The sequence below is a fragment of the Acinonyx jubatus genome, chromosome B4 (assembly GCF_027475565.1).
Source record: "Acinonyx jubatus isolate Ajub_Pintada_27869175 chromosome B4, VMU_Ajub_asm_v1.0, whole genome shotgun sequence".
Classification (NCBI taxonomy): Eukaryota; Metazoa; Chordata; class Mammalia; order Carnivora; family Felidae; genus Acinonyx; species Acinonyx jubatus.
In genome coordinates, this window is record NC_069387.1 from 28,528,177 (window position 1) to 28,600,265 (window position 72,089).

The 72,089-nt window shown below is 36.9% G+C and overlaps 1 protein-coding gene across 2 annotated transcripts; it reads right to left on the bottom strand.

The window, feature by feature from the left end:
- Nucleotides 1–995: 995 nt before the first annotated feature.
- Nucleotides 996–50,458, bottom strand: KIF5B (kinesin family member 5B). 2 transcript variants are annotated; one of them, XM_053225487.1, is made up of 26 exons: nucleotides 49,869–50,458; nucleotides 42,430–42,517; nucleotides 33,309–33,382; nucleotides 32,306–32,410; nucleotides 31,686–31,734; nucleotides 31,076–31,131; nucleotides 30,695–30,782; nucleotides 30,408–30,532; nucleotides 29,198–29,302; nucleotides 28,750–28,895; nucleotides 27,902–28,050; nucleotides 27,263–27,456; nucleotides 23,558–23,626; nucleotides 21,221–21,427; nucleotides 18,613–18,756; nucleotides 13,823–14,008; nucleotides 13,172–13,289; nucleotides 12,576–12,637; nucleotides 12,370–12,479; nucleotides 11,500–11,601; nucleotides 10,084–10,144; nucleotides 9,901–9,972; nucleotides 9,626–9,730; nucleotides 8,127–8,343; nucleotides 7,242–7,392; nucleotides 996–3,810 (listed from the first exon to the last, which is right to left on the bottom strand). In XM_053225487.1, exons 1-25 carry the CDS (start codon nucleotides 49,992–49,994, stop codon nucleotides 7,262–7,264), a joined length of 2,889 nt encoding a protein of 962 aa, XP_053081462.1. In that variant the 5' UTR covers nucleotides 49,995–50,458; the 3' UTR covers nucleotides 996–3,810; nucleotides 7,242–7,261. The 2 variants fall into 2 exon arrangements, with proteins under 2 accessions (XP_053081462.1, XP_014930150.1); XM_015074664.3 differs by having other exon boundaries at nucleotides 13,823–14,011.
- Between the last annotated feature and the right edge of the window lie 21,631 nt (nucleotides 50,459–72,089).

Below are 72,089 nucleotides of genomic sequence, written 5' to 3' on the forward strand. Positions count from 1 at the left end.
GACGTGACTGACTTTGAGACTTGCAAGGAATCATTTATCCTGTTTTTCCTCTGCAGTTCTCTGCTGCAACTAACAAATGAAAGCATCATCACATATTACTGCTATTCTGCAACCCCTAATAATTGGTGGATAAAGGCACTGATCATTAATGGCAAATAATAATCCAGGAAGAGAACAGACATTATGTGCCACCTGACGGAAGAATATCAGTATCTATGAAGCAATGCTGCACCTCTCTCAACAGAAAAGCTAAACCTGATGAAATCTGTGGATCCAGGATAAATTTATAGGAAATATAAAGGACCAAGGAGTTAGTATCAAAGGAATGTGAACAGCAAAATTTGGTAAACTACCGAACAAAGAACCTGCTTTCCTTATAAACTAATTACAGGGGGAAAAATGAGAAAGAGAAATGAAGTGGATGCTACTGCAATATATGGATTTTAATTGGATCTTGAGTCAAACAAATTGTTCATAAAATTGAATTTGTTTAGGGAATTATTCGTTTTTTTGGTGATAATGGTATCTGGTATTGTATGTTTTAAGGAGTATATACTTGAGAGAGTGTGGAAAATGGGAGGCAGAGAGAGAGAATCCCAAGCAGGCTCCACGTTCAGTCCAGAGCCCCATGCAGGGCTCGTTCTCATGACTGCAGAATCACGACCTGAGCCAGTATCAAGTCAGATGCTTAACAGACTGAACCAACCAGGCACCGCTTAACGAGCATGTATTTTAATATGCATAATATACTGAAATTTTATGAAGAAATGCATATATCCAGGATTGCTTTAATGTATATATGGGGGAGGAGGCACATGAGTGGGGGTTATGGATTAAACAGAATTAGCCCTGAGTTGAAAATCGTTGAGGTACTTGGACGTTCATTATTTACTGTATGCTTTTATATGTAATTAAACATTTCTATTAAAGAATTTAATATTATACACCCCAACACCCCCCCCCCCCCAAACAAAAAGCCAAATCACCACTAGAACTTAAGAACAGTCTTTCTTTAGTTTTCTCCAGCTAGGCTTGAATGATCAGTGAGGACCACCGAGTAAGCATTGAAAAACAAACACTTCTTACACAGGTTAATAAAACAATCAGGCTCAGATGAACAGAACCATGTAGGTAGGCTAAAGTAAAATAACATGGGTGAGACTGATTTCATTTCTGGCTCTGAAGTTTTCAGCCTACATATTTAATACCCACTGTCCAAAGAGTAAGTAATACATTAGGAAACAGAATATACATGAATATAATGACCATTAGTCACTATTCTGTCAAGACAAAAGGCCTCTTAGTCATATAAAATCAACCTAATACTTCATCAACTAAGTTTTAAGAAAGTTATTACTTTTCAAAAAAATTTTCCTCTTTATTTAAACATAAAACACATTTACAGCATGCAGGTTAACTTAAAATTAATTATATGGCGTCTTCCCAAACCAATGATCTTCGAGCACTGAAAATAAACCCACATACTCCACAGGTATACTCAAGACTCTTTTCTGTCACCTCATATCAAATTGAAAGTTACAAATAGTAGTTTAAGTTAGGCAAATAATTTAATTGCTCCCCATGAATAAATATTATTCTTTTATTTCACTGAGTTTCTCTTCTGAACCATTTATCAATACCATTCAGAGGAACGTTGATATTGTCAAAAAAAAAAAAAAAAAAGACACCGCAAATTGAAATAAGCGTCAATGTTCCATATGATCAGAAATTTTCATTTATAAGAGTAAATGCTGTTTAATGACCTACCGTCGCAAATAGAGCAGTTCACTGAAAACTAATTTATGAAATTCTTTGTACACTTTGTGAAAATTTGAAATTATAAATAGAAAAGAACCATTTCAATATTAAAAAACCCTAACATTGTGTATTCTGAACCACATGCTAGTTACAATTGTTTGTTACACAGCACCAATACCCGTGATACATCTAACAAGAGTGAAACTACCATGTTCAGATAAAAGAGAAAAAAAAAATCTGCTTCATTTAAGAGTACTGCCAAAGAAGCAAGCTTTCTTTTGAAAACAAAATATAAATGTCTATGTGAATGCAGCCAAATATTTCTCCATTTAGAAAACTATCATCATAAATAGGCTATAGCACTTTTTTTTTTTTTTTTAAGTTAACTGTATTACTTCAATCTTGCTGCACACCAAGGTTTCATCTCAATTTCTGGAGTGTTTCTTTGATCAAAAGCAACACAATCATTTTAAAGGTTGCATACTACAACAGCAAGGATTTTTGACTGTTAAAAAAATAAATAAATAAATTTATCTTTTAAATCAAAACTATTATAAAAGTGGAAATTACAATAGTTAAATAGAAAAATAAGCCAATTATGATCTGAGTCTTCTGACTATGGCTCCAAATTTAATACAAATATCTGTGTATAAAACTTTTTCAAAAAGTTAATTCTGCCAGCCAGATCCTAACACAGAACTCTCCAACTTTCTTTACTGACTGAATAACCTTAAATCCTCATCCTCTGCAAATTTCTGCTAATATAGCTGTAGTCACCCCACGCACAGATGAAGCAAATATTGAAACCTCTTTCCTTATTACTTTTATAGCTTCTGAAAATAAACTTGACGTCGCCTAATCAGCTGAGAAGAATGGCAAAAACAGGTACACTTAGTACTAATTACGAAATTAGGGGCTATAGCCAACACAATAATTTGAGGATTAGTGACTTGCAATTTATTATTTCCAGACTAAACAAGAAATAAATTATAGTGTATGACTTGGTGTTAACAGATTAAAAACACCTCAACGATTTCAGACCAAAATTAATCAACGTGTTTGTAAGTCCACCATATACTTGTCCTGTTCTTCCATACTTTTTCTCAATTTTCACAGACTATAAATTTAGAATAATCAATACAGCACTAACAATATAAAATGCTGTTTGATCGTGTAGTATCTTAATTCATTTCACTATATTAAGATGATAAATTAATCTGTCCAATTCTTATATTAATTAGCAGGCTCACCAGAATGAAGCAGGGTATTTTCATTCCATCAGGCCATATTGATTACAGAACTGGGAAGAGTCTCCAAACTCTCTTTCATAAAGTGAGACTGCTTTTGATATAAAATATTTCTATTCAAGATAATTTAGCAACAGGCATTTCATGAGAGAATTAAGTAGCATTGCTCAGTCTCAAATGCCTACTTATGCAGTTTTAAGGTTTCAGTGCTCAAACAGTAGTTTTCAGAAGCAAACTTCAGAGACGATACAAATAATTTTAACTCTGAAATCATTTCAAGGGATTTTAAAGTACAGTACTGACTGGATATATTTTGTGGGCATGTAGTGTTTTAAGTGGTAAAATTTAAGACATTTAATCTAAATGTTCCATTTTCCCTAAATAAGGAAGACATCGTAATAAGAAAAGCAAAATAAAAAGCAGTAGCAGCTAGGTAACTTAAACTGAGATTAAAAAATAAACACACACACAAAAAAAAGTACAAAAAGCACAATCCTATATGGTACAGTTAGCTTGGCACAGTGAAGACTAAATTTAAGACACAAAAGACAAACTGTGTAATAAATAGGACCACAGTTGTAAACTGTCATTTTTTTCCCTCCTAAGACGCCAAAATTGCACTCTAGTGTGTTGGGAAGCAGCAGAGTTTACAAGAAGAGTGGGTAGGAAACAGCTGTACAAGCCAGGTATAATTTATACATTAAAAAAAAGTTATAATTCTACAATTCCCAGGGGGTGGAGGTTATAGTCACTGAACGACTCTGCTTGGTATTATGTCCTCTTCATATTCAATTACTTTCAATGCCTGAAAATAGATGAAAAACAGAAAATATTTTTATTTATACAAAACTTGTTTCCAAACAATCATGAAAAAGATGGAAGTAAGTTCATAAAATACACCAATAGTTTAAAAACATTTTAGCCAACAGCTTAGACCACTTTCCCCCAAATTAAAAAGACTGGCAATATTAAATGATTTTATTCCTTTTCCTTTTACTTAAGTTTTAAACAGGGTAGTTTATAAGCAGTATAGTGCTTAAAAGGTCAGCCCTTTATTCTCCCCAAGAGAGTTATGAATGAGCAAATGAAGGAATTACATTTTTTTGTAAAAAGAAACAAATGGTTAATAAAACGGGAGCAGTAGACGATATCCATGACATTTTTAAGCCAAGGATCATGAACTAGCGAAGTTTTATACATGGTAGCTGGAAAAGAAAAACAAAAAGTGGGGGTTGGGGACAGGAATAGGGATATACAAGAGATACATGGAGTGGGAAAAGTAACCTTAAAATAAACAATTCCAACTGCTGTTACCTGGAGGCATCTTGTATTAAACTACCTCTTTACCTATGTGTTTAGGAAAACTCAACTTGTCGAAAGTATTATGCAAACTACAAGACCAGCCACGTAAAACTGGGTTCTAAAAGAATCAGTATTAATACACTGTTGTCTTTCCCAGAAATAAATCCAGTGTCTCAAAATGTTTCTTAATAATTAAAAATTTCTCTACATATTATCTAATTTTTCAACACTTTATCACTTATGAGGCTTGTATACTCCTCAATCATGGTTTAAGACTGCAAGGCTTTAAAAAATAACAATCACTATCCTTTGGCTCAGCAATGAAACAAACCTGCAAACGACTACTTCAAGTCTTGCAAACCTCATCTGGACAGGTTAGCTATCTCCCTCATGTGCTAAACTGCTGTCATTACACTGGGATCACCATTCTACTTTCAAGCTAAAACGTAGTTATATTTAAGTAAGGCCATGGTCTATCTTGTCTATAAATGATAGTGCAAAGTTTACACATGAATTCTGATGTGAGGACAATACCCAAAAAGAATAAACTTCTATCTGTATGTATATATATGCTTTGAAAATCCCTTTGCCTACCTACACTTCCAGAAAAGGCAACTTGCATCTACTGTACAACTGTTCTGTACTAGGTAACACTTTAACTTGTAGAATTCTCAAGCATGACTTTCATTCTTGTGGCAAAGGGGCTTCAACAAGTTAATTACTCCAAATGGAGAAAAACAGAGGCCACCTCTAATTGGCAGGAAAACCACTGTTTTACTGATGCAATACAATATTAATATTAAATTAATGCAATACAATATTAATATTAAACACATTATTACTTTATGTGGTAGTCTCATTAAGAATGGTTACTTATGCCCAATCTAATAAATGCTTTCATTACAACGAATAGAGGAACAAAGCTACTTACTATACATAGAAACAAACACACCCAGAGGTGGCATATGCTCAAGAGAACTAGCCTAGTCTCTTCAGTAAATCAATGTCATTAAAAAGGGGAGAATTTTTCTAGATTAAAAGAGACTAAGGAGGTCTAACTGAATGTAAACAGCAGTCATGGATTATACCCTGGTTTAGATAAACCAGCTATAAAGGACTTAGGAAAAAAATAACGATTAGAGAAATATGAATATGGACTGGTATTAGACAATGTTTAAAAATATTGTCAGGTGTGATACTATTGTGATTATAGAAAAAATGTTATGTTTACAGATACATTAGTTTTAGATCATAAACACATAATTTATTTTCATACTTAAGAAATTTAAAAGGAGTCAAAACAAGAAAGAAATTATATACAAAAAAAGTAACTTGTTGAAGTTCCTAAAAGTAGAAAACTCAGGATTCAAACTTATGGAACTCTGATGTCTGTACTCTTCACTATGTTACTCTCTTTTAAATCTTATACTTTGTGGACAAAAAAAATTTTATGAGTTATTGGGATATTTGAATCCTTCAGACTATTGCTTAATTCTCTACTCAAACTGAGAGCCATTCTTATCCAATGTGTCAAAGTAAAAATAAGCAAGATGCAAATAAGTGGACTTTAGTATTTGTCAGAAAGTGTTAATAGGTAACGTAATAATCTTAGTATTTTTAGTACCCAAAGCGTGTATACATCTGGGACTTTCTACACAACAAAAATCTGTGTTTCTGCTAGATGATGACATACTAGGCAGCTTATTAACTAGTCAATCATGTTGTAGAAGAAAATGTTCAGAACACATTGCCAAGTTAAAGAAGGCTACAAAGAAACATGTACTAGAATAGGAGCAGTATGTTATTAGAGTATTTATCAATAGTTAGAAATTTTTAATCTAAAAACGAAAATACGTGGGCACCCGGTGGCTCAGTCAGTTTGACTTTAGCTCAGGCATGATCTCATGATTAGTGAGTTCAAGCCCCCCATTGGGCTGTCTGGTCTCAGCACAGAGCCCACTTTAAATCCTCTGTCTCCCTGTCTCTGCCCATCCCCTGTTCATGCTTTTTCTCTCTCTCAAAAATAAATATTAAAAAAAAATTATAATATGTAAAGAAAACACCAGAAAGATACACACAATAAATTGTGTGGTATCTCTGGATGAAATGTATCTTCTACTTTGTGAGAATTCTTTACTCTCCTATAAGGAACAGACATTACCTGTACAACTAGAAACAAATAAAAATCACTTGCAATAGGTAAATGGAAAAGGATACATACAGGAATAACTCAAAAAAAAAAAGGGAAATATAAATGAGCCGGTAAATATATGAAAAAAATCCAACTTCTTAATAAATCACGGAGGTGCTTATATTAAAACAGAAGTTTAAAAACTATTAATATTCAATACTGGCAAAGATGCAACAAAATAGACAGTATCCCTGGCTATGACGCAATTTGGCCTAGTCCTTCTAGACAGCAATGTACTAGTATGTATCAAGAACTTTAAAAATATTCATGCTTTCTTATAATTCCACTTCTGGGAATCTTCTGAAAATAATCTAAAAGGTAAGAGAACACAAAAAGATATTTCACACTTGAAATTTTCCAAACTGAAATTTCCGTATATGAAATTCGAAATGTGAGACATCTTTTTATAGTAAATATAGAAAAAGAATTAGCATGCTTAATTTAATTAAATGTCCCATAAAGGGAATAGTTATAAGCCATGGTATATCCTTTAGACAAAATACAAGAGCTTTTAAAAATATTCCAGTATGTAAGGTTAAAGATGTTAGGAACGCAAACTTGAATATAAATCTAAACTATGATAAAAGACTAGAAGGAATTATGCCAAGTTACTTTTATAATCACATACATTAAAAAAAAAAAAAAAAACCCAATATGGATATCCAAAAAAGCAGTATTTAACAACCAATGGCTGAATATTTCCATGTAGAGCTGTGACTCAAAGCCAGATATAAACTACAAACCTGTGGGTAATGTGTAGAGGTTACACTTGTTTGCCTCCTCCACCTCGAACTGCTACTGGCTGGCTGTTCTGAACAAATGCACCTCCTCCACGAATTGCACTTGGATGAGTTGGAGAAGCTGCTGGATGTTGCCCAGGACGAATAGGTTTAGCTAGTGTGAAAAACAAAAGCTGACTTTAGCATAAATCTTAACACATGACTCTTGTCTTTATTCACAACAATTCCCAAATGTCGTTTTTCTTTGCCTTTTTGTTCCTCAGAGAATTCTTCTCTTTTTTTCAGTTATAGCCTTTTCTCCAGGACCTATACAATCCCTAGTCTCTTAAGAACCTAATTCCTGTATCAATAATTATTCTAAAACATGTAATATTGTTGCTAAAAGATTGCATATTCCTGTAAGTCTCTCTGCTTTAAAAATGCTCTCTATAGAGGGGCGCTCAGTTGGTTAAGCTGAGGTCTCAGGTCATGATCTTGTGGTTTCTAAGTTCAAGCTCCGGGTCAGGCTCTGTGCTGACAGCTTAGAGCATGAAGCCTGCTTGGGATTCTGTGTCTCCCCCTCTCTCTGCTCCTCCCCTGCTTACACTCTGTGCCCCTCTCTCTCTCTCAAAAATAAATAAACATTAAAAAAAAAAATGCTCTTTTTATAGCTTCACCTCCTCCTGACCATTTTTGCATGCTAGTCTAGTTCTTATTTATCTTTTTTTCCTGTGATGTGGCTATTCCTCAGTTTGCTCTTCATTCTCAACAATGCCACTCTTAGGTAAGTTAGAAATAAAGACAAGTACAACCATGACAACACAGAATCTGTCAATCAGATTACGTTTTCAAGTAAATAAAAACACTCAAAGTAAGCAAGGTTAAAAGGTTTTAATGTGTTCTACTAACCAATTTGTGCAGAATGTCCTCTTCTAGCCATATTCTTTGACCTGACTGCTTCCTTTATACGATCTACTTCTTGCTGATAGCGTTTGCGATCACGAGATGCATTTTCTTTGGCTTCTTTCAGTGCTGACTCCAAAGCTTTTACCCTCTCAGCTGTAGCTCTAAGTCGCTTTTCCAACTTAGGAAGTTCACAGCGAAGATCTGCATTATCACGTACCAACTAAAAGTACATAAAGAAAATAAGGATTTTAGCTTTAACCAGATGAATTGAAGAAATATGAATGTTTCATAACTTCTCGTTAGAAAAGAAAACTACATTTTATATTAATGTTTTCCATTTATCTAACAATTTAGGCAGCAATAAGCAAAGAATACATACATCCATACAGATCCATATGTGTGTCTCACAAAATATAACTTCATTTAATTTTGGGAGGGGTTGAGGGAAAGGGTTCTTTCTCCCCACTAGCCAATGATGGGAAATTGTAACATCTGGTAAATACCATGTTAAGTGTTAAAATCAAGTTTTGAAAGCAAAAAAAGGCTAAAATTCCCTTAACTTTACTCTGGTGCAAACATCAGGTCTACAATAACGAAATGTACAATTGAGTGCACTAAGAAACTTTAAAAATAATTAAGTCACATATCAAGGCACAGAAAGCAAAACAATAAAAACCCACATAGTTTAGGTAATGTGAAAGCATTATTTAAAAAAAAAAAAATGAACTGCCTCATTATTTTATTTATTTCACACTCTGGGGCATTAAATGTAAAAAGACAAAAGACAAAAAAATGTATTTGTAACTACAAAGACCTATCTATTGAAGATTTTTAAATTACCATGGGGGTGCCTAGGTGGCTCAGTTTACTTAAGCGGCTCCTGATTTTGGCTCAGGTCATGATCTCACAGTTTGTGAGTTTGAGCCCTGCATCAGGCTCTGTACTGACAGTGAAAAGCCTGCTTGGAATTCCTTCTTTTTGCCCCTCCCCTGCTCGTGCACTAAGAAAATAATAAAACACCAAAAAAAAATTTAAGGGGCACCTGGGTGGCTCGGTTAAGCATCTGACTTCGGCTCAGGTCATGATCTTGCAGTTCATGGATTTGAGCCTCTTATCAGGCTCTGTGCTGATAGCTCAGAGCCTGGAGCCTGCCTAGGATTCTGTGTCTCCCTCTCTCTTTGCCCCTCTCCCATTCATGCTCTCTCTCTCTCAAAAATAAACATTAAAAAAAATTTATAAAAAAATGTTTCTTAATTACCATGAATAACTGAGAAAAACTGACAAGACTTAAAATCCTAGAAAAGAAATACATGGCCTCTTGATAAAAGGGTTGTTAAAAATGTTAAGTTCCCTAAAAACTGCTAGTGATTTATTTATACAATTGCTTGATTAAAATAATGGAACAGCTCAGGGTATGAAAATTCCTTAGTACTCTGAAATATATAAACACTCCTCAATTTTTTTCTTAATTTGCAGCTACCATAAAATACACTCTCTATTACCTGTTTGTGCACTTTAGTGAGTTGTTCAAGATTATTTTCAAGAAAGGAGATCTTCTGCTTTTGAGCAGCACTGCCTCCAGTGTCATCAGAATCAATCTCGGCACTCTAAGAAAAGAAGGTCAATGAATACTACAAAAACATTAAAGATTAAAAAAAAATCTAACCTTAACTACACAGAAATTGTTTTGATAATATAAAATTATTTCACTTATGAACATAAATAATCATAGTAAACACCACTTATATAAATACCCACCTCAGCATTATTTTATTACCTTTTTAACTCTGGTGGCCAAGTCCTGAACAAAGAGCTTACGCAGGTTGTGTAAAGTCTGAAGTTCTTTTGCCTTGAATTAAGAACAGCAATGTTTTTGGAATTTGGTCTTTAACTTTAGTCATAAGCCAGGGGAAACCCATTAAACATCCCACTATCTTATTTATTTTCAAGTTTTTCTTACCACTGTCTCTTCCAAACCTTTCAAGTCTTGTCTTGCTTGTTCTCGTCTATCTTGCATGACTCTAACAGAAGAATATACATAATTTTCAAGTTGAATTTCATAAAGTCATAGTTTTATTTTCAATAAATTTTTATGCCTTATAATTTCCTTCTAAATCTATAGTTTATTAGGAAAAAAACCCCTTATAGCAGAAGAGATGAAAAAATGCAGAATTCAAAGAATAAGGAGTGGTTCTGATATCTTAGTGCCACATAGAACACACTGCTATTTATCCAAAATAATTCCTATTAAGTGGGAATTAGAGATTATAAATTATTGAAGACTAAAACATTTTATGTATTTTATATTAGAATTATTCTAAACAAAATTATGGTTGAGATTCGCTAGTTTTTATAAAACCAACTCTGAGTTGATCCTGATCTGTGACCATCCTAATAACAGCAGTTCCACTTACAAATCGTCTTTCATAAATTCAAGATAGGAAAAGTTATAATCATGTGTTTTGTACCTGCTCAGATTCTAGAAAAATAAGTACAGACTATATTTTTAGTATGTTAGGAAAAAAGTAAATGGTGAAAACCTCTGTTCAAGAGGCAAGGCTGAAACAGTAATCGTCTTTTATGCAAAATCAAATCTGACAAAATTCAATTTTTTTGGCAGACCCTGAAATCTTTGAAATGACTTAATGTCATGTAAGGTATATTTTTACAATGGATCTTCAACTAATATGGTAGCACAGAAATCTGAATCTTGACTATCAGTGAAAAATACAGTATCTTGCCTTTGCTAAACTACAATAACATATAGTATATTATTGCCAAGTTTTAAGGTATAAATCAAACCAAATCAGAGGTTTAAGAAAAATACCCTTTAACCTATACAAACTGAAAAATGTATTCATTGGATATAGCAAGAATAATATCGGCAATCCTCTAATTTAGTTTTTATTTTTAAAAAATTTTTCAGTTTTAAAATTTATTTTGAGAGACAGCGTGCATACAGGGGAGGGGCAGAGAGAGGATCCCAAACAGGCTCCATGCTGTCAGCACAGAGCCTAACTTGGGAGTTCGATTTTACAAACCATGAGATCATGACCTGAGCTGAAATAGAGTCAGACACTTAACCAACTGAGCCACCCAGATATCCCCCTAGTTTTCATCTTATTTTATTTTTTTTAATGTTTATTTATTTTTGAGAGAGAGAGCACGCAAGCAGGGGAGGGGCAGAGAGAGAGGGAGACACAGAATCCAAAGCAGGCTCCAGGCTCTGAGCTGTCGGCACAGAACCCGATGCGGGGCTCGAACTCATGAGCTGTGAGATCATGACCTGAGCCAAAGTCAGCCGCTTAACCGACTTGAGCCACCCAGGCGCCCCTCTAGTTTTTATTTTTAAACTTGAATTAAAACATTTACTCACGTAAGTTCATGTAGTTTTCTGCTCTTTTCCTGATCTGTAGCTTTCAATTTCTCATGCTCTACTCTCAGACGTTCCTGTTCTAACATCATTTTCTGGTTTTGGCTGACAAAAGAAAAAAACATAACACAGTATCAACAGCATTGTTTTCTGAATGGCACCATTAAAATGTTTTCATCAAATTCTTTAGTTCTATAATCTCATCACTGAAATACTCAAGACTACTTGTTATCCTGTCCTCACAGCAGGGAGAAAAGAAAGGAAGAGCACGTGGCTACTACTTTCAGTCATATAATATTTTTCATATTTTGGTTTGAAATCATGACTCTCATTCTATATTCATCATTTCCCTGAACCCTTGTCCCTAAATCAATTAGGTATTAACATTAAGATCCACATGTCAAAATTTATCATTTTTTGTTAGTCACCTCTGGTTCTTACTCAAATCATGATTTGATTGCAGACCTCCAATTTCTATAAATTCTAGGCTACATATGCATATGGCTATGGAAACAGGGAAAGCCTCTTCTAGAAAAACTAAGATGACAACAACTATTAAAAAAAACTTCTTGAATTAAAATAAAATAAAAACTTAAAAACTCCTAAACCTCACAATTTCCAATAAAGTTTTTTTCTCTGTTAAGAAATTTTCAAAGAGGAAGTTAATTTTTAAAAATTTCATCTGGAACTTAGAAGTTATGCTCATAAGCTAAAAAAAATCTTTATCTTCAAGTCAAAATGACAGTATCAATGAAAAATGCAGGTTTCTAAAATGGACATACTGTCCATCAATAATTTACTATTGCCTCTTGCTAAATAGTCCATCTTTCTGTGTTACTTCTAATATCTTAGAAGGAAGAAAAGTTTACTTACTCTTGAAGATCAGTAATAAGTTTTTCTTTTGCCTCAACTTCATCTCTCAAACTACTAATTTGTTTTTGATGTGTTTCTCTGTGGCTCTGGATCTGCTGTTCAACAGCTTGCTAAAATTATTGGGGGAAAAGGATGTTAAGGTAAGATTAATCAACATAAGAGTAACGAGTTCAAGTCATTAGAATCTAATGCTACATCAAACTTGCCTTAACTTCATTTGCAGTCTGAACTTTATTTAAGTGCTCCTTTTCCATTTCATGCACTTTCTCTGTTTGGGTAGAGAGAGAAAACAGGAGAAGAAATAAGCCTTAAAGTTCTTCCTATAAACCAAGGAGCAAATAGGTTTAATGAGGGATCTGTTGCTTAACAGTACTAGACTTTATCCAAATGCCATACAGTAAATCTTGCTCTTGAAGTTCAGAACATTTTGACTCTTAGTTATATCCATTGTGTTATTAGTATTATGGTTACGGTTTCTTTTATTTTCTTTGCCTAATCCTGGAACAGATTGGTTAGGGAATGGTAGGGAAGGAGATAGCTTTCCACCACATCCCCTATATTACGATTTATACATATATATACAACCTCATGACTCTGTGGGAAATTCCTAGATTGACCACTTCCACATTCAAACACAATTTTGCAAAAATATGTGTCAAAGCCACATTAAAAGGTATTATTTGTTTCCTATTGCAAATTGCCCATATTCCTACTATATTCTATCAGTTTGAATATAAGTTTACTACAGTTATACTAAGGGAAGAATATAGACAAGAAGTCATAAAACACTGAAAGCTAATACCTTGTGCACGAAGTTGGACTAGTTCTTCACTGAGGGAATCGACAGATTCCTCTAGCTGTCTTTTCTTTTGCTCCACATTTTGAAGGTATTCAGTCAATGATTTGATTTTGGCTTCATGCTTTTGGGAAAAAATATACTGATATGAATAAAGTGCAAAAAAATCTTACACGCACATTTTACAGATAAAGTTAACAGAAAGCAAGGTTTTATCTATGTATCTAAATATATATTGCAACAATAAAGAATTTAATCATTGAAATGGTCACCTGTTTAACTTATAACATTTGCACATTAAGGTACTGAAAGCTGACATATGAGATAATATTCTTACTATTATCTCCATCTAATACTACTCTCTTTCCCTCCTTATGTAATTCCTATCTTGGTGAAGGACCTCATCCATTCAGTTGCCAAAGCCAGAAAATGGGTCTTGCAGTTTTGTCTACCCTAGAATTCTTCAATAGTCAAATCAGTTACAGCTTTCTAATAAATTTCTATACATGTCAATAAACATAACCCAGTTAAATTCATTCATGTTGCTATACTGCAGCGAACCTAGGAAAAAACTACTTGCATTACCCTTTTAATTGTTACCCAAAATAACCTATAGAAGGTCATTTTCCTTAAACTTTGTTCTATACTAATACATACTTGAGAGATACGAAGCTGGCATGCTGCTAACTCCTTTTCATTTTCTTCCATTTTTTTGTTGCTCTCAGTTTGCGTGCTTTCTAACTGTTTGCAGCGTTTTACCATTGTTTTTACTTCTGATTTCATTTTGCTAATGTAGAGCCTTGCAACAGTGAACTCTTCATCTATCATGCCAGTTCCCTCAGGCTGCTGTCAGAAAAAAAAAGAAAAATTAAATACAATAATGTTTTTTAATGCTTGCTTGCTTGTTTTATTTATTTATTTATTACATTTATTTATTTATTTTTTTTAATTTTTTTTCCAATGTTTTTATTTATTTTTGGGACAGACAGAGACAGAGCATGAACGGGGGAGGGGCAGAGAGAGAGGGAGACACAGAATCGGAAACAGGCTCCAGGCTCCGAGCCATCAGCCCAGAGCCTGACGTGGGGCTCGAACTCACAGACCGCGAGATCATGACCTGGCTGAAGTCGGATGCTTAACCGACTGTGCCACCCAGGCGCCCCTACATTTATTTATTTTTGAGAGATAAGAGTGAGAGCAGGAGCAAGGGAGGGGCAAAGGAAGAAGGAGACACAGAATCCAAAGCAGCCTCCAGACTCTGAAGCAAGCAAGCAGTCAGCACAGAGCCTGATGCGGGGCTTGAACCCACGAACTGTGAGATCATGACCTGAACCAAAGTCGGATGCTCAACTGACTGAGCCACCCAGTCGCCCCTAACGTTTATTTATTTTTGAGAGAGAAAGAGAAAGAGAGAGAGAGACAGAGAGAGAGAGAGAGGGAGGGAGGGAGAGAGGAAGGGAAGGAGGGAGAGAGAATCAGACTCGGAGGGAGGGGCAGAAAGAGAAAGAGACACAAAATCTGAAACAGGCTCCAGGCTCCGAGCTGTCAGCACAGAACTCCACACGGGGCTCAAACCCACGAACTGGGAGATCATGACCTATGCCAAAGACAGACGCTTAACTGACTGAGCCACCCAGACGCCTCGCCTTCCTTATTTTGTTTTTTTAAAAAATGTTTTTAATGTTTATTCATTTTTGAGAGAGAGAGAGAGAAAGAGACAGAGACAGAGGGTGAGCAGGGGAGGGGCAGAGAGGGAGAGGGAGACACAGAATCCAAAGCAGCCCCAGGCTCTGAGCTGTCAGCATGGAGCCTGACGTGGGGCTCAAACCCACAGACTGTGAGATCATGACCTGAGCCAAAGTCAGAGACTTAACCAACTGAGCCTCCCAAGGAGTCCCCTGCCTTCCTTATTTTCTAAAACTTAATGTTAATACATGCTTGCAAGAGAAAAAAAAAATGCAACCTAAAAACAAACAAAACTGATGACACTTGCTTCTTTCTATTTTTGATTTCCTCTTCATTCCTAATCATATGTGAGTCCAAATTAAAACTTTACAAATACTGATGTGTAGGTGGCAGAGGAAGGATGACTCTTAAGCTCACCAAAAGAACTGTGGTAACTGTACATTCCTTAAGTTTCATTACAAAATTCCAGTACAATATTCAGTGTCAAAATTAAGTGGAGCTTGAAAAGGAAGAAATTAAGACTGTCTTTGTTTGCAGATAGGATTGTTTAAAAAAAAAAACAACTCCTAAAATAAACTATCATAGTAACATTGCAGAATACACGATTAATATACCAAAGTCACTTTCCTATATACCAGCAATGAACAAGGGAACCTGAAATTAAAAATACAGTGGCACTGACATTGTAATAAAAAGAAAAAAAGAATTATTTAGGCATAAATGTAATAGAATAGGTATAAAATCAATAGGACAAAAGAAATCAATGTAGAACTGAATAAATGTTAGATATTCTATATTCATGGAAAGAAAGACTCAAGATGTCCATTCTTCCTAACTTGATCTATAGATTTAACATAATCTTCATCAAAACTCCTGCAAGTTATTTTATGGCGATCAACAAATTTGACTCTAAAGTTTAAAGGGAAAGGCAAAAGACCTTGAATTTCCAACACAACACTAAAGAACAACAAAATCAAAGAACTGACACTACCTAACCTAAAGACTTACTAAAGCTACAGTAATCAAGATGGTGGGGTACTGACAAAAGGACAGGTAACTAAAACAGAAGAGAGCCCAGGAACAGACACACACAAATACAGTCAATTGATCTCTGACAAAGGGGCAAAGGCAATTCAATGGAGATTTTTTTTTGAGAGCGACAGTGAGAACACAAGAGAACAAATGCACACACACGCGTGAGAGAGAGATAATCTTAAGCAGGCTCCACACTCAGTGCAGAGCCCACATCTCTAGACCTATAAGATCATGACCTGAGCCAAAATCAAGAGTCAGACACTTAACCGAATGAGCCACCCAGGTAACCTGGAGATAGATCTTCAAGATTCAGTCCTAGAAAAATTATCCAGCCACATGTAATACAATGAAGCTGGACAGACCCTTTTTATCTCACAGAAAAATTAATTCTAAATGGATCATAGACCTAAATGTAACTATAAAACCAAAAAACCTCTAGAACATAGGAGAAAATCTAGATGACCCTGGGTTTGGAGATGAGTTTTTAGATACAATACCAGAAACACAATCCTGAAAGAAAAAATTTTCAAGTTGAACATCATTAAAATTAAAGGGAATGAAAAGATAAAGCCAGACTTGGAGAAATATTTGCAAAACACATATCTGGTAAAGGACTGTTACCCAAAATATACAAAGAACTCAAGGTAACAAAACATCCTAAATGCAAATTAAAACAAGATAACACTACACATCTCAAACCAAAAAACCAATACTTGTGACACCAATACTTGTGAGGGTGTGAAGTAACAAGAACTCTCACTCACTGCTGGTTGGAATACAAAATGCTGTAGCCACCTTGGGAGTCTCTTACAAAGCTAACACTATCTTAACATATGATCTAGCAATCATGCTCCTAGGTATTACCCAACTGAATTGAAAAATTGTCCACAGGAAAACGTGTACACAAGTTTATAGCAGCTTTATGTATAAGTGCCAAAGACTGGAAGTAACCAAGATGGCCCTCAATAGATGAATGGATAAACAAACTAGTACATCTATACAATGGAATATTTGGTGATACAAGAAATGAGCTATCACGCCACAAAACGACACGGAAGAACCTTAAATGCACATTGCTAAGAAAAATAAGCCAGTTTGAAAAGGACATTTACTGTCTAATTCCAACTATGTGATATTTTGGAAACAGCAAAATTGTACACATAGTGAAAAGATCACTGGCTGCTAGAGGTTCAGGGCTGAGGCATGAATAGGGTAAAAAGGGATTTGTTAGGTAATCTACATTATTATATTGTAATGGTGGATCTGAATTATGTATTGTCAAAATCCACAAAATTGTACAACACGAGTGAACCATAACGTAAAAAACACAAGCAGTACTTACTGGTGATGTTAAGAGGAAAAGAATTACATACAAATGACAAAAATATTGAGAATCCATACATTAAAAAAAAAAGAAGCTATTTGCAAGGCTGACTTGTTTTCAAAATGCTATAATGGTATAGTGAAAAAAGCAGTCTGGGAGTAAGGGAACCTATATTCTATCACTGGCTCTACCACTGAACATAAGCCGAAATTTCTACTCTTATTTTCCCTATCTTTACCACCTTTTCATGTAAGATTAGTTGAACACAAAATGGGAAGATTTTTCTAAAAAGAAGCTGCAAATCTACAAAGCAAATTTTGAACACCATTCTAGTGTTTAGTGATATTAAGTAAATTTACTTTTCCATCCCAAAAGATTCCCACAGCTCTGTCATCTCACATTAGACCACCCTAATGAATGACAGAAGCGAGTGATGAAGTGAGTGAAAAGACAAGCGAGTGAAGAGAGAGAACAAGTCAAGTCATCCAGTATTTAACAATAACATTTTTCCTCTGTTTCAATGGCATGACAATGTTAAACAATAATATATGAGGAGAATGAATCCCTGCCTCCATCAACAAACAGCAAATTTGAATAACAATTGACAAAAGGAATGTGTGTTCCACATTGCAAACTTACTCATTTCAAGCTCTTGTTAAACTGGGCTTCTTATTCTTAGTAGGCTGTCACTATCAACCCTAGTTTGTTCTCTGTTACAAAATTAAGCTTTAATCAAGAAGATAAAATCCAAACAAATACCTAGCGCAACATACAAATCTTTCAAATTATGTGCATGTGCTTGCAGCTAAGAGTCCTAGTGTGCTTTTCTGGTCTAAGTTTTAAAACCAGGTCACTAAACGTTTTTTTTTACCACATGCCTAGTGCTAACATAACCAATTTTAGTACCCTAAAAAAGACTATCAGAAAAAAGGCATAAATAAAATAGGTGTGGCAAATTTTTGATAATAACTCTGAGGTTCACAGTATTATTCTCTCTACTGTTTAAAATTTTTTATAATAAAACTTAAAAAAATTAATAAGCATATCCATCTTTTATCTTTTCAAACATTTAAAACAAACCACAGGCCAATTCATTTACAAGTTTACTCCCTGAGCTAATCTTCACTGTTGTCCCAGTGACATACTTTCAAGTACTGTAACTAACATAATTCCTAAATGCGAACATACATAGTAAAGAACCAAACATGGGGTCCAAATAAATACTTACTGAATATACTTTCTGAGTGCCCCTTATTCTTTTCTCACCTATTACCATCTACTATGCATTGCTGTTGTGCATGAGATAATGGGTATGAAAAGAAATTTGTAAAAAGTTAGTAGTAAACAGAAGTATGAGTGGTGTACAAATAATTATGCTTAATATTTGATTATTATTACTTACCTTTACATCATTATTTCCTACAGCAATTCCTATTTCTGCAAGGTCTTTTAGTAAAGATGCCATCATCTCAGCTGCTCGTTTTTTCTGGTGGTTGGTCATTTCCTTAAGTTTCTGAAGTTCAGCATCTATACTTGCTAAAGTTGCCTAACATAATCCAAACAAAAGACACAGTTAAATCTATTAAATGAAATATTACTTCAAATATTGACACATCCCAAGTTTTCACCCGGTACTTACAAAAGCATTATTTTCTAGTTCAGACTTTTTTTAAGACTTTAATTTTAAGTATTCTCTACGCCCAACGTGAGGCTCAAACTCACAACAATGAGATCAAGAGTCACACACTCAACCAGCTGAGCCAGCCAGGTGCCCCTCTACTTTCAGTTTTTTGAACTAACTATTCTACTGAGTTCTGGGACAGCTCTCAGTTCAAACTTACAAAATATTTCAGAGCTAATAGACTACATAAAATAGCCATATTATGCTCCATTACGAGCAGGTAGTTTGTATCATTTCACTAATTTTTGAGACTGGGTAATATTTTCTGCCTAGAAATGGGAAATTTCCATATTAATTAGATTGAATTTTCTTTTACTTCCACAGTATAACTTAAATTTGGAAACAGCGTCTGAGCAAATTAATGTTAGAACTGAATTTTCTAAATGGTTTGTAGGTTTTCTTTATATACTTTCTACATACACAGTCACTGGAAAGAATCCACCTGATAATTACTACTACTACATGATATAAAGTTATTTAGGAGATAGTGATGAAATAGTATTACTGAATTTAATTACTTTAAGTTTAAAATAATAGCTGGTTTATCAACAAGAAAGTCACCACAGCTTTGAAAAGTCCAACCATTTTGGCCACTTTAAAACTAATCATTATAGCACAAGTCAGATACTGACTAAAAGTGAGTTGCACTAAAAATAAATGAGTAAAGATGCCATCATTTCAGTTTTTTGTTTCTTATGGTCATTTCCTTAAGTTTCTGAATATCAGTAGTGTACTCACCCAATTTAATATAAAATACCAGGTATCTTTCAAGTCTCATAAGGTAGTATGCTTTATTTTTTAATTTTTTAATGTTTATTTATTTCTCAGACAGAGAGAGAGCATGCGTGGGGGGAGGGGCAGAGAGAGAGAGACACACACAGAATCAGAAGCAGGCTCCAGGCTCTGAGCTGTCAGCACAGAGCCTAACGTGGGGCTTGAACTCACAAACCGTGAGACCATGACCTGAGCCGAAGTCGGTTGCTCAACTGACTGAGCCACCCAGGAGCCCCAGGTAGTAAGCTTTAATGTTTAAATCACCAGGTATTTTCTCTAACAACTGAGCAGGAATATTGTACGCATATACAAAGATGCAAAACGCTATAAGGTTTCTAACTCCTATTACCAATACAGTGCTGACAGATTCAGCTTTGTAACTGGGACACAGACACAAATGTCTTAAAGACTGAAATAGGTGACCAAAGACCAACTTACAGCTTATAGAGATGTAAGAAATTCCTACTGCTCTTCCAAACGGTAATTAGGTTTGCTAATAATGCAACTCAGTAAGAGCTATAAAGGCACCTTGGTTTCCATGCTGTGAAATTGTAACTTCCAGCTTAACTGTAACTTTGGAGATTAGAAAGGGAAAATGAATTTATCAGGGGTACGAAAACTTTAGAAATAGTGTTGATTGCTTTCCTTTAGATAGATGAACATGGACAGGGAAGTAAGCAGTGAACACTGATCCTGAGTCCAACTCTAGATGTGGTTTCTAGACAAGAAGTTAGCATTAGCAATAATAAATCCTTAATGAGAAAGCTCATCCACGGTGATGCTGGAGGTATAGCAGTCATTATCACAGCTATCTATTATCTTCAGCATCACTCCAGGAGGGTGGCAAATCCTGTTCTATAGCAATGATGACAAAGATTCTTATCTACTGTGGAATCACAAGGAAGATGTGCCAGGTGGGCTCTGCTCCAGGGGCTGGGAGTGTAACAGTGAACAAAACCCAAATTATATGAAGTTATATATTTTTCTTTTTCTCAATTTACAGTTTGAACAATCATCTAATAACTTTACTAGAAGTTATTCTAGCAACTAGAAGCTAACTTATTTCCCCTTTAACATCAGAATATTAAGAACAGTCAGCAAGTCTTAAAATGGCATTTTAATTACCCATTAATAGACTTTCAGGAACTAAAAAAACAGCCTTCTTCTTTACCTCTAAGGCTTCATATAAAGGAGGAAGTGAAGTTGAGACCTGGAATTCCTTAAGAATTGATACCATCAGTCTTGGGCTTACATAGAAAGAAGTTACTGAGATAATTTCAATTAAGAATACTTGTATTAGGGGCGCCTGGGAGACTCAGCTGGTTAAGCATCCGACTCTTTATTTCGGCTCAGGTCATGATCTCATGGTTCTTGAGACTGGCCCCCATGCCGGGCTCCGCGCTACAGTGTGGAGCCTACTTGGGATTTATTCATATTCTCTCTCTCTCTCTCTCTCTCTCCCCACCCTTCCCACGCATGCATGTTTTCTCACTCTCAAAATAACAAGCATTAAAAAAAAATAATAAAGTATTAAGAAAACAAAATCATAGTTTACCGATTTCTGGTTTAGTTCATCACTAAGCAATTCATATTCCTTAGTTTTATCTTCAACTTCCTGAGACTTCTGATCATAATTGACAGCAAGCTCCTCTAAGGCTTGTAAAACTTCTTTTACTTCTTCTTTAGAGGCATCATTTTCTGCTTGAAGGCGATTCAGTTCAGCTTGCATATTATCTTGATCTCTTCTGGTCGATGCCAGAAGCTACATGAAAGAGTAAAAGTATACAGGTTTAAAAAAATCTATTTGCTTCATCATATGCTATATACAGTGAATAAAATATGGATGCAATTAGCTGTTAGTATTTATTCATTCAACAGATTTACTAACTACTATGTGCAGGCAATGTGCTAGACACTGTGGGAGACAGCAAGGAAATCAAATAATGACTCTGTCTTTGAGGAATCTAGTAGAAGAAACACAGGTACATAAATAAATGCATGAGATAGAATGTTAAGAGCCATAAAAGAGGCAACAGGACAAAACACATAAAAAGTACTTGGTAGTATTTAAAACAGGAGGGTAGGTATTTCTGTAGGTTATTCACAAAGAAGGAGGCTAGAACAGGCATTTAAAAACTTTTTTTTTAATGTTTATTTTTTGAAAGCGTGCCATGTGCATGCAAGTGAGGGAGGGGCAGAGAGAGAAGGAGACACAAACTGAAGCAGGCTCCAGGCTCTGAGCTGTCAGCACAGAACCAGACATGGAGCTTGAACTCACGAACTGTGAGATCATGACCTGAGCCGAAATTGTAGGTTTAACCCACTGAGCCACCCAGATGCCCCTAGAATAGGTATCTTAGTCATGTGTAAATGAACGTAATAGAAAGGAACAGGCATATTAGGTGCATGAATGGTGAGCATAGAAAAACAAGGAAATTAGTAGATGTTTAGAAGATTTCAGATTTTCTTTGGGCAACCAGGGGTGACACCTAAATTATGTCCCAGGAAAATTTAGTATCAACAAATAAAATTTGAACTGGAGAGAAATCAAGACACTAGTCTGGAGAACACTGTAATCATCCAGGGTCAGTGGCTTTAAAGAAGGGGTATTTGGAAATGTGTAGGAGTATTTCTAATGGGGCAGAATGCTAATGGCACTTAGAAGTAGGGACCAGGGGTACTAAATGTCCTATAACATACAAAACAGAATAATATAATGAAAAATTATGCAAATTACTAGTGCCCCTTTTGAGAAAACATGCTATAATTTAAATAAGTGCAAAGATGACGTGACCAGGATTAAGTTGGTAGACAGTGGCTATCTTTTCCTTATTGAAGCTATACAGTTTTTGCCCACATTTCCAAAACAAACCTTAAATGATGTACCATTTTTCAATTATCCCCCTGCTCTCCCAGGTAAGATAAATTGACGGTCCAAACTAGGTGACAAACTAGAGAAGAGAAACTTGAAAGAAGGCAGAAATGAATGGGTTCAATGAGGGTAGACATGGTGAGAGAGGAGTCCCAAAGGATTTCATTCACTGATATTCTCATTCCCACAATAAGTCATACCTCAAATTATGCAATTATTAAAGGCAGGTCAAAGTAATTCAGAAATCAGTATTTTCCTTGTTTAATCATCCCTTTAAACTCTGTGTGTTTAAGTGAATGATAATAAAACATGCTGTTTTTTTATATTCTTTCCTTCATTTCCTTGGGGAAATACTTTCCATGAAGGGAAGGAGAGTCTGAAGTTATCCCAGTCCAGTGTAGTAAGTCTTTCTCAAGAATCAGTAAGAAATGTTTTGGGGAGAATAAGGAGATAAAACAGCACCATATTTTAAGCAAGGAAAGAAGAAGACAGAGTTAAAAAGTCCATTAGAAATATGTTAAAGAATAATACTGAAAATTGTTATCTTCTCCCCTCCAGTTAGAACTCTAACTTAAAAAAAACAAAAAACAAAAAACAAATTCCTAGGGGTGTCTGGGTGGCTCAGTTGGTTAAGTGTCCAATTTCAGCTCAGGTCATGATCTCAAGGTTCACAAATTCGAGCCCTGCGTTGGGCTCTGTGCTGACAGCTTGGAGCCTGGAACCTGCTTCAGATTCTGTGTCTCCCTCTCTCTCTGCCCCTCCCCCCTCATATCTCTCTCTTTTTCAAAAATAAACATTAAAAAATAATAATAAAAACAAATACTTTAAGAGGAAATCAATCTTTGCTTCAACCCATATGATAGCACGGAGAGCACAACCCACAGAGAAGCAGTCACATTCAAAACATTTTTAAATGGACTCTAGTATATTTTGAGATCTGTAGGTTCATCTTTTATGTTCAAATAATAACGACAAATTATAAAGCTCTCCTGAAAGCAGTATGTAAAGTATTCAACTTACCTCTTCTTGATCCAACATTTGTGTCTTTAGTTTCTCTACCAACTGGCTCTGTTGATTAATTTCTTCATCCTAGAATTTTAAAGTACCAAGTTAACAAAATTGCTCACAGTCTGATTCTAATTATTTTCTAATACGAATTATAAGGTTACTATTCCCCCAATCAAGGTATTTCAAAACTGTTTCTCCAAGTCCAACATTGCTTATTTCAATCTCCTAAAAAATTGTTGAAAGAGATGGAATGTCTTTCAATTAATAATTATAACACTTACCATGCAATTAAAAAAGCTTAAACTTATAAAAGTTATTCATTAAATACTTTAAATGCTAAAAAATAATAAACATGTTTAAATTTATCATTGAAAGTAATGGCCATTCACTAAAAAGGAGAATTACGGGCCAGCATCACTGATGAATATGGATGCAAAAATTCTCAACAAGATATTAGCAAATTGAACTCAACTGTACATCAAAAGATTATTCACCGTGATCAAGTGGGATTTATTTCTGGGCTGCAGGGCTGGTTCAGTATTCTCAAATCAATCAATGTGATAAAAAAAAGGATAAGAACCATATGATCCTTTCCATAGATGCAGAAAAAGCATTTGACAAAATACAACATCTTGATAAAAACTCTCAAAAGAATAGGGAAAGAAGGAACATACTTCAACATCATAAGAGCCACATATGAAAGGCCCATAGCTAATATCATCCTCGATGGGGAAGAACTAAGAGCTTTCCCCCTAAGATCAAGAACACAACAGGGGTGCCCACTCTCAGCAGTGTTGTTCAACACAGTACTGGAAGTCCTAGCCTCAGCAATCAAGACACCAAAAAGAACAAAAGGTATCCAAACTGGCAAGGAAGAAGTCGAACTCTTACTCTTCACAGAGGACATGATAGTCTACATGGAAAACCTGAAAGACTCCACCAAAAAAATGCTAGAGTTGATACACAAATTCAGCAAAGTCACAGGATATAAAACCAATATATAGAAAATCTGGTGCATTTCTATACACCAATAATGAAGCAGCAGCAAAGAGCTATTAAGAAATCAATCCCATTTACAACTGCACCAAAAACCGTAAAATACTTAGGAATAAACCTAACCATAGAGGTAAAAGATCTGTACACTGAAAACTATTTTCCACGCTCACAGAAAGAAGAACAAATACTGTTAAAATGTCAATACTGCCCAAAGCAAGACACATTCAATGCAATCCCCATCAAAATAACACCAGCATTCTTCACAGAGCTAGAATGAACAATCCTAAAATTTGTATAGAACCAGAAAAGACCCTGAATAGCTGAAGTACCCTTGAAAAAGAAAACCAAAGCTGGAGGCATCAAAATCCCAGACTTTAAGCTGTATTACAAAGCTGTCATCAAGACAGTATGGTATTGGCACAAAAACAAACACACAGACCAATGGAACAGAGAACCCAGAAATGGGCCCACAAATATATGGCCAACTAATCTTCAACAAAACAAGAAGGACCATCCAATGGAAAAAAGACAATCTCTTCAAATGGTGCTGGAAAAACTGGAGAGCAAAATGCAAAAGAATGAAACTGGACCACTTTCTTACACAATACACAAAAATAAACTCAAAATAGATGAAAGACCTAAATGTAAGACAGGAAACCATCAAAATCCTACAGGAGAAAACAGGCAACAACCTCTTTGACCTCGGCCGCAGCAACTTCTTACCTGACATGTCTCTGGAGGCAAGGGAAATAAAAGCAAACATGAACTATTGGGATGTCATGAAGATAAAAAGGCTTCTGCACAGTGAAGGAAATAATCAACAAAACTAAAAGGCAAGGTATTTGCAAATGACACACTGGATAAAGGGTTAATATCTAAAATCTATAAACAACTTATCAAACTCAACACTCAAAATACAAATAATCCAGGGAAGAAATGGGCAGAAGATATGAATAGACATTTTCCCAAAGCAGACATGGAGATGGCTAAGAAACACACAAAAAGATGCTCAACATCACTGATCATCAGGGAAATACAAATCCAAACCACACTGAGATACCACCTCAACAGTCAGAGTGGCTAAAATTAACAACTCAGGAAACAACAGATGTTGGCAAGGATGTGGAGAAAGGGGAACCCTTTTGCACTGTTGGTCGGAATGCAAACTGGTGCAGCCACTCTGGAAAATAGTATGGAGGTTCTTCAAAAAAGTAAAAATACAACTACTCTACAACCAAACAATTGCACTACTCAGTATTTATCCAAAGGATACAAAAATGCTGATTCGAAGGAGCACATACACCTCCACACCCCCATGTTTACAGCAGTACTATCAACAATAGTCAAATTATGGAAAGAGCCCAAATGTTCACCAACTGATGAATGCATAAAGATGTGGTGTACACACACACACACACACACACACACACACACACACACACACACACTGGAATACTACTTGGTGATGAAAAAGAATGAAATTTTGCCATTTGCAACAAACTGGATAGGACTGGAGGGTATTATGCTAAGCAAAATCCATCAGTCAGAGATAGACAGATTTATGATTTCACTCGTATGTGGAATTTGACAAACTCAACAGAGGAACACAGGGGAAGGGAAAGAAATATATATAAAAACAGAGAGGGAGGAAAGCCATGGAGGAAAGCCATAAGAGACTCTTAAACACAGAACAAACAGAAGGCTGTTGGAGGGGAGGTGGGTGGGTGGATGGGTTAAATGGGTGATGGGCATTAAGCAGGGCACTTGTTGGGATAAGCATCAGGTGTTATATTAAGTGATGAATCATTGGGTTTTACTCCTAAACCAAGACTACACTATATGTTAACTAACTTGAATTTAAATAAGAAAGAAGGAAAGATAGATAGAAAGGCCATTCAGCTACTTCAAACTTGCCATATCTGCCTACAACACATATAAAATTCCAACTAAAAACAAAACCAGAACTATTTTCTTCTAGTCTCTTCACTGTTCTCGTTTTCCCTTTCCTATTTGCTTTGTTATTTGTTATTTTTCACACTTCTAATGGATATAATCAAAGCAGGAAAACACTATTACCACTTTATTCTGTTCCCTCTCTAATCTCTTGCATCATCTTTATTATTGAGTCCTTAGACCCCTGATTCTAAGAGATCATTTCATTAAGGCTCTCCAATAACCCAATGTTCAATTTCCTTCAGAAAATTAAAGAAGAGGGGGAAAAAATTAGGTCTCATACATAGTTTCTGCACAGAAACAGAAATTGTGATTTTATATTTTTTATTAAAACAGATGACCCTCGAACAATACAAGGGTTAGGGGTGCTGACCCCTCCATGGAGTTGAAGATCCACAAGTAACCTCTGACTTCCCCAAAACTTAAAATATTGGTAGTCTGCTGTTGAATAGAAGGTTTACCAATAATATAGACAATTAACATATTTTTTATGTTATATTATATGTAGTATTTAAAGAAAATGTTATTAAAATCATAAAGAAAATACATTTATATTACTGTACTGTATCAAAAAAACCCACATCTAAGTGGACCCATGCAGTTCAAACCAGTGTTGTCTGAGGGTCAACTTTACGATTTTCAAAAGGTTAACAAATCAAGGAAAGATGTATACACAGGTCACCTGGACCCACAATATTAAAATTAGATAATAAAAATACCTGTATGTCATAACATTCTAAAACAAAATAGAATGTGAACAATACGTACCTTGTCATCAAGTTGTTTGTACAATTTAGCAATTTCTTCCTCACACTTTCTTCTCTCAGCATCAGTAAAGTTTCCAGTAACTCCAATCGTAGCTGCGGGTTTATCATTGGTGATGGTAATATCCTTATCCACTGCAAAAGCTTCCAAGTTGGCTTTCTCTTTGTCAAACTGTTCATCAATAGGCACTGTCTCTCCTAAAATAAGACAACAGATAGTTAATAAACATCCACCTGTCTAAAACTAATGACAATTTTATTCAATTTCAGCAGCTCTCACCAACTTTATCTGCTCAGTCTGAGATTTAAAAAACTACAATTACTTTTCACTCACCCCCATCTTCTAAATCCAGTCACCAAATCTTGTAATTTTTATTGCTTCCACCCTAATCTAGGAAACTTGCCATCTGTGCCTTGATTGCTATAGCTCCCAAGATGGCCTTTATGCCTCTATTTATTATTTCAGGTAAAATCAGAATTTAAAAGACTGTAGTCATTTTTATTTGATGATCTCTAATACTTAAAAAATAAAAATGGATACGCTTTGCTATTCTTATTTATATTCGTGTCAGTCTCAAATTTATAAAATAGTTTTACATTCATATTCAACAAACTCAAAATGACAGATTTTATAAATTATTACCATTACGCCACCGGTTGAGTTCATTTTCAAGCCATTGAATGGTGTTCCGCAGGGTCTTATTTTTTTCCTTTTCTCTTTCATACTTCTTTTTCCACTGTTCTGCAGTTAATTCTACATTTACACAAACTGTGTTCTTAATTGTTTTGGCCCTAAAAGAAGTAATTGCAGGAAAAAAGTGTGACTAAAATTAACTATTTTCAATTACTATCTATAGATCTCTGTTTTTTATATATATGTATGGCATATATGGCTGAGTAATTTGACTGTTTAATTATCTTTAGACTAAATACAAAGACCCATAATTACTACAGTGCTTCTTCAACAAGCTAAATAAATTTGGGTCAGTCCCCAAATCTGTGAATAACTTAAAGACAAAAATTAACCACCAGAGGAGGATAAAAAAAAAGGGCCCATATTTTCCTAATTCTTTTGCAAGGCTGAATAAAAAAAAATTATTGTTGAAGGTCAAAAATAAAATCATCACTACTGACTTTCCTAGGTTAACCAATTCCTATTATCTCATTATTTGAACCTGTCAACAGACTAACATAGAATTAGATTTGTCAAGCTTTTCTTTGTTATCTGACTCAAATACTTATTTTCTTTAATGTTTAATTAAAGCTTCTCCTATAAATTTGACTGAATTTAACATTTGATTTCCATATGTACTAAAACTTAATTCAAATCTAAGCAGTTTTAAAAATGGACCTTGCTTGTATTATCTCTCAATTAAAAAGTTGTGTCATATTAACAATATGCACTGATTTGAATATCTACCTTTATTTTCCTAGATTTAATAAACAAAAGACCTATCTACATTTAGACTTTGTATTTTCTTAACAACAAACCTTTGACCAAACAGGAGTGTAGATTTTGTTTCAGATTCGTTGTACGATGATGGAGAGCAGCAAATTACAATAGTGGTTCTACAGTTTCCACCTAATGAATCTTGAAGAATTCTTGTCATTTTACTATCGCGATATGGAACATACGTCTACAATACAAAAACAAAAGAAACAAAGACCAATGGGTTTCTACAGAATAAAATCTGTTTATAAATACTGTAAGTAAATTACAAAGGGATTTTGGCTATTTTAACTGATAATATTATGATGGGAACTAGAACATACATACTACTATAAATTCCTAAAGACAACTAATTTACACATACTGACTTAAAAACACCAGATGCCCGCTCCACCCTGGCCCCACAAACATCCATGCATATACATACATTGATATTTAAGTAATTCCCCATAAGATAACCATAGGGAAAGAGAAGACGTGTGTACTCACACTTCCCTCTGCCAAAGCAGAAATGACATTTCCAAGAGCAGAAAGTGACTTGTTGATGTTCTTAGCTTCATCCAGCACAGCACCTTCAGCTCCAGTTTTACTAACCTATGCATAAGATTTCAAAAGAATGAAAACAAAACTGTAAGTTTAAGAATTATTTTCTTTGAATTTTCTAAAAAGTTCAGAGGTCATCAATAACCAGCAAAGAACAAAATGAAAAGCTTCATGATTTTGTCAATTATTTACTCTAAGCTATCACTACTTGAGTATTGGTCTTCTGACAACTGTAGGTAGGTCCATGACAAGAATGTGATTAAGGAGATCCCGAATTTTATTTTTAGTTTGTGCTCTTGAAAATAACAAATTTTCAGGTACATTTGCAATTTACTATTTGTTAATCCCCTTTGCTCCATTAAAGAGGAACCTTTTAAAATTTGCTAAATCATAAGGTTGATATTCAGTTATGTACTGAATTTAAATATATAAGCAAACCTGCTTTTAAAAAAGATATAAAATACACATGTTAAAGATAGGATAAAATAGTAGACTAGCAATGTCGGCTGAAGAAACAGCCTCTCAGGATTCACAAAATTAAAGACAGGCTTTGAAGGATATGTTTAAGGCTTGAGTAAAAGGGAGTAGGTATGTCATTTTAATCAGAAGAAACAAATTAGTGAAACAGCAAAAATGGTTGCAGAGATCAATATTAAAATATTTGAACTTATTTTGATTTTCACATAAATTATAATCAGATGATAAGTCCACAGTAGAGTCTGTAATAATTAAATAATCATCCAAAGGAAAGAAAATAGGTACAACCAAACCAGAAAAGACTAATGGATAGTTATCAGTTTTCACAGGGAGCCCCCTGCCAATATGGATAAAATAGATACCAAAAATTAGGAAAAGAATAACTAATAAAATTGATAACAATATATGCTGAACTAATTCTCAATAAAAACATATACCCTAAGTAAAAGGTAACACCTATTGGTTGAACTGGACTATGGCACAAATGATAGTAACTTGCAACTGATTTTTCAGTTTAAGTAGTCATTGGCAATGCATCAATGCTTTTAAACTCTCAAAAATACTACCAAATCCAATTTGATAAGTTTTCAAGATGTTAACAATGAATAATGCCTAAGTCCAAATTCAAGCTAAAGTTTATAAAAATGCTTAAATATCTACCAGAATATAAAGATTTTACCTTTTCACTACCAGCTAAATCAACCAGATAAAGTTTTCCACTCAGCTTTTGTTCCGTTTGCGTGTTCTCTTGTTTTACATTAATAAGAAATATACTGTGACTCCTAGAGCTATGTTCATTCATATCTGCAATGAAATTACACAAACAACTATAAACAAACATGGCTTTCCCTTACTAATAATTTCTAAAGCATCACTTTACATAAAAATCTTACAATTAACCAGCTTGATAAAGATATTTTAAGGCAGCTCTGTACCTTAACTCGTGTTAATAAACATTCTACTTACTTGTAACTGCTACATGTCTGTTGGATTTTCCTTCATCAATGGTATCCATAACTTCATCTGGACTACATACAAAACGCTCTGTGCATCCCTATAAAATAATTTTTTTTTAATATGTCAATAACCTTAAAAAATTTTCTTACAGGGTTTTTCTTTAAAAAAATTTTTCTTTAATGTTTATTTATTTTTGAGGCAGAGAGAGGAAGACAGAATCTGAAGCAGGCACCAGGCTCTGAGCTGTCAGCAGAGCCCAACACAGGACTTAAACTCATGAACTTTGAAATCATGACCTGAGCCGAATCAGACGCTTAACCAACTGAGCCACCTAGGCGCCCCTATTACAGGATTTTTCTAAACAAGCATTCTGTATTATCTTATAAGTACCTTTACATAGGGAACTCGGTTTTTATCTTCATGAACGGAAAGGTTGGTCTTTGAAACTGAAAAAGACAAATAAATAATATCAGCAACATTCTCCTAAACTCTAACACTAGTCATGAAATAGCTAATTCAATAGATTGTTTCCTTTCCCAAGCAGCCTAATAATAGGTAAATTTTAAAAATATGAACACATCACTATTAAAAAAGACTCTGTAGAAACAGTTAGAGGAGATCTGAATAGAAACTTAATGCAGCAATATAGAATTTTAGGTCCAATGCAACCTCTACCACCCACATTTTGGAAATAACAAGCCAGAGTGGTTGAACAGTTTGCCCAAGGGCAATGTATCTGACAGCAGACTAGGACTCAGGACCTCTAACTACAATCCATTTCTCTAATTACTACTTAAGAAACACAAGCACCCATAAATATGTGCTTTAAATAAGTTATTCAATGTGTAAAAGAAATTCAACTAACTTTAAAAGAACTTTAAAATCGGTTTCTTGTAATTTAAGTCAATTTCATAGAGGTTACTTAGAAATGGTCTCACACCTATTAAAAAAAGTAACATGTGCTATTTTAAAATGATAAAAGAGCAAGAATTTAACTTACCATCTAACAGGTCCCTTATCTTATCCAAATAAATTTCAAAATATGAAACCTGAAGGGCAAAGAAATAAAGTAAAAAAAGATCAACTAATTAAAATTATAAAATAATTTATTAGTAGTATAATAGTATACTACTATACTACTACTACTATACTACTAATATACTACTATAGTAGCATAAAATAATTTATAATTAGTTCATTAAATTTATTGGGGTTTGAGTGCCAAGTACCATCTATACCAGAGGACAGAGTTAACAACTCAGCCACAGCTCATGTTCTAACAGGAATATCTAAATTCTCTAAACTGCTCATGTAACTAAAAAGCAATTTCTATTACATATCTCCATCTTCAATGAATTAGACTCATGAGAGCAGTAAGAACCTTTGAGTTCAGTAATAAACTCCATCACTTTACAGAGGAGGCTAAGACAAAAGAGACTTTATGACCTTGTTTAAGGTCATCTAATTGCAGATTAAGAACCCTCAGTTTACTAACTCTAATGATCTTTCTACTGTAACTGTCCATAAAATAACTAAAAATATTTTTAAAACAAAAGAGCATTTATTATTTCTTGGAATAAAATTATTCTAATATAAAACAAAATACCCCACGGATTTTACCTTAATATGAAATTCCAAATTTTCATCCATAGAATAAATGTAATTAAAAATATCTTGCACTATTCTTGGAATAATGCCCATGCCTTCTGGATCATGAAGTTTACCCTAAACAGAAAATGAGACTTTAAGTATGAATTAAAAGTAGAAACTTCCAATCTACAATTTACAGCCAATAGAGGATAGAAATTCTAATTGTTGCCATTTTGTGAAATGGCTCTACAAATATGTAAAAAATCCAATTCAACTATTACATATATTTGTAAATTATACATAAATACTGCATGTCAACAACATGGGTTACCAACTGATCTTAGCCTTTTATTTAATCATTAGATTTAGATTGTCCATGCTTGTGAAATGAACATATTCTAAAGAAAGAGTTTTAGTTTGTTTCTTCCAATGTAAGTTCATACTGTTCCTTCAAGTCAAATCCACGCAAGTGCTAGAAATGTCCTTATTCTCTGTAACTTTATGGAAACGAGTAATGTGAATTACACTAAAATACTCAGGCATTTATACAGAATGCTCAGATAAATGACAAAAGCAGATGCTTTGTAGCAGCAGCATAAGATACAGGATGTTTTCTAGAAGCAAAGTTTGGGCAGATCCACATCTTATTATAATGGCAGCACCGACAATTGTGGACACATTCCTCTTAAAGAAAAGTGGCAGGTATTTGGAGAGGAGAACGAATTGCTCTGAATAGAAATGAAAACATAAAACATTCAAGATTTCAAATTTCCATTATAAAGAAAATTCCTGTTAATTCTAAAATGTTTATAATTGTGTGGTTATGCTGTCAAAACAAACCTAGATATGATTTCAAATATATAATTTCAAACTCCAGAACTGATTAGATTCCAACAGTGATGTTACCTATGTATTATTCATAGGAGAGTAAGCAACAGAATAAAGCTGTTTAAACACAGTAAAATCATTTCGCAAATAATGAATGCACCTCTATTCTGCAAACCACATGCAAGTACAGATTATAAAATATTACCTCCATTGTATGTGTCTTCCCAGAGGATGTTTGTCCATATGCAAATATCGTTCCATTGTATCCCTCAAGTACATCTATGAGAAAATAAGAGATTTTGTACTTCAGGGCATTTATTTTTCCCCTTAAGGAAGTTTCATGAGAAATTACTTAAGAATGTTAGAAAACACTGAAAAAATTCACATACATATTAACCCTGTTCCTCATCCATGCATAATCAAATCTGCACAATAAAATATCTGTGGGAAGAACAGTAAGGAAGGTTCAGATTTTCTTTATACTAATATGAAAGATACCATCACAAAATTTAGTTCATGAAAAATTTATAAAGACATTAAAGAAAAAAATAAGAATACATTAATAGTAATTTTCTTAGTAATGATCCACCTGAGTAGTTACCTTCTCTCCAGCCCAGATTACTTTCTGTGGTCAATAAAACACAAAATTTAAATTCCATTGCTTATATTCATTTCTTATATAAGTGTACATATATCTCAAATGTCATTATACCTGTATTCCAAAGATTTATGTGACCTAAAAGGAAAAAAATGTTCTGCAAATTTACATAGAGATATGAATTCACTTTTACAACTAGGACTGATTAGTGGTTAATTGGTGATTAAATCTCACAAACCCATACAACAGTCTCCCTTACACAAGCTTAATAAGCCCAGTTCTAACTCAAAAATAAATTCTCAGACAGTTCCTGTGAAATTAAGTATTTTCTAGCCCTGTATGTACTCCAAAATCCACCATTAACCTTAATTTAAATATCTTTCTTTACTAGGCTGAAGGGAAAAAAGAAAATTTAACAAGGTGACCTTTTTATTTTCAATTTTTAGGGATTTAGTTGTATTATTTTGGTGACAAAAAGGTACTAAGAGATTACACTGTATTCTAGAGGAAGCTAAAGTAAAAAGAGAAGACTCTGTTGGAAATAGCTGATGGCAACAGTGGTAAATCAGTAAGCAAGTCAATCCTTGTATTTTTTTTTTAATTGGTTATTTAAAAAAGAAAAAAAAGAACAATCCCAACATTGGGCTCAACTAACTAGATATTAACAGATTTCCTACAGAAACATTTATTAACAACAACAACAACAACGACAACAAAAGAAGGTATTTACTCCCCTGGGAAAATTTTAAGAGATCTTCTATCACATTTAAAATGGATGGCATTGCAGTATAATTTTGAGTAAGAAATCATCTAGAGGAAAAAAGTACTAGACCCTTTCCAATTCACTTCCTTTACACATAATTGTTCTCAGTATGTCTATGTCACACCCTCTGCTTAATATCTTTTAATCAAATCCAAATTTTTGATATATCTATTCATGATACGATCCAAATCCCTAGCAACCACCAAAATAAATACTTAATAAATACTGGTAAGTGAACAAGTGACTTTCTCAAGATCATACTTACTAGCATGTCTACAGAATATTACAGTATTATTTGTGGTTATGTGAAACTATGTTATGTGAAGGGACCCAGGATAACAAATGTATACAATACATTTGTATTTGGGACTTCAAGCATAACTTAAAAAATTTCATATGATTACAGAGATTATGGAATATTCAACATTCAAATATTTATTGGACACCTGCTAGGATCTAAGCTCTGCTCTGGGAGCAAGGGATAGAACAATGACTGATTAGAGGTGATTTCTAGACATACCACATTATAACTAAAGTAAGTTTATAAACTTACTTTATAGGTAGGAAAATAATTCTTGCCTACCTTCATATCCAGCCCTGACTTTGCTTTCTCTAGTGACTTACCCCCAACAAATCTAAACATACAGAAAAAGCGAATACATTTTACAGGGAACACTCCTATAACCACTAAAATCTGATCAGTAACATTTTATAATTTTACTGTTTAATCATGTATCTATCCATCCATCTCATTTTTTAATGCATTTCAATGTAACCTGCAGACTTCAGTACACTTTCACCTAAAATACTTCACCATGCATATATCATTAACTAGGATTCATTTTCCAGTTTCCATCCCTGAGGTAAAAAATTTATATACAATGAAATGTACCCATCCTGAGGATGAATCTTTAAAAAAATAAAAAATAATACTCATCTGTTTAAAAGTCCGGGAGAGCATACATTTGTAATCAGGTAAAATTAGGCTCTTTTTGACCTGGCTCTTGTTTGCTTTTTCAGCTCCACCTCCCATCATCCTTCCTCTCACAATGCTCTTTTGGTGGTCAAAATGATCAAATCTGACAAATTCACATGGTTCAACTTCAGTCATACCATAATGTATGTTGTTTCCCACATTCACGATGCTCTTCTCAAGTGGGTATGCCTTGATGCAACGTCACCTCTGCCCACAAGGCACCCGTCTTTCTCCTTCCTACTCTTTGTGCATCTTTTTTAAAAATGTTTTTATTTATTTTTGAGACAGAGACAGAGCATGAGGAGGGGGGCAGAGAGAGAGGGAGACACAGAATCTGAAGCAGGCTCCAAGCTCTGAGCTGTCAGCACAGAGCCAGACGCAGGGCTCGAACTCACAGACCGTGAGATCATGACCTGAGCTGAAGTCGGATGCTTAACCAACTGAGCCACCCAGGCGCCCCTTTGTGCATCTTTTAAGACTAGCTTAGGCCTTACTTTTTTCTCCAACCCAGCACCATAAACCACCCCAAATAAATTTGGATGAGCAGCTTATCGTATGTGTTCTTATAGCATCTACATTTAAAGATTATACTTATTACTGTATATTGCAACAGTTAATTAACTTGTCTGCCTTCCTCTATTGCAACAGTCAATTAACTTGTCTACCTTCCTCACCTGCTTGTAAACTCCTTGAAGCCAGGACTGTGTTTAACTCCTAGCACAGTGACTGGCACTTAGTAGGGATTTGAATGCTTGCTGAATAATTGTTACCATTACAAACACACAGCATCTTTCTAATGCCTCCCTCACCCTTTAAAATACACGTTTGCTGTTCTTGTGAGAAACAGAGATGGACAACTATAGACAAATATTACGTCTTTCATACTCTGTAAAAATGAAAAATATTTAGGGGCACCTGGGTGGCTCAGTCAGATGAACATGTGACTTCGGCTCAGGCCATGATCTCACAGTTTGTGAGTTCCAGCCCTCATCAGACTCTCTGCTATCAGCTCAGAGCCTGCTTCTGATCTTGTCCCCACCTGCCCCCCCTCATTCGCGTGCTCTCTTTCTCAAAAATAAATAAAACGTTAAAAAAAGAAAGAAAGAAAAACATTTAGTAAGCAAGACAACAGCATAACACCTTCTAAAAGCCAATTCTCTCTCTGAACTTCAGGTTCCTCATCAGCAAAATGTCTGCTTAAGGAAGGCTATGAGAATTACAAATCAGAAAATTGTTAACATCTGAGAGCATAAAATGTGCCAGGCTCTAATAATTTTTCATACATTAATGTATTCAATTCTCACAAAACCCTGTGAAAGGTACTATTTTTAGTCCTACTTTACAGAGAACAAAACTGAGGAACAGAGATATTAATTTGCCCATACTTCCACAGCTAGTAAGATAGAGCTGGGATGCAAACCCAGACAGTCCTGGCTCTAAAGACATACTCTTGACCCCTGTACTGTATTATCAAGGAACACAGGAACTAAAATAAATATATGGGAGGCCACATCTGGAAAAATTAAAAGTAAATGAAGTGGCCAACAGTTCAGGTCAGGAAGCTCCGGTAGGAAACAGAGAAATCTATTAAGGACTGGTAAGATGACTAGCATATAGCAAGTACTGAATAAATGACAACTACTTCATACAGAGAACTGAAGAGACATCCCTCAGATTTGGAATTCACGAGAGAATACAAGTGGGTAAACCTTGCTCAAAATAAAGAAAACCTATCTACTGAATCTATAGAAAGGAAAAGGTAATAACTTTGTACATAATAAAGTTATACAAACATAAACTTGTACAGAAATTTATGAAACAATGCTTCAATGAACCATCAGGAGCCCAAAGAGTACTAGCTGCTTTCAGGTCGTCCTTGGCAGCTTGCTCATCAAATCCACATCTCAGAAGAAATACCAATTCACCTACCATTTTGCTGACTATTGCCTATCAACAGTTTCTAACCATGGCCTTCCACCTGATTTGTGTGCCAATAACTGTCCCAAGGACAACCTGCCATGTATTTAAATTGGTTTCCTGTCCTCATACCTCACCGGGCACTCACCACCTACCTCTACCTCATCTCTCTCCTTACATCTATGTATCTATCGTTAACTCTGCCACATTCATGTTCTTGCCCAGGACAAGTCCCACTACCTACTATCAATATCCAGCCTTCTCCAAAATGGTAGACAGCATCTGGGTGAAGATAAAAGGAGCAAGTCATAGCCAGGTGATACTTTCCTAATACAAATTACAAGCTGGCAAAGAAGCTGGAGAGAGACAGTGACAGAACTTTCTATTGTAATAGTTGCTTGAAGCCTAATTTTGTAGAGTGAAAATATTGTAGACTGAGTTACCCTAAGCACAATTACAATGATTCAATTAATAAAATAATTTCCTCTCTTAGAAGACAGAGGAAAACAAACATCAGTTGATACCTGTTGTGTATTTGCTTCTTCATACCAGGCCCTGGGTGAAGTTCTTTTTTCTTGAATCTTTTTTTTTTTTTTTTTAATTTATTTATTTTGAAAGAGAGAGCAGAGCATGCAGAGGGGTAGAGAGAGAGAAGTGAGAAACCCAAGCAGTCTCCACACTGTCATCACAGAGCTCAATTTGAGGCTTGATCCCATGGACTGCGTGAGATCACAATATGAGCCGAAACCAAGAGCCAGATGCTTAACCAACTGAGCCACTCAGGCGTCCCTCCATGAATCATCTTTTTAAATATTCACAGTACCCTCATTTTACAGAACAGGAAATGGAGACTTAGAAAGGTTAGGTAACCTGTCTCTGTCTCTCAAAAATAAATAAATGTTAAAAAAAAAATTTTAAATACATATATATAAAAAAGTGGTGCCCGGGTAGCTCAGTTGGTTGGGTGGCTGACTTCAGCTCAGGTCTTGATCTCGCAGTCTGTGAGTTCGAGCCCCGCGTCGGGCTCCGTGCTGACAGCTCAGAGCCTGGAGCCTGCTTTGGATTCTGTGTCTCCCTCTCTCTGTTCCTCCCTGCTTGTGTTCTCTCTCAAAAATAAATAAATGTTAAAAAAAAATTTTTTTTTAAAAAAGGAAGGTTAGGTAACTTGCCAAAAGTCGCACAGCTAGAAAGTGGCAGAGCCTGGATTTCAATCTAGGTCTGTCTGATTCCAAAGCCTGTGTTCTTAACCATAATGCAAACAAATGAACAGCTCTTCAGAATTCAGTTCTAAACAGCAAAACAGAAATTTGTTGTGAAGTAAAAGGGATCAAATTTTGAGAACAGGAGGGAAATTTCACTAAATAAATCATGTCATCTTAAAATTATAAACAGTAATGAAAAAGAACAGAAGGTAATAGAAACATGTACCTCAGGACTTCAGATTACAAAGGGTTCTGAGAAAGGTAAGTATGAAACTATTATTAAGAGACTAATTAAGGATGTACAAAAGAGATAAAAATCACTAGAACAGCATGAGAAAAACAGAAGTCCATAATGAGTGAGTCTAATCAAAACAAAAAAGTTAAGGCCCTAAAAAGAGATTTTAAAATATTCAGAAAAAGACTAATATATGAGACTTGCATAGCCCAGAGAATAAAATGTTAACAGATAATATAAGACAGAGGTATTCCCATTTTATTACCACTTTCTACACAATTATCCTCAAAATGGAACAACAAAATAAACACTGCCAAGAAAGACTTTAAGGCTGAAGTGGATAAGACATCCAGAGAATGGATTTAAATGAGCCCAGGTTTCTAGTTATAGGAGAAATACATTCCATGGATAAAAACTTCACAGCCACCAAGCTAATTTTTAAAAGCCATGGGGAATGAAAAGTTAACAGCAGATTACTAACTTGTAAATGTTATACTCATTTTCAAAAAGGAAAAATGATAGATTATGGGAACTACAGACAAGTATACAAAATTTCACTAAGGAAAAGCTATGGTTGAACTAAACTCATTTCCTGTCTCGATACGGTCACCCAACTGATACTCTGGGGAAACACCAGCCTCATGTACCATGACTTCATAAAAGGATCCAAATTTTTCATCAAATTTTTGTTGATATGTGACAAGCTAAGAACTAGGTAACTGTATAAGAGAATCTGAAGTCGGATGGATACCCAGTGTGATTTAATTAACTGCCAAAAACCTTATTTAGTTTTCAGAAGACTAGGCAAAGGAACACAGCCCATTAAGCCTTTATTAAAACTTATTATACTTTGAGTGGGGGGAGAGGCAGAGCACTGGGCTCAATCCCACAAATCATGAGATCATGACCTGAGCCAAAACCAAAGTTGGACGCTTAACCAGCTGAGGCACTCAGGCGCCTCCCGTTAAGCATTTTATAAATGATTTAGAGTCATATTTTTCAAACAACACCTATAAAAAGTTTAAAAAACAAATTCCAAGTCCCTGACATCATAATAGACTTATCAAATACTCTGACAGCCAACATATATCCCAATAAGATAACCATAAAAACAACACTCAAAATATAATCAAGAGCTAAAATGATAAGATGGAATCCACACTTTGAAAGCTGATAGTCAAATTTTATTTTATTTATTTTAATGTTTACTTAGGAGAGAAGGGGAGAGGGGGAGGGGGAGAGGGGGAGGGGGAGAGAGAGAGGGAGGGAGAGAGAGGGAGGGAGGGAGGGAGAGAGCAAGCGAGCGAGCAGGGAGAGGGGCAGAGAGAGAGACACATAATCAATCCGAAGCAGGCTCCAGGCTCTGAGCTGTCAGCACAGAGCCAAATGCGGGGCTCAAACTCACAAACCATGAGATCATGACCTGAGCTGAAGTCGGACGCCCAACTGACTGAGCCACCCAGGCACCCTTATAGTCAAATTTTAAAACTCCAATACTCAAGTGTGGAAGAGGGTTTAATGTTGGCCACAGGAGATGTGAAAAAGATCTGTACATTTAAGTTGCCCATAGCTTATGAATCAATTACTGAGTAGTGAATATGGGGCACCCGGGTGGCTCAGTCAGTTAAGCATCGACTCTTTTTTAAAAAAAAATTTTTTGTCAACGTTTTTTATTTATTTTTGGGACAGAGAGAGACAGAGCATGAACGGGGGAGGGGCAGAGAGAGAGGCACAGAATCGGAAACAGGCTCCAGGCTCTGAGCCATCAGCCCAGAGCCCGACGCGGGGCTCGAACTCACAGACCGCGAGATCGATCGTGACCTGGCTGAAGTCGGACGCTTAACCGACTGCGCCACTCAGGCGCCCCTAAGCATCGACTCTTGATTTCAGCTCAGGTCATGACCTCAAAGGTTCATGAGTTCAAGCCCTGCATTGGGCTCTGTGCTGACAGTGCAGAGCTTGCCTGGGATTCTCAGTCTCCTCTCTCTGCCTCTCCCCACCGCCCCCTCCCACCCCATTAAAAATAAAGAAATAAACATTAAAAAAAAAAAAGCTCATGTAAAATCTTAGGCTGTACTGATTAAAAAAAGTATGTTAAAATCAAAGAATGTAATGTAATTGTGTTGTATGACAGATTCATTTGGAAAATTACTTGATGCCTACAAACAAAAGAGGACACTGCCTGTTCCTCTTTGTTGTAATCATTTATAGAATCAAGTTAATTCTCCATCTTTCTATGAAGATTTCAACATCCAGTCCACTGTCTCTCATCAATACTATTCCTGTTGTAATTCTTGGTGGTTCCAATGTCCATTTAGTAGATGATCCTATTAAAATACCCTGGTCTCTCAGATCCTGGGCCTAGTTTTCTCCATGATCTCTTGTCCTTTACTCCTTCAGATGTCAATTCTACAGTTATATTCTAGACCTTTTATTTAATTACTAACTACACTGTTTCCCTAAGGCCAATTAAGTATCTACCCCCTATTATTCCTTCTAGTACCCTGATTCCAACAAACCTTTGACCCCACAAAGACTATAATATATTAACCTTACCGCTTCTTTTCATGTCCCTCAAACCCATTTCTCCCACCTGTGCTCTCCTTCCCCTCACTCACCGTAGATTCCAAGGTTCACTATTATCATCATTCTCTTGACTACAGCCTCAATTAATTCTCCTGCCTTTCTCTCCCTCTTTTGTACTCATCTGGTAAAACACCAACTAGGTAAATTCACTCTTCTGGCTACTAACTTCAAGTGGGCCCTTAATGCTGCCCGGCAATACTGCCACATTTCCCTAATCCATTCACCTCTATTGCCAGACAACTTCATTCTTTTTCCTAGGACCCCCTCCCCCTCATCTTCATTCTGTGATGACTTTGCTCCCTGTATCACATACAAAATGGAATATGAAAAGATCTGAATTTTTCTTCCATCACACCTATAGACTTCTATCCAAAAACTCTACCTATTCTCCTGTTACTGGGTGAATTGTCTGTGCTCCTACTTAACCCTAACCTGTCCACTTTTATACCAAATCCCATCCCCTCTATCCTAGTATTCACTGGAATATCACTCATACCCTCTCTCAACTCTAGGGTTCTATGGTTTTAGAAAATATAAACTTGGAAAATCTTAGTACAAATTAATAGTATTAACTGGAATGTACACACTTCCTCCAGCATTTTTCTGTTGAACACAAGAGAAGTCTTTGGGGAAGAAATAACAATGGAATGGAAGAATGATAGATTGCTACCATTTTCTACTATTTTTTAGAAACTTGTCTAACTATTTTGTAGTCATTCTCATGCTGCTGTATTTCTATAACTGCTACCTTAGAAACTCTCCTGGGAATACCTAATAGAAATGCATCTAAAAGAATGCATTCTAAAAGAATAGGTGTGTTAACACTAAAATTCTTATAATACCCTTCACTAGGTACTGTATATGAATTAGATCATGGCATTTGAGCAACAGTGTGTTTACTAATTGTATGTTATCTTTTTTATTAAACTGTCTTCTACAATTAACTAAAAACGGGGGGGGCAATTAAAATGAAAAAAAAATGTTGGGTAAATGGAGAAGATCACAAACAAATTTTACTTATTGCTGGGACAACATAGCAATATATTTACCTTTAACAATCTTCTTTGCACAATCATTATATACTTGCTCTTGAGAGGTGTTTGACTGGAACACTCGGTCAAATGCATAAGGCTTGGACTGAAAAACAGAAACAAAGGTGTCAACATCACAAATTAAAGGTGAATGGACACTTCTAAGCTCCTTTAAAGATGTCATCATATATTTAACCTTTGAAATAGAGTACTTACTATGCATTACTTCATGTCATAGTATCTTTGTAGAAAGGACCTTAGGGATCACTAAGTACAAATTCACTAGAATAAACTTTACAAAACCAAAAATGTCTTTGTTAGATTTCCAGGGCCTAGCACTACTATGATAGTGAAATATTGTTGAGTGAATTTTTATTTAATGAGTGTCTACTCTGGCAAGTACTGAGGCTCTATTTTCAATAGTATCATTTTGCAGACAAGGAAACTAGAATCCTGAAAGGTATAAACGGTGTTAATGACAAAACTAAAATTTAAATCCAAATCTCCGTTCAGTTCAGAGCTCCTTCCACTACTCCCATTAGGCTTTTCATTTTACTGCAACAGCTTTCCAATCATTCATTCATTTAACAAATATTTATGGAATGCCTAATATACTAGACATCTTACTAGAATGATGACCAAGATAGATACACTCTCTACTTTAATGGAGCATAAGTAATAGTGGGGCAGGCATCAGACAAATAATTAAATGACTAGATATCTGACTCATGCAATGGAGTGCTGTGACAGCATATAAAAGAAGAACCCAAGTCTGGGAGAAAGCAGAAATATAGCAGGGAATGACTCTGGAGAAGGGATGTCTAAGAACTGAAGAATAGCTCACTACCTGTCTCTTCAATACTAGTCATGGGAGGGTGAGGGTGGGAAGTAGCCTAGCTAGGTATTGGGATGCTTAAAGATCCTAGGGCAGAAAGAAGCTTGTAGAATGCAGGAAGCCAAAAGAAGTTAAGTTGGAAGTTTAAGGAGCAAAGATCAAATGTAAATGACAACACAATGAAAAAGGCAAATAACATTTTAGTGTTATTTTGAAAATAGTTTTGACCTTCTGGGTCCCCTGAAAGGATCTTGGGGACTCATTTAGAACACTGCTGATATTGTCTGATGAATGAGCCACAGGGATGGAATGAAAAAAATCAGTGTCCATGCAAGTCAAGGAAGAATTATCAAGGAGGGACTGATTGTGTCAAATATAGCTGTGAGGTGAAGGCAAAACTGAAAAGTATCCAATGACAAAGGTCAGACTGGAAAGAGATTTAAAAAGTATTAGAAGTAACTGAATAGAGCAGAAATCAGGCTACAGGTCTAAAAAAATTTTTTTAAAGATGGGTAAGACCTGAACAAGTTTAAATGCTGGCAAGAACAATCTAGTAATCAAAGAGAAAAAGTAAGCATGCACAGATGAGAGGAGGGCAAGGGGATTCTAAGTATTTGAAAGGAAGTGTATGCCTGCTTTCTACCTGCTCCTAAAGGAAAGGACAGACAGTGGACCCTAAAATATAAAACAATCATCACTTCCCAAACAATCCTTAACATTACAGAAGACTTCTCAGGCCTTAGCTAAAAAAAAAAAGACCTTACTTTTTAGAAACTACATCCCAGTCTCCTTCCCCAAAGTCTGCAATAATATAATGAAAATTACAACGAAACAGACACTCTTAAAGGGCTATCCAAAGTCATTCCTAATTCCCCTTCCCCATGCCAGTTTCCACTACATACGTTGGGAAGCTAACCACCAGACAGCCTAGTCTCCCTGCAACTAGTGGACACGTGACCCAGTTCTGGATTCTGTAAATAAAGTGATGGTCTCCTGAAGGGTCTTGGGGAAACGGTTGTTTTCTGATAAAAAGGACCATCTCAGCTGAAGCTGCCCTTTCTCCTTTCTGGAATGATGGAGCTGTAGCATCCATCTTACAAACATCATGATAAATCAATTAACTTAAGGATGACAACAGATAACAGAGTCATTAAGTAGTAGCAGTAAGGGCCTATCTGCAGACTTTTTATATTTGAGAAAAATAACCTCGTATTTATTTAAACCACTATTAGTTGTTTTCCTTCTGCAGCTGAAAGCATTCCTAAAGGATATACTAAGATGACCTCACTTTGGTATTCAATTAAAAGTAGGCATCTCAATGTCTGATTATTCTTTGCCTAAATGTCCTTTCACTAAGGTTCTACAAAGACATTAACATTCAATTTTACAGGTGCAACTAAAAAAAAAAATCTACTCTTTTACTGATTTTATAAGACATAATTGTGATTGAAAACAAACACATGTACAATCAAAATAACAATCCCCATCCACAGATAAACCATGCTAATTCTTCCTATGCAAAAAGAAAGTAACTTTTCCTCTGTATGTGTCCAGCAAACATTTAGCACCTATCAGGTATCAGATATCGTAAACGATTAACAGAGTTTTAGAAATGTTATTTAGCTAGTACAGACTGTAGAGTTCAAAGAACAGAGAATAAGGCTGGGTAGAATCTTGAATACTAAGGTAAGAAGCTGTATACTAAGATCTAATGTAAGTGGTCATGCAATGTTAACTGAATTGAAATGGAGTCAGCATCTGGCATTAAAGAACTCATGGTAAAGAGTCAAGAACAGACTGCAATTAGCCAAAATATGCATTTAGTAAAAAATGTATAAAAGATACTATGAAAACAAGAATTAAACAATGATTAATTTAAATTTTGCTTGCATGAAACAAACTAATCAACACAAAATAGGTAACAGCATGAAGACAATTGCATCCTCCAAAGTAAGTCAAGTAATACAATTTTATTAAAGTAAACATTTCGAAAATATAAAGAAGGGTGCCTGGGTGGCTCCGTTAGTTGAGTGTCAGACTCTCAATTTCAGCTCCGGTCACTACTTCGAGGTTTGTGGGTTCAAGCCTCACACAGGGCTCTGCACTGACCGTGCGGAGCCTGTTTGGAATTCGCTACTCCCCCCCCCACCCCGCCCCGCCCCTGCTCTGTCCCTATCCCACTTACACTCTCTCAAAATAAATAAACTTTAAAAATTTTTAAAATAAAAATAAAAAATACAAAGAACAGGAGTGCCTGGGTGGCTCAGCTGGTTGAGTGTCTGATTCTTGGTTTCAACTCAGGTCAGGATCTCAGTTTCATGAGTTCAAGCCCCCTGTCGGGCTCTGCGCTGACAGTGTGGAGCCTGCTTGGGATCCTTTCTCTTTCTCTCTCTCTTTCCCTCCCTCTCCCCTGCTCACACTGTCTCTCTCAAAATAAATAAACTTAAAAAATTATATATGTATATAAAGAACAAACACGACTCGGTTTTAAGTCATCTCCATTATCACATCAATAAAAACAGTGGTCTTAAACTTTCACTTAGTAAGAGATATACCCAAAATAATGGATAATAGTAAAACCTGCCTCAAAAGTACTTTTATACAGCTGTTTACTATAGCATTCCTTATCGCAAATATGCAAACTAAAAAATAATTAAGCTAGGATTGAGTGATTTTTTTTAGATGTTAGATCATTGTTAAATCAAAAATTAAGTACTTATAAGCATTAAGTTGACAAAAGTTTTATTTTAAATTCCAAAACTAAACTATAATTTTGTTAAATAAGGCAAATGTTTTGATTAGAGATCAAGACCTGAAGTTACTGACCATAGCTTCCTGGGATGAAAAACAAGATACATGAAACATAAAAACTTCTAATGGGTCTACAATTAAGGGACATCTCTTAATTAAAAATCTTTCAAATGAATTAAACAAAGGAACACTCACAATCTAGACATCCGTATCTTAAAAATCCTGGTTCTTTGCCTTGAAATGTACATTATAGAGTCTTATTTCTATGAACCTTCAGAGATACCCCAAGTCATAAGATACATTCATATCTGACTTAGGCTTCAAGTGGACAAAACCAAATAGGAATGTTTATCTGAATTGCAACCATACCTCAGATTTGTCTTTTTTTTTTTTTTTTTTTTTCAAGATTTTAATTTTAGGTAGTTTCTACACCCAACGTGGGGCTTGAACTCAAAATCCCAATATCAAGAGTTGCATGTTCCAGACTGAGCCAGCCAGGCACCCCATACCTCAGATTTCTTAGTGAAGTGGTTCCTGTTTGTATCTGCAGAACATCAAATCTGGTTATAAAGGACACCCTCCTAGCAGGCATATATACCTTTCTCTAAAATTTTGAGTAGTGATCCTCAGATCACATGGGATTATAGCTTATCAGATTTTCCTTAGTTTGACAATGACTGTTAGCTAAGATTCCACAACTGTACAGGTGTGATGATGACTTCTTCTCTTTTAATGTTCACTCTTAAGGTAATTAGGATCAAACACCAAATCATCATTCACTTGAAAAGAGAAATCATGTTGAGCTATAAGCAAGGAACTGGAAAGATTATCTAATTAGGTTTTACTTTCCTCTAATTTCAATGAACTGCAACAGCCTGTTTTTGGTTCTGACAGCGTCTACAGTATACCATATAAGGAACAATGATTAATAAAGATACTTAATGATACACATACGCATGTTCCACTTTTATGATGCATAAAGAAATAATTTTTTCTATTGACTTTTTTTTTCCTGGAGTTTTCGGCAGGCTCATTTCAACTAAATACGGTGTTTCCCTTGTCCTCCTTTTTTTGTGGATAACAAGTTCTCTTATTTAAAGCAAATACGTTCTGTTTTTATCATTTAAAGGTTTTCCTTAAATAATCCATTTATTTCATTCAATATGTGATACTTATACCTCTTTAACAAGCACTTAATTACCAAAAAAATCTGTATGAAAGTTGCAAAACACAGAGAGACACTATAGGATCACAAGATTTGCCTGCCATGGGATATTATATTAAAATCACTGATGTAACAGAAAAAAGTTTGGACAATATATTGGAAATTGAACTTCAATGAAAATGAGAATCCTTAAAAATTATCTTCTAAAGGAGCACAGATTATACCTATAATTCAGTAACATTATAAACTACTTACTCTTTAAATCTTGATTTAACCAGAAGACTACAAAATGTGTTTAAATCATGTTTAAAATAATTTAGTTTTAAATGACGCACTGCAGCAATTCCTTCTTAAAACCATTTCTTTTGAATCAGGATCCAGTAAAATGAACAAAATAAACCAACACATGACTTTACCTAGAAATTTTTAAATTTCACTCTCTCAGCTATTCCTTATAAATTCCCAACCTTTTAAAATATAAATTCATTTAAAAAATTGAGACCTCAGAGTAACCAATGACCCAGTAAATGCAGATTAATTCTTGAAAATAATGAACTAAACCTTCCTCTTATATTTCTTAAGGCTACAGGACTCCGTTGTATTTTTGCTTAAACTTAAAAAAAAAAAAAAGACTAAAAATGCTTACCAGTTTACTTAAAGGCCAACTTTTATTGCAGATTCACAACTCAATCACCTATTCATTATTTCTATTATCATTTATTTACATTGTTAAGGAACGTCCAAGAACTTTATTCAAAGGGAACAACCTAGAATACATGTGTGCTTCCAGTGGTAATTACTTGTTTTAACTGTCCTCATATTTTATGTCATATTTGGACAGAAAGTTGCCTTCTCAATACATCTTGTGAATCCTAAATCCTATCATTCCAACAAATGAATCCTGGTAATACTTATAGATTTGTTTAAACACACACACAAACATCTGCAGAAATGAGGCATTCTTAATATAAATCAAAAAGAAAATAGCTTCAATGTGTCAACCACTGTTACTGCTGAGTAATCACAAAAACTCTGAGCAACTAGTAGCCAGTTTGTCAACAACCCAGGCCCTGCAAGCCTCCTCTGATTCCACAGAAGATACCATCCTAAAGGAAAAGGATGACTACTTCTGTGCTTAACTTCTTAGTCTCACCATGGTATCATTTAGTTTCTCTCATGAACTTGTTAACAAAAAGCCAGCCGGACAGTCTTTACACAGTAGTGGCTGGCAGTTGTTAGTAATCTAATGATTTGTTTGCCAAAAGCCTACCAAGCAACAAAGGGCTATGACACGACACTCATTACCTAGAGCTTAATTCTGCAAACTTTCACATAGAAACTCTTGAAGAAGTTCAGTCCTATCTCCTATGTCAATGCTCTTAATCATCAATGTCCCATCTCCTGTGACCCTTTGTCCTATTTCCAAATTAGGCTGTGCAAACAATATGCTAAATATGGAATGCCATTAGAGAAAAGATTAACATTAAGATTTTGTACCATGATAGCAATGTAGAAAAAAGTTCTGCCACAATCGCATTACCAAGAAAGATAAATTTAATTTTTAGTCACAATTAGGTATGTAATATTCTGCTACCCATTTTAATCTTCTTAACCTGGAAATTCTATTTCCAGAGGACCTTTTGATACCAGAGATAGGACCACAAAAAAATCAACCTTACATTCTGGTTTCCCTGACAATGATCAGCCAACTCTAGTTATGTTTTATATTTTATAGCACAAAGGACACTATTTCTCCGTCCTTAAGATTATCAAAATCAGTTTTTCTTCAAGGCAGAAGTAGAGATCTAATGTTAACAAGAAATCAATCCAGCTTACTGGTCAAATTTTAATTTTTTTTAAAAAGCTTACCTTTATAATTATAATACAAAAAGTTAACACTCTTTGCTATGCTCTTACCCCATAAAACCCAGTAAGAGATTACAGATTTTTCTGGGCACTTACTTGATCCAATCTGATCTGCTAGATCTACTATAAAATTGAACAAAATTGATCACTCCGATTTCAAAAGAAAACTCACTCTTTACAGTCCTCAATTTGTCATTTATAATAGTTAACATGAACGTTCATTCATCACTCAAAGGACGGGTGGGTGAACATTTGAGGTACAGGTATATTTGTAGTTGTTTGATAATTTTTCCTTCTCCCGTGAGGCAAACAACACGGTTCAGCAAATAGTTGTATCTTTATCTCCTATAAAACTAAGTATCTTCACTACTTAAGGTACAATAGGGCTAGTCTTAAAGCTCAACGTTCTTAGCTAAACTTTAATCTTGCACATGTTACAAATGGTAAACTTGGGGTAGTCCAAAACACCAACAGCATCAGTAACTGTGCGCGCGCGCGCGCACACACACACACACACACACACACATACACACAGGCAAATATACACTAAACTTACACCCCGGACAGTTCCTCCAGTGCCCCAGGTGGGGGAGTGTCCCAGACATAGACCAGGCGCCTCCCTTCTCTGGGCACTTAAGATCGGGGTAGGGGCGATCCAGAACAGCCATGGAGCCGCGCAGTCTCCCTCCCCAGGGTTATCTGAACCGGCAAACTCTACTCGGGGGCGGGGTTGGGGTCATCACTGCTAGCTCTCAATTCTGCACCCCGCCACCTCCCCGAACCTGGGGCCCGGCCAGGCCCGAAGGAGCTAGACTGGGGGTAGGGGCGTTGGTCACTCACCGCGATCATGACCGTGTCTTCTCCCTGAAACTTGGCGATGTACTTATCGCCGCGGTTCACCTCAGACTCATTGAGAGGTCTGAAGCGACACATCACTTTGATGTTGCACTCGGCCGGGTCCGCCATCTTCCTCGCTGCCGGGGCCGGAGACCGGGAGCCACTCCCCGCCTCTCAGTCTGGAAGGAAGCAGGCCCGAGCTGAGGACAGGGGTCGCGAAGGCCGAGAGAGTCAGCAGTCTGGCGCGTCGCCCGCCCTTCCCGCGGCGGCGGTGGCCCGGGAACCCAGACTCGAAGCGCCGGCGCCGGTAGCAGTCGCCCTGAGGCTCACTTCCGATCCATCATGGCAGCCATGGCGGCGGCGGCACGGGTGGAGAGTCTGCGGCTCCTCAGTTTCTCCCTCGTCGGCCTGGGCAGGCTGCACGGGTCCGACGGGATTCTAGACACCGGAAAAATTGCCACGTCCCTCTTCCTCGGAGACAGCAGGCCGGCCCCGCCGTCCGCCCGCCGGGCAGTCTGATCGCCGGCTTGCCGGCAGCCACCCGACCACTTCAGAAGCCGAAGACCGGCGACTGAACGGCGGGATGGGCGGTGCGCGCGGAGCACGGCGCACGCGCGGCGGGTCCCAGCCGAGATGACCAATCCGCGTCCGCGCTGGGCCGCGCCGCCGCCCTGCAGCCACTCTTCGCCCTGGGGTTGCCGATTCGAGTTTTACTGGAAGCTCTCTTATAGAAGTACCTATGGTTGCCCCGCCGCCTGACCGGGCAATTCTCTGGCCGCAGAATTTCCCAGAGCGAAGGTAGACGCGCTTAGTTTTCTCTTCTTCAGGGGTCAAGGGATTTGTTAAAACTACCTTATGTTGTAGCTTGTTTAAATAAAATACTGTATTCCTAATAAGGAGGTGTTTGCCTTCTGTTTGGTCTGGAGATAAAATTGGTTCCTAGCCCACCTTTTTAGAGCGCTTTCCCAGAGAAAGGAAGATTGGAAGCGAAGGGTGGGGCTTGGCTCTCTGGTTTAAGCGGTTACTCTTTACTGAGAGAGTGCGTTGGGGAGACAAGAAAGAAAAAGGACATTTCTCTTAAGGAATGCAGAAGATTGCTGAAGAAATGTGGAAGAGCAAGGTGGTTGGGGAGAAGGGCTTCAGTCAATTGGAGGTCCCGCTTCTCCGGTAATAAATACAAGGAACTCATCCATCTCAACACTGAAGGAATGACTGACCTGAGTCTGAAGATGGTCTTAAAAGACCTGGATAAATTTGTGGATTATATTTAAAGCTGAAGTGGCTTTTTAGAAAGGTGGATACCATAATGACTCTCAACTGGAAGTCTCTCTAAGGTGCTGTGGAAGAACTGCAAAGACAATCAGGAACCCTTTCTCTGGTTTGTAAAAAATGAATGATTGGATTGTACAAACCTCCAGTGCTCAGTCTTCGCCCTACCATCCAAATGCCTCCAGAAATTAATCCAAACTTCAACAGACACAGCTTTGTTGATCCACAGCAATGAGGGAGAGTTCACACCTGAGGAACTCTGGGACATCTCGCCCAACAAAGGCAAAGATGGAGTTAAAGGGCTCTGGGGGAAGTGTGGCATTTAGGTAAAATTTTAATAAAATTGTGTTTCAGTAGGCTCCAAACAAAGCAGAGATGTGACCTCAGGTCTAGAGTACTAGTGGACCCAAGGTCCTGTTTCCTTGGGGACTACAAAGTTAAGATAGATGTGGAAAGTTGTCTTCAGAAACCTCTGACCCAAATCTCTGCACCTGTCTTGGAAGTCAATCAAGGCAGCTTCTCTATGTCTTAGAGCCTCGAAGAAAGAGTAGGATGTTTTATTCTTACTGATATAATTTCAAACAATGATTCTGATAGTCTACAATTTTAGAGAACAAAATTTTCAGTGAAAGAGAGCAGCAATCACTCAAAGAAGGAGGTTGTTGTGGCAGGTGGGCCACTAGTTTTCCATCTTTTTAACAGGATTTCATGACAACCCTGTCCTCAGCACTCTGCTCTTTCTCTGAGCCCATGTCTTCAACAGTTGCTAGACTCTTATCTACAACCCTGACCTTTTCACTTGTGTGGCATTCCCATTCCTCTAGCAGCTTATAGGCCACCTTCTTTAGGATGCATTACCTTAACATTACATTTGACGTTCTAGAGACTAATTAATTATCCTCTGCTTCCTGCCAATACTCAGTTCAACTACTCAACTTTTCCAGTTTGATTACCAGTATCAGCATTCTTCCATACTCACAGGCTATGAAAAAGTTCCAGGTACCTCTAACTCCACTGTTTACTTCATCCTTTATACATGCAGAAGAGAAATCTGGTAGTTTGTGTCTGAAGTTCCTCAACTTCCACTCCACCATTCCTTTGTGTCTTCACCTCAGACCTGGGGAATGATTGCTCTAGAGCAGTGATTTTCAAAGTCTCCGTGGAGTAGGGGTTCCAAAAAGGTGACTCAGGTGACTCATGTGTGTGGGACGGGAAAGGAGGTTGATGGAAGGGCCAAGGAATTAAGCTCTGGAAACATCTGCTGTTTAAGGCACTTTGGTTGCAACTGTTGCCTCTTCCTTCCTTCTGCACAGCAGATTCTGGAAGCACAGGCTTTATGAAAACAAAATCCAGAAAGGGAAGTGTCTGCAAGAGCCTTCTGCTTTCGGATCTGACATTCACACTTTTTCTGGGCAAGGGAGCATAAAGAACCTGACTCTGCCTAGGACCAGGAAGGAGATAAATGCTACTTGAAAAACAAAATATTTCTAAAAACGTGTCCTGTCACATCAGTGAGGAATAGTGGTATCAGGCAATAGGCTTTAAGAATTATTTTCATAGTGAAACTAAAGATTGACTTTTTAAAAATTGGTTAATCCCGGTTTTTCTTCCAAATATGGAAAAGACTGGCATTATTCCACATTAGCAATGAAACAGGTTTCCTTGAAGACACAGTTTGAGACTCATTAATACAACTTTTTTTCTGATGAAAATGTGAGTGGTACTTGTACCTATACAGATTGAGATTTAATCTTTTTATTAATGCTAAAGTTTTAAAAAACTTTAAATAACGTTGGCACAGTAAAGACAGAGGCATTCCTTTTCTTTTCTTTTCTTCTCTTTTCTCTTCTTTTGTTTTCTTTCTTTCTTTCTTTCTTTCTTTCTTTCTTTCTTTCTTTCTTTCTTTTTTTTTTACCATGTTAAGTATAACTTTAATCCCCATTCCCCCACCTCTTCCCTTTGGTAACTATCATTTCTCTATAGTTAAGAGTTTGTTTCTTGGTTTGTGAATATCTTCCATAAAACACTAATAAAAGAAATTCATCCTCTTTGGTTAAGCTTATTCCTAGATATTTTATTGTTTTTGGTGTAGTTGTAAATGGAAAATGGAATTGTTTTCTTAATTTCACTTTCTGCTGCTTCATTATTAGTGTACAGGAATGCAACAGATTTCTGTACATTGTTTTTGTATCCCACGACTTTACTGAATTCATTTATCAGTTCTAGTAGTTTTTTGGTGGAGTCTTTCAGGTTTTCTATATATAGCATCATGCCAACTTCAAATAGTGAGAGTTTTACTTCTTCCTTACCAATTTGGATGCCCTTTATTTCTTTTTGCTGTCTGGTTGCTGTGGCTAGGACTTCCAGTACTATGTTGGATAAAAGTGGAAAGAGTGGACATCCTTGTCTTATTCCTGACCTTAGGAGAAAAGCTCTCAATTTTTCTCCATTGAGTATGATGTTTGCTGTAGGATTATCACATAAGACCTTTATTACGTTGAGGTATGTTTCCTTTAGACCTACTTTGCAGAGGGTTTTTATTGTGATGGATGTTGTAATTTATCAAATGATTTTTCTGCATCTATTGAAATGATCATATGGTTTTTATCCTTTCTCTTATTGATGTGATGTATCATATTGATTGTTTTATGAATATTGAACCACCCTTGCATCCTGGGAATAAATCCCACTTGATCGTGGTGTATGATTTTTTCAATGTATCATTGGGTGTGTTTGCTAGTATTTTTGTTGAGGATTTTTCCATCTGTATTCATGAAAGATATTGGCTTGTAGTTCTTTTTTTTGTGGGGTCTTTATCTGGTTTTGGTATCAGGGTGATACTGGCCTCAGAGAATGAATTCAGAAGTTTTCCTTCCTCTTGTATTTTTTGGAATAGTTTGAAAAGGATAGGAATTAAGTACCTATACAAACTTAGAACATTAAATCTCCATTGTGGAAGTTAGCCACCAAAGATGATCCTCCAACAAAGCAAGCATCCCTGGATTTAGGCCTCTCTCCTGGCCCTTTGACTTACTTGTAACCATATAATGTGGCAGAATTGTGATGCACTGCATGCTATCTAAGACTAAGTGGGAAGAAGTCTTGTAGCTTCCACTTAGATCTCTTGGAACACTCTTTCAGAGAAGTCTCAACTACCACATAAAAAGATCAACTACCCTGCTAGAGACGCCATGTTTATATAGGCACTCTAACCATAGTCCCAGCTTATCCCAGCCTTCCAGCTGTCCTTACCCAAGCTCCAGACTTGCAAAGGAGGCCACCTTGAGCTGTCCAGACCAGTACACCCTGCAGATAAATATCAGTGAGTAATCTTAAGTGACACCCTTGGAACGGAAGAATCACCCAGCTGAGGCCTGCCCAAATTCTTCACCCACAAAATCATGAGATGTCATAAGATGGTTATTGTTTAAAGATGCTCAATTTTGAAAATTTATTAATGGCACTACACAACTGGTATGAAAACCCACAACTTGGAACTTAAAATTTATCTACCAGAAACGACCCTATTAAATGTTACTTAAGCATAATATATGTACTTAGATTGGACTATATTTTAGACTAATTATAGTTAGAGAGGGCCTAAGAATGTAATATTATTTATAACATTATTACTATGAGAAAATTTGTTTATATTTAATGTGAAATGACTTTTTAAATGGGCATTTAGAATAGGAAATTACAGTATTTCTTTTTTTGAAATGTGTACAAGAGGCACCTGTTCCTTTCCATTTCTGTTATCCCTTCCTAGTCCCAAGCCTTACTACCACATGTCTGGATTACTAGGACAATGCCCAGCCTCTTTTCCATTTGATTATTCAGTAAGTATAGGTTGAGCTCCTACTACCAGTCAGGCACTGAGACAGGTTCTGGGGATACAATGGTGAAAGAGACCAAACAATTCCCTTCCATATCCACTATTTTACATACAATAATTTTCACATTAAATATCCTAAAACCTTTCTTTATTACATCATTGCATTGCTCGAGAACCCACAACAACTCCCTTTTTTCTTACTTAAGCAAGTTCAAATTCTTCTGCTTAGAGTCCAAAGCCTTCTATCATCTGACTTCCCCCTATTTATGTAGGATTTTCTCACTGTTCAACATCTTACTTTCTTGATTCCTGGCAACTGGCCTTTTCACTGACCCCTTACATTTTGCTAATTTCAAAGTCTTGTGATCTCACCCTGAATTTTCCTTATGGCCACCAAACTCCATTCATCTTTCCCCAAATTCCACCTCCTGCAAATGGTTGTTCAGAAGAGAATTCTTTCACAGTCAGATAGAAAACTCCTGCACTCTATTTAAGACCACAGTTTAATTCTTTAGAACATATTTTAAAAATGTTTTTATCAAAATAGCACACATCCATTGTTTAAGAATAGAATTACGGGGCGCCTGGGTGGCTTAGTCAGTTAAGCATTGGACTCTTGATTTCGGCTCAGGTCATGATCTCACAGTTCATAAGCTTGAGCCCCATGTGGGATCTGCACTGATGGTGCAGAGCCTGCTTGGGATTCTGTCTCTCTCCCTCTGTCTACCCCTCTTCTGCTGTGTACTCTCCCTCTCTCTCTCAAAATAAACAAACTTAAAAAATAATTAAAGTAGAATTACAACAATGAACCACATAAATTCTTGCTCAACCCACTCCAGTCCTCATTTCTATTCTTCAAAGCTATCACTTTAACTCTTTAACAATTTTTCTGGTATTTATCTCCATGTCCTAAATAACATAACATTCCTTTATTGCTGCTTTTTGATTTATTATTATTATTATTATTATTAGGTAGGTTTCACACCTAGCACAGAGCCCAGCATGAGACTTCTACTCATGATCCACAGATCAAGACCTGAGCTGAGGTCAAGAGTTGGACGCTTAATTGACTCAGCCACCTGGGCGCCCCTGATTTATTATTCTTTTTAAAGGAAAATATAACTCTTTTATATCAGAGTTTATATATATTTTATTTATATTTTGCCCCTCGTCTGACTCAACACACACATTTTCTTCCCCTTCTCTTCCCAACATATTTCCATCACCATTTTTAGTTAATTATTGTACAGTGTTTACATTCTATCAGTCACAGCTTAGCTAAATTGTGCATTATAACTATATTACCTAACTTGTATAGCTCTTTTTACCATCTTGCAGTTTCTGTTGTTGTTGTTGTTGTTGAGAAGCCTGATTCCTTCTGAGTCCTGATCATCTGTGTGTGATCTGCATTTTTCTTCCAGGCAGCTTTTTTAGTTTCTTTTTACCTATGCTTCTCTTGTCTTTCTTATTTTCCATCGCTGGCTTTTGTGTGTCATGCTTATTTTTTTTAATGTTTATCTATTTATGTTGACAGCAAGAGAGAGTGAGCGCAAGCAGGGGACGGGCAGAGAGAGAGGGAGAGAGAATCCCAAACAGGCTCTACACTGTCAGCACTAAGCCCAATGTGGGACTTGATCCCACAAACCCATGAGATCATGACCTGACCTGAAATCAAGAGTCAGATGCTTCACTAACTAAGCCACCCAGGTGCCCCATGTCATGTTTATTTTTAACTGTTATGTTGGCTTGTGTGTGTGTGTGTGTGTACACAAATATGTGATAACATTTCTTGGATATGCTAATGTTTTTGGTATGCTGATCCCAAACTGAAATAAACATATATATAAACATATATATGTTTGTACATAAATATATATATGCTTTTCTAAATTTTTATTCTCTAAATGAATGGATTTCTTTTTAATTTTTTAAATTTATTTTTGAGAGGGGAGGGGAGGGGCAGAGAGAGAGGAAGAGAGAATCCCAAGCAGGCTCTGCACTGTCAGCATGGAGCCCAATGCAGGGCTTGATCTCACGAACTGTGAGATCATGACCTGAGCCAAAATCAAAAGTCAGGTGCTCAACCCACTGAGCCACTGTTTTTAGTAAGGCAACTCATCACAACTTCAGCTGTGTCTGGTGTCCCTGAATCCACAGTCTCTCTGGTTCAACTTCTTCAGAGAGTGTTTTCTTCCTTCTGTTGTGCTGAGGGATGGGGCAATCTTCTGGCACTTGAGTAGGGGGGGATTGCATTTTACTGCTCCCAATATAATCTTTCAACTAAACCTACCTATTTTCAGCTCTACCTTGCACCCCTGCCTCTTGGTGTGTACAATTCCTGAGGTTTTCTGCATTCTGTGTGAAGAATTGACTTACTTTCTGGCTTTCTGCCCTGCAAGCCTAGGTTTTAGCATTCTCCAGCCTATGTAGGCAGTTACACATTTTCAACATTTTGCTGAAATCCTGTTTGCTGATGATCTTTCAAGTTTTCTTTCCACTTGTAGCTTTAGGACTTTTGTATTTCTTTACTGTTATTTTAGTGGAATGTCAGGGGGATCAAAGATAAATGTGAATATTCAACTTGCCATACTTAATTAGCCAGTCTATCTGTTTAAATATGTTTAACCCCAAGAATATAATAAATTCTTTGAGGACAGTAAGTGTGACTCATTTTCTTCAACAATGTTTAACTCAGTGCTCAGGATCTCATAAGTGCTAGTAAATCCTATACTGATTGAAATTGAAATTCAATGAGTAACTATTAATTATGGTTGCTCTGCTCAAGAGATGGTGTAGGATACAAATGTGGATCATTTCTCAATGAGGAGGTCCTAGTCTAGTGGAGGAGTTAAAATAAACATAAATCACAGGGATAGGTCCTTTAAAAGCAGTGCCATGAGAGCATAAAGAATGGATATTTTGGAGAAACTTCCTGACATTTTGGAGATGAAATCAGGGATGACAGTCAAGATCTTGCCCCAAATCTGCCTCTCACATGCAAAACACTGGGTTGGATGTACCATGGTTTGACCAGGTACATTCCGGTCATGTCTTCAATGCCCAAGGTTTCATTCTTATTCTTATTCTTATTCTTATTCATTCTCATTCTTATTCCTAATATTAACAATTACATATAATAATATATATGTCATATATATAAATACTAAATATATATTATGTTAGCTATAATCATTATAAGGAGAATGCCCATAACTGAGAAAGTAGAAATTGAAGACCTTCTTATTTATTCATGTATTTACTATGATTTGGCAAGCTTGTTAATTCTTTTTTTTTTAAACCGGACTTGTATATATTCTACAATTTGTAATTTTTTCAGACTCCTTTTTAAATAAACATATATACAACCATGTTTATATTTTTAGGAATAAGCAGACTGATGCACAGGAAAACCAGCAAGAATTTTACTGCAGCCAGTCCATTTGCTCAAAACAAATTAATACAATAATAGTCTACAATGACATAAAAGTAGTTATTTTTTAGGTCTACCAAAAACTTTTGCCATATGTCTTAGGTTGGGTTTGACAGGAAAAAGTCTCGAAGGCAGAGATTTGCTTGCAGGAGGTTCATTGGGGTGTGCTCTCAGCAACACCACCTACAAGAAAATGAGCGAAGCAGCATTAAGCAGAGGAATGGCAGTGTGATGCGTTGTTGCCTCCAATGATTTTGTGGGAAAGCTCTGGAACAGGGATGGCCCATCAAAGTCGTTCTAATACAGATAAAAAGCTGGTCATTGGATGTTGGCTACCCCTGGGGAAGGGGCCTGATTTTAGGTGAGGCAGCTCCCTTCTGTGGAAGACGATTCCCAGGGAGACTGGGAGTCAACCACCAGCCTTCATCATAAATGGGGGATTTGGGAGCTTGGCTGACACATCACGAAATCCACCATACCACTATTGCAGAGCACTTAGGAAGTCTATACTGTGTATTCCTGCAAAGACTTGATTTGTAATAGTAAGACTTCAGTCTATGTTCTTCCTTCCATTGCTGTTTTCTTTACCAAAAATAAAATTGAAAGCAAATGCCTGAATAACTGAATTGAAAGGCAGACAAGTTAAAATTCATTTTTAGTGAACACTTACCCGGAAGTTCAGGTACTTCCTTCCAGCTTTTCTAACAGAGAGCCATAATAAACTCTTTCTAAGTGTTTGTCCTAATGCTGATGAACCTTTGAAAGCTTGAACCCGGATGTACGTCACCACTGCCCACCTGCATTTTGACTCTAGTCATTACTATCAATCCACAAGATTTGAAGTCAGGGCAAAGCTTATTTAGAAAGTAATGAATAATTTTCTCTTATTTTGGAGGAGCTTAAGTATTATTGGCAATATAATTGTTAGCAATATGGTCTGATATTTTACCATAGGCATCTTAGGTATAGACAGGATTAAGGTAGGAGACCCTTGGGCCCTGGCTCAGTAGGTTAAGCACCCAACTTTTGATTTCAGCTCAGGTCCTGATCTCACGGTGGAGTCGGGCTCTGTGCTAGGGGTGGAGCCTGCTTAAGATTCTATCTCTCCCTCTGCCCCTCCCCCACCACTTGAACACAGGAGCACTCTCTCTCAAATAAATAAGTAATAAATAAAATGATAATAATAATAAAATAAACTAAAGTGGGAGACCCTTTTAGTTAAGAAGGTGAGCTTTCTCTCATCCTAATCCTAATCCTATTGTAATGTCCATTCCAGGTAAGCCTTCTGCAAGAAAGTACTACTTTAATCAGGATAACTACAGCCCCGCCTTTAGGTTTCAGCTGCACAAAAATGCAACATAATCAAGTTATTTACTATGTCAAAGCTGTATAAACACAGCTGTTATAAGGGTTGTGGTCTTTTTCAAGATCCTGGAACTGCAAATATATCACTTATGGATAGTAATTAAATAGTGCTGGATCTCATCTGCTGAGTGAACCTATTAGGCATCAAACCTTCTATTCGCAGCATTAGAATGGATGTAATTGCTCGATGTCTCTAAAAGTGGTTTGTATGCAGCACATTTGCAGTTGATAGATCTGATGTTCAGGAAAACAAAGAGCTGGCTTTACTATTGATGAGTGGGGGAACCACTAGAAAGAAAATGTGTTGTTATAATTGAGAAAAATTGAAGATCAAGTGGACAAGTGGACAAGTTTTATTTGGGTTATTTCCCTGACTTTTAAGATTTGGTAGACTTATAAAAGTGTTAGACTCTGCTAGAATGTAAACACTATATTTGTGATAAAATGGAATCAAATACACTTTGATTGATTTAGCAAGTCAAAATGGAAACTCTAGGTAGGGTATCTATAATTCACAGGCAGCTTTTCCATTTTATCATTGGTATGCTGAGAATAAGCAAATGACTTGCCAGCATCAGAGTACAATGTGTGTCCTGACTACAAAATCTTCAAATCAATATAGGAAAGTAGTTCAGAGTACCTTTGCCAAATTTCACTCACTGTAAAATAACTTGCTCTCTGTTTTCAGGACTATAAGGAAAATGTGAGATCTAGCTAAGCTTATAATAGAATTCTTTGCTATCTCTTTATACACATACATATTCACATACATATATGCAACATATGTACATACATCTATAATACACATATCTGTGATATATACTTTGTATATATATATATATAACCTGTAACTTTCATATTAAGTCATTTATGTCTGCATTGTTATTTCCTCCTTGCTCCCCTCAACCCAAATCCTACTCGCCTGTCCCACTTATAATACCCTTAGGAAGAATAAATAGCCACAAGTTCTGTTCCTGCAAGTCTTTTTTTTTTTTAAGTTTATGTATTTATTCTGAGAGAGAGAGAGAGAGAGAGCATGCGTGTGTGGGAGAGCTCTGGAGTGCAGGAGTGGAGGGACAGTGTGAGAGCAGGGACAGGGAGGGGTAGGGGGGAGATGAGAGTGGGAGGTGGGAGGGCGAAAGTGGGGGGGAGGGAGTGAGGGGGTGGAGGGTGCATAAGTGGGGGAGAGGCAGAAAGAGAGAGAGAGGGAGAGAGAGAATCCCAAGCAGGCTCTGCACTGTCAGCCCAGAGCCTGACACGGGGCTCAAACTCATGAAACTCACGACCTGAGCCAGAATCAAGAGTCAGACACCCCTGTTTTAGGAAAAACATGTTGATTGACTTTTTAGTAAAGATACCGTTTTGTAATAAAAAGATCCAAGAGGGGTGCCTGGGCAGCTCAATCAATTAAGTGTTCGACTTTGGCTCAGGTCATGATCTCTTCATACATGAGATCTAGCCCTGCACTGGGCTCTGTCCTGATGGCATGGAGCTTGCTTTGGATTCTGTCTCCCTCTCTCTCTGCCCCTCCCCCACGTGTTCTCTCTCTCTCTCTCTCTCTCTCTCTCTGTCTCAAAAATAAATAAACTTTAAAAAAATGATTCTAGAACATGAGCTATACCGTCCTCACTAATGTTTCCAACATTTGTCTTCATTGTGAGGGTTACATTGTTGCAAATTATTTCTTTCAGATAATGTTTCTTTCTTAAATATGGTTTTGCTCCTTCTGTCCTTGAAAATTATTGATTATTCATGAAGATTTATATAAACAAGGTATATTCTTGCTTAAACTAAGATCAAAGTACCTGGCACATAATAAATATTCAATAAAAGTTAATTATTGTTAATAAAAATACTGGCCTTCCATACAGGATGGAGGCTTAGACTATTCATGTTTTGGCATAAAGGGAAGTGAGCTCTTGCAAGGCTGAGACAGTAGGCATATCTCAGTTATAGATTACTACAGAACATTATTACCTTGGGTAATTATTGTGGTTATTAAGTTTTCCAGAGAAACGAATGATAACTAGCAGGAAATTATTGGTTGAGGATTCCTACTTGAGATTAAGCAGGTGGACAAAGGAAAGCTTTGAGAGGTGGACAGGAGGCAGGGAGGCAGAGGATTATGGGAGAAGTATGGACCATCTCTGATTTCTCGCTCTTCCAGTTCCCAGTATGTCCTCTGCTTTCTTCACTCAGATGTTCGATCTTTCCCCCTCAAAAATCTCTCCTCGGTAGAGGTGTACACTTAGTCACAGGAAGGTACAAACTAGTGACAGAAGTATTAACCCCTGCCAGGGGCATTAGCATTTTAACTGGGCTTTGGTTTTAATTTAGCCCCTCTAGGGCTGCCTGCAAGTGGTTAGGCAGGTAACATAAATGAGCAAAACAGCATGGTCCTAGACAACAGGGTCTGGTGGGGGCTGTGTAAAAATTCAATTAAAAAATGTTTGTTTATTTAGTTTTTGAGAGAGAGAGAGAGAGAGCGAGCAAGCTGGAGAGGGGCAGGGAGTAGGAGAAATCCCAAGCAGGCTCCGCGCTTTCAGCGTAGAGCCCAACACGGGGCTTGAACTCATGAACTGTAAGATCATGACCTAAGTGGAAACCAAGAGTCGGAGGCTCAACGACTGAGCCACCCGGGCACCCCCAAAAATTCAATTTTAAAAAAATCACTTGCTAAACAAAACATATTGGAGGATCAGATTCAGCCTGTAAACTGCTGGTTTATAACTCATGAGTTATAATGTGAAATTATAATCATTATCCAATGGAAGGTTGAAAATAGTAATATACGTAGGGCCTTTTTTAATTTGTTTTTTAGAGGAAGCACCCAAAGGGTAGCAAAAGCAAAGAGTACTTTTTCCAGGTACACACACATGGTTCCTAGGTGGTTCTCAACTCTTTTTTTTTTTTTAATTTTTTTAACATCTATTTATTTTGAGAGAAAGAGACAGAGCATGAGTGGGAAAGGGTCAGCGAGAGAGGGAGACACAGAACTGGAAGCAGGCTCCAGGCTCTGAGCTTTCAGCACAGAGCCTGATGTGGGGCTGGAACTCACCAACAGTGGGATCATGACCTAAGCCAAAGTCAGGTGCTTAACCGACTGAGCCACCCAGGCGCCCTGTCCCTCTACTCTTAATCAGTGGAAAAGCCCACGTTTGCAGGTCTATAGGCACTTAACTTACTGTAGAACCTTGAAGCTCTGTAGTTTACACATCTGTTTAATGAGAAAGATTCTTTAACATTTTAAAAAATGTTTTATTTATTTTTGAGAGAGAGAGACAGACAGACAGACAGAGAGACAGAATATGAACAGGGAAGGGGCAGAGAGAGAGGGAGACACAGAGCCGAAGCAGGCTCCAAACAGGCTCTGAGCTATCAGCACAGAGCCGGACGCGGGGCTTGAACTCACAAACCACGAGATCATGACCTGAGTCGAAGTCGGAAGCTTAACTGACTGAGCCACCCAGGCGCCCCAATTAGAATGATTCTTACCCTTTGGGCTGGTGAGAGGGTTCACTGAAATAACACACAAAATCCCTGCCTCATTATGTAGTAACAAACACATTTAATCAATGGGTGTTTATTGATTCCTAAACCTGTCAGTGACCATGGCAAATAATGCAGACATTGCCCCTTCTAGTGAGGAATAAAGGCTTTAAAACAAATACTTCAATAAATAAGCATCCAGTAAATATTAGATCCATTCCAGGTTCATATAATAGGTGGTCCCCTCAATCATGTGTGTGCACAGATACATTTTGTCACCACATGTGAATGAAAATAAGCTCCATTTCCCTTGGGATGTTTCATTCATACAGTGTCATCTATTAAAAAAAATAATTTCTGTGGTTATTATTAAAGTCTGCCCCAGTGTGGGAAATGCCTTCATTTACCCCCAAATCACATAAATAAGACTCTAGTCAAGACAAACCAATCAAGGAATAATTATAGTACTTCAAGTAAGAATAGTGCACAGTGCTACCCACTATGGGGGATACAGAGAAGTGTGAACTCAATGACCTTCAGTTATCAGGTGTTTTAAAAAATAACCTGTTATTGGGGCACCAGGGTGGCTCAGTCGGTTGAGTGTCTTGCTTCAACTCAGGTCATGATCTTGGGGTTCGTGAGTTCGAACCCCACATTGGGTTCTCTCTGCGGTCAGCCCAGAGCCCACATCAGATCCTCTCTCCCCCTCTCTCTCTGCCCCTCCCCTGCTCACTTGCACGCTCTTTCTCTCTCAAAAATAAATGAACATTAAAAAAATAAATAACCTGTGATTAATGTCTGACTTGGGCACGTTTTGGTTTTCTTTTCCCTGAACGTAGATATGAGATGTGTTATTGATCTGGAGGTTGGTATGCAATGTGCTATTAATCTCTGAGCTTTGTGGTCTATACATTTTATTTTATTTATTTTTTTGTGGTCTATAAATTTTAAAATGGAAGACTACGTGATAGCTTATACTGCTACATTTTATGTAACTATCACCTTCCATAGCATAAACAAATATTATAACCAAGGACAATATTAAGACCTAAACATCAATTGCAGTGAACTCTAACAGGAAGAGAAGTGTCCTGATACCTGCCAGCAGCCCATTTGTGACATCTCTCCAAGCTCCTAGGATTTTCTTAACTTTTTTGGAGTCAATTCTTCTCTGTAAAGCAAGGATGATATCCTCTCCTTCTCAGGGGCTGGGAGAAAAGAGAAAACGGGTGTGAGCACTAGCTGTTTAAATTGCCATTGCTGTTCTCCAGTGTAGTTTGAAATCATCCATCTCAACCCACTAGCTCTTTGTTCAGACTCTGGCTTGTTCTTCTTGCCTGGGCTTCTGCAGTTGCCTTGGTGCTGATCTCATCCCCCAAACATTCTCTATCCTGCTGCTAAAGTGATTTTCCATAACCACTTATACAACAACTTAAGAGACTTTTAACATCTTTCCATTACCTTTGTCTCTTTTATGAAGGTATTATTTACATACAATGGAATTCACACATTTTAAGGTGTTTGATGAATTTTCTTAATGGTGTACAATTCTGTAGCCACCACCATAATAGTCCCTCTACCCCCTACCAACTGCCCCTTTGCAGGTGATTCTCTCTCCCAAACGCCCCTCCTAGGCAACTACTGATGGCATTCCTGCCTCTAGAGCGTCTTAGAATTTTATATATTGCTTCCCATTCTTTTTTAAAAATTAAACCTCAAGGGTGCCTGGGTGGTTTGGTCAGTTGAGCGTCACACTCTTGGTTTCAGCTCAGGTTGTGATCTCAACATCTGTGGGATCAAGCCCTGTGTCACGCTCTGCACTGAGGGCACCGAGCCTGCTTGGGACTCTCTCTCTCTCTGCTCCTCCTCCATTTGCACCCTCTCTCTGTCTCTCCGTCTCTCTCAAAATAAATTAAAAAATTAAACTTCAAAGTTTTAGATTTACAGAAAAATTGTGAAGTTAATACAAAATGCTTTTGTGAATCCTACACCCATTGCCCATTTTTCCCTACTGCTAACATCTATCATTAATATGGTATTTTGATTACACTTAGCAAACAAATAGTGACACATTATTATCAACTGAAGTCCAAGCCTTATTCGGATATTCTTAATTTTTACCTAATATCCTTTTTTCCCCTGGGATTTCATCTGGATACGACTTTACAGTTAATCATCATATTTCCTTAGGCACCTCTTGCCTGTGACAATTCCTCAGACTTTCTTTGTTTGGGGGGACCTTGGCAGTTCTTCCCTTTTAAAAAAATTTCAGGTGAATCTGAATTTTAATTATGGTCTATCAAGCCTCTAATAGCGTGCTAGTGCTGTTATAACAACATACCACAGACTGGGTGGCTTAAACAACAGAAATTTATTTTATCACGGTCTGGAGACTAGAAGTCCAGGATCAAGGTGTCAACAGAACGGGTTTCTTCTGAGGCCTCTCTCCTTGGCTTGCAGATGGTCACTTTCTCAACATATATTCACATGGTCTTTCCTCTGAGGGTGCACATCCCTGATGTCTCTCTGTGTGCCAAATTTTCTCTTCTTATAAGGACACCAGTCAGATTAGATTAGGATCCACTCTAATGGCCTCATTTTACCTTACTCACCTCTCTAGAGATGCAATCTCCAAATACCATCACATTCTAAGGTATGGGACTGAGGCTTCATGTGTGAATTTGACACTCTGCCTCTAGCATTACCTGGTGGTCTTATCTTTTACGCCACCTCTAGGCATGGCCCACTTCCCTCACTCCCCTTCCCAGCAGTCATCTCCAAGTGCCCCATGTTTTAGCAGCTTTTCCACCATCTTAGAGACCAATAAAGCTGATCTAGGGGGGAAATACATCACTTGTGCCCTGCTGCCACCACTAATCAGTGATGTGGTGTCACTTAGGATAGCTTAAGAAATGGCGTTGTTTAGGGGAGCTTGGGTGGCTCCGTTGGTTAAGTGGCCAGTTCTTGATTTTGGCTCATGTCATGATCTCTCGGTTTGTGGGATCCAGCCTCATGTCGAGCTCTATGCTGACAACTTGGAGCCTGCTTGGGACTCTCTCTCACTTCCTCTCTCTCTGCCCCTCCCCTGCTCATGCTCTCTCTCTCTCTCTCAAAATAAATAAATAAACATGAAAAAATGACTTTGTTTATGTCTTTGTAAGAAGAGAAACTTCTGTATATGGAATTGCCATTCTTCTTGGTTGCCAAGCCCTGAAAATGTAACCACCTATTCCCTTGAAAGTGTAACTTCCCAGTCTGCCTCCAGAGCAGAGAGAATAAGAAGTTGTGTGGGAAGTAGGAAGCAGGGAAGATCCAGCACTGTCCAGGAGTGGGTGACGCCCACAGTGGGAGATCAGGGTAGTGATGTAACCACGGTTACACATTTTCACTGCCACACACACTCTGGCAACCGCATTCCCTGCTGAAGTGTCATCAAAGTTTCATCCTTTTGAGGAGGGGCTGGGAAGGGTAGATTCCCAGTTCTCCCTGTGACTCATCCCTGGCAGCCCACCTCAGGGCAACTGTCCCAGGTGCCTCATAGGAATTCCATCCTGACCAAGCCATTGGCTGCTTTCACAGCACAAGGGTCATATCAGGCAGAAAGCATTTCTCTTTATTTTTTGGCAAGTTTTATTGAGAAATAATTGATGTACATCACTACATAAGTTTAAGGCATACAGCATGACAGTTTGATTTACATGTATTGTGAAATGATGACCACAATAGATTCAGGGAACATATAGATACTGTAAAAAGAAAAGAAAGGAAAACAATAAAGGGGAAAATTTTCTCTTTGTGATGAGAACGCTTGGGATCACCTTTCTTAACTTTCCTATATGTCGCACAGCAGCAGTGGCTACAGTTGTCATGCTCTACAGTACATCCCTAAGTTCTTAGTTGTCTTACAACCAGAAGTTTCTACCTTTGACCACCTTCCTCTAATTCCCCCAAATCCCAACCCCCAGCTTTACTCTTTAATTCATTAGTCCTTCAGTCCAGAAGCACAATTCCGGATCTGCTTCTCATATTTTCCTTCACTCAATTATGTTTGTCTGTATGCACATGTAAAATATATGTCCCTCTAAGTAGTACAGTGGTGTTCTCAGTACAGCTGGTGTAGTAATGCTGGCCCAGGGAACACCCAGGGCTGGAAATGTAATTTGGGGGGTTGGATTCCACAAGAGGTGCGGGGGGGGGAACAGAGAATATATGGAGCAAAGAACAGAAAGTTGAAGGTTGCAACTTCCAAAGTCTAGTTGTTTAAGAAACTATCTTCCTGGTTGCCTCAGACTTATGGCATTGAATGTAAACGTTAAGCTTTACTGGGGGAAAAAGGAGTTGGAAATTTGGTATAATGCAGTAACTGTTACAATGGTGTGTGTAGTAAAATGTATTCAAGGGTGACTTTTCTGAGGCTCTTTGAACAGTTGTGTTTTTCTGTCAAACATGGTTTGTGATGGGTTTTGCTCTCAAAGAACATTTTTAAACAGTTGCTTCTTTTAAATAAAAACTTAAATGACAATTTGCAATTGGTAGAATGAAGAAGTGTGTTTCAGTACTACAGAAGACTATCAACTGGATACAAATTTCTGTGATTTTGTTTCTTGATATTTTGACCCTTTCAAATGTGTATAGGCAGTCCTCAGTTGGCACAGCAGTGCAGGATGGTAAAAATGACTGTGTAAGTTGGAAAACATGCAAAACAATCTTAACTATTATTGGGAAAAAATGACAATTGTTCTATGACCTTTAAATACTTTCTCAAAACGTTAAAAACTCTGTCAGTTATTAAGGCATAGAAAAACAAACAAACAAACAAACAAACAAACCTGGGGTGCCTGGTTGACTCACTTGGTAGAGCATGTGACTCTTGATCTCAGGATTGTGAGTTCAAGCCCCATGCCGGGCATACAGCCTACTTTAAATAAATAAGTAAATAAAAATTAAAAATTAAAAAATAGTAGAACTGACATTTAGTACATTATAAGTTAATACATTAGAAACATTAAAGATTAATGTGTTTAATTTCTTTGTAAAAAAGCTATCAATAATTTGGATAGTGCTTGCCTTCTTCTTGTCATGTAACTCGCAATATGGAACAAGCAACTTCTCTATGCCTTAGTGAATTGTCACATTCCTAAGTTTCCAACATTTATCCTTTGTGCTTTCAATATGGTGTAGTGTCTCCGTGAGTTCCTTTAGTGTGAATTTTTTGCCAACCTCACTTCCTCTGGGATATCTTCATCCTTTCCCATCATGACCGCTTTCCCCATTTATGCTGATAAGTTGCCTTCACTGAATTCCTCTGGCTGTACCTCTAGAGGTGTCCACAGGAGCAGAGACATCGTTCCCACTGTTAGTTCTTCTAGAACTCATGTATTGTGTTCAAGTTTCACTGTTAGCTTTATCACTATTTGCTTCTTTGCTGCATTCTCATCTCTGTTGGCCAATTCCTTCTTTCTGTTACCCATTTTTGTAAAATGTCACGTGAGTTTATTGCTGGGAGACAAAAAGTCTACACAACTTCACACTTTGCTGTTTGTGCAAGAACTGAATAGCAGATGTGCAACGGCCAATAACTGGTAGACCTGGAAAGAAGTGATGTGTTGGATGCCGATTGTATTGCACATCTGTTATTTACATAGAGATTTGTGGACTGAAGGCCTAGCAGCAATTACTGAATGCAATTACTCCATACTGTCAAGTGTATGGTAACTGAAATTTGAACTATTGTTGGAGAACTAGTGTCGTTTACCTAAACCATGGTAACTGAAATTCAGGCACACAGGAACTATACAAAGTGGGGGCTGCTTGCATATACTACTATTGGAAAACCTTCCTCTTAGACACAAGTTATATTTAGGCACTTCATTGGAAGCTTCAGACTGAAATGTTAAGCACTATGTCATTGGAGGGTAAATGGATGCTATATGAGGAAAGGAAGCTCTAAAATGGTAGGGATTAGGCAGATCCTAATATGTTGCTGGATGCTCTGGAAACAATTGAAATAATGAAGATCTACTCTATGGAACTGCCACCAGTAATCATTGTTATTGACCCAGCTGTCTTTCTAGGATTTGCCTGAGAATCAAAGACTGTGACATGTACAGGAATATCCAAAATATTGGTAATGCCAGAATAGTGGAAAGTGCTTAACATCAGAACACTCTGCATTTAAGGAGCTATTTCTAGAATCTTGTTTGTTCTGTTAATTTAATGAATGAATGATATAGAATCCCTAATGGAATGGTGATAACTCTCCCTTCTCCAGGGGTGAGGTTTAAATAATTAATTTAAAAAAATACTCCAAGATCTCAGTGGTAATTGGAAATTTTCTTTAGGAGATACGATGAACTTCAAAGCCACTAATTTCTCAAGGTCATTTTCTAGGTTGATTCTGAGGATCACGCAGGTAGGAAGAATTGGGAAATAAAATCTAAATCCTCTTTTAAAAACTTAGGTCTATTTCATCTTGAGAAATCCTTGACAGCTTTGCTGAATCTTCCTTGCACTATACAGTGGTCTAAGATGCCGCTGCCCAGCATTCTCTCTTCCTCCTTCACTTGGGGTCAGATTTGTGAGGCTGGTGAGTTCTCCCCAGATTTCCCTAGTTCCCCCCGTCCTGGCTCCACTTTCCCTCACGGCATCATTTTCCTTAATAAAGACCTCGCACATTTTAATCCCATTTTGGCCTGTGCTGCTCAGTGCATCTGGACCAACACATCTTCTGATGGCATTTCTATTTCTATTCTCTTAGTTTTCCATGGGCATATGTCAGCTCATTATAAAATATGGAAAGAATGTGAAGATAATGGAATTTCAACCATCTGGAAGAATTTTACTCTAATCATAAAGGATTTAAAGCATGCATTCCCTTTAGAAAATACTGTACAAATATAAAAAGACAAGTATGTTTTTTAAAGACAAATATAAAAAGACAGTTGGGTCCTTGGGGATTTGGGAGACATGAGGTTGAGTAGTCCTTTTTTTAGTGGTTCTCATACTTTGCTGGTATCAAAATTATATACGTGTGTTTAATGCAGATAGCTGATTCCTCTCCTCCCCAAGAGGTACCAAAACAATCTCCAGAGATGGGGCCCAGGCACAGTTCTTTTAGAACTTCTTTTTTTTTGAAGATTTTATTTTTCAATAATCTCTACACCCAATGTGGGGCCCAAACCCACAACCCCAAGATCAAGAGTCACGCAATCCACTGACTGAGCCAGCCTGGTGCCCCTTATAGAACTTCTTCATGATTCTAATTTATACCACAGTTTGAGAACACCACTGCCCTGTTGCTCCAGAAGTTGTTTTCCTGGGAGTAATAATAATTCAAAAGCTTCTTAGCTTTTGTATTGTGCCTCCTTATTCTTGTTTCACCTGATTATTTGTAATCTGAGATTTTAAAAAAATGTTTTATTTAATTTTGAGAGAGTACATGCGGGGGAGAGGCAGAAAGAGAGGGACAGAGGATCTGAAGGGTCTGTATGCTGACAGCAGTGAGCCTGATGTGGGGCTTGAACTCAAGAACTGTGAGATCATGACCTGAGCCAAAGTCAGATGCTCAACCAACTGAGACATCCAGGCACCCCTGTAACCTGAGATTTTTAAGACAGCATGGAAAAACTTGGTTTCTCATGACTCATTTGTCCTCAAAAGTCCATATATACATCTAATTGTCTTAAATGCAAAGGTAAATAAGGATGAAGAATCACACCTTTATTTATGTCTTCAGATTTCACAAACATTTCTACATCAGATTTTCCTAAGGTGACACTTACATCATGTATTTTCAAATAGTTTATGCACACCACTGGTGTTTTACTGTGAACATATGTTCTAGAGAAACAGCTATTCTGGGTTCTAGAAATCGGCTAGTTCATATCTCTTCATGGAGATTGCCACACTCAGGGTCTTGTTAGATGTGGAAGAGAAGAGATGAGTTCTAGCCAGTTTCTGTGTTGACTGTTAAATCTAGGTGGATGAATGGCAAGACCTCCAGACCACAGATTGTCCTTGAGTAGGAAGAATGGAAAATCACCAACTCAGTAAATAAGAAGCAACAATTTTCCACCAACCTTTCCTTCTAACTTGAGAAAAACCATATTTTGCACACAAATATTCCTAAATTTAAAATCTTTTAGGTTACTCAAATGTAGTGTATAGTTCCTTTTTTTTTTAAGTATGAGTTCTCACATTTAGTCTTTCAATGAGAGGTACAATTTTCAGTGTATTTGTAAGTTTTTTTTTAAGCAATTCACAATGGCTTGATCCCTTTTAGATGGTAAACATCCATGATACTATTACTATTACTGCAAAGTAACCTGCCATAAGCAAATCTCTGGTTATGACACTCTTCTGCTCAACAACCTTCTATGGTTTCTTGTTGCCTTAGGTCAATCATGAATCCCTCACTGTGGTATTTTACATCCTCTGCAGTATATTCTCAATGACCTTTGCTCCCTCCGTTCTCCTACATGTACCCCATTGGACCTGTTTTCTGTTTCCAAATGTTCTGTGGCTTCCCACATCCACACCTCTGTACCCTCCATGCGGAATGTCCTTTCCAGCATCTCACTCCACTGATTCTACAAGTACGAGTTATGTGATCCCCATAGTTTCTGTGTGACACTCTCTGGCACTTTATTGCAATATGTCCTATAGAAGCATACAGTGAGTATTTGTCACACTGAGTTGTATTAAATTGAAAGTTCTTTGAGATCAGCAATCATTTCTTATCCATCCTTCAGGGTGCAGGGACCAGCACACGTCATTACCCAGTTTGTTCAGTTAACTTAAAATAACTTCAAACAAAGCCTCCAACCAGTGGTGATAA

Coding starts and splice junctions, on each gene's coding strand:
- KIF5B (XM_015074664.3), bottom strand. CDS start 49,994: ATGGCGGACCCGGCCGAGTGCAACATCAAAGTGATGTGTCGCTTCAGA. Junction 42,518..49,868: donor AAGACACGGTCATGATCGCG/GTGAGTGACCAA, acceptor TCTGTTTTTCAG/TCCAAGCCTTATGCATTTGA. Junction 8,344..9,625: donor TCACTAAAGTGCACAAACAG/GTAATAGAGAGT, acceptor ATGTACTTTTAG/TTGGTACGTGATAATGCAGA.